Source organism: Martes martes (assembly GCF_963455335.1).
Source record: "Martes martes genome assembly, chromosome: 8".
In the NCBI taxonomy this organism is placed as follows: Eukaryota; Metazoa; Chordata; class Mammalia; order Carnivora; family Mustelidae; genus Martes; species Martes martes.
In genome coordinates this window covers 55943266-56014988 of record NC_137895.1, presented here as the reverse complement: position 1 = coordinate 56014988, position 71723 = coordinate 55943266, and the positions used below count along the sequence as shown (strand labels likewise).

General features: G+C 46.1%; 2 protein-coding genes across 2 annotated transcripts; one reads left to right on the top strand and one right to left on the bottom strand.

The window, feature by feature from the left end:
* Nucleotides 1-13270: 13270 nt before the first annotated feature.
* Nucleotides 13271-28321, top strand: GSG1 (germ cell associated 1; the record flags this gene model as incomplete). Its single annotated transcript, XM_080811879.1, is given in 8 exon segments — nucleotides 13271-13318; nucleotides 22683-23001; nucleotides 23879-23923; nucleotides 23926-23946; nucleotides 24249-24419; nucleotides 25178-25330; nucleotides 25927-26038; nucleotides 27976-28321. Coding segments are annotated over 8 exon segments (1215 nt in total).
* A 763-nt stretch (nucleotides 28322-29084) lies between these two features.
* On the bottom strand, nucleotides 29085-63453 carry FAM234B (family with sequence similarity 234 member B). Its single transcript, XM_080811796.1, has 13 exons — nucleotides 63390-63453; nucleotides 53116-53514; nucleotides 49689-49787; nucleotides 46922-47110; nucleotides 45725-45855; nucleotides 41941-42088; nucleotides 41215-41356; nucleotides 40053-40196; nucleotides 39799-39880; nucleotides 36781-36936; nucleotides 34155-34272; nucleotides 32128-32348; nucleotides 29085-31545 (listed from the first exon to the last, which is right to left on the bottom strand). The coding sequence occupies exons 1-13, from the start codon at nucleotides 63424-63426 to the stop codon at nucleotides 31540-31542; spliced, it is 1872 nt and encodes a 623-aa protein (XP_080667922.1). The 5' UTR covers nucleotides 63427-63453; the 3' UTR covers nucleotides 29085-31539.
* Between the last annotated feature and the right edge of the window lie 8270 nt (nucleotides 63454-71723).

Here is a 71723-nt window from a genome sequence, read left to right as displayed (position 1 = left end):
CACTCGAAACTAGCAGTTCTTTTGGGATCGCTGGTGACTCAGACCCCAAACTCCCCTGGAATCCCTCCCTGCGAGCCCTATCCGCTGTCAGTTTGCCTCCATGGAGAGTCACCTTCTCTGAACTGCTGCCATGTGTGTTAGTCATTCTAGTAAGTTGGGCAAGATGTGGGTCCAGGCCATCGTACTTCTGCTTGCTCAGAAACCCCTGAGAACCACAGTCCTGCTGTAACTTACCAGAAAGTCAAAGGCTGGCAATCTGCAGAGTCATATCCTCAGGTTCCTCGTGGGTAAAATAATGTTAATAAGCCCACCTGACTGCATTATGGGGACTGAATGAGACAATGAACAGAAAAAGCACATGGCACAGAACATTGTCAGTAGTCAATAAATACCAGCCAGACAACATTCCAGTGTCTTCCATCACATTATACTGTACTATATTATCTTATTAATAGTCATGTGATAGTATTATATTATTATTACTACTCATGAGGTGGTGGAGCATATTGAAATTAATTAAGGAGAGTACGACTAATCGGTATATGCAATTAGATTTTTTTTTCTTTAAAAACTCTGAATTGGGTCCTTTCTCAATCAAACAGTGGTTTAAGAAAGAAAAAGACAAGAGGCGGAATTATTCCTATAGTCAATTCAGAGCATGTTGTGCCTGTGCTGTCTGAATGGCTCTGGGGAAGAAGGCAAGCTCGAGAATTACCTTCCTTTATGCATCGGAGGGAAGGGAGGATTGCATGAAGAGGTGGTGTTTTTTGGACCTTTGCTCCTTCACTCACAAACTCCCTACCTAGTCAGTGTTTCTCTCATAAATTAAAAGCAACAAGGCTCAGAGAGGACATGCCTTCCCATGGGCCTTGTGTATGAGCTGGGGCAAGGATGAAAGTTGAAGTAATTTCCTTTTCTACGGCTGCACTCGTTTCCTGTGGCTGCCGTAACAATTACCACAGACTTGATGGCTTCAAACAGCAGAAATTGACTAGCTCAGATTTCTGGGCACCCGGAATCTGAAACCTGTTGCAGCAAGCCAAAAGCAAGGTGTCAGGAGGGCGGCACTCCCTCTGGGGGGCTTAGGAGAGCACCCTTCCCTGCCTTTTCCAGTTCCTGGCGGCTGCTGGATTCCTTGGTTTGTGGCCACATTAGGCCAGTCTCAGCCTCCATGGCCACACTGCCTTGTCCTCTTCTGCCTGTGTCCAGTCTCCCTCTTATAAGGACATATGTGACCACATTCATGGTCCCCCTTGATATCCGGGATCATCTCCCCACCTCCAGGTCCCTGACTTCATCGTATCTGCAAAGCACCCCCCCACCTTTTTTTGCATGTGAATTAACATTCACAGCCTCCAGAGATTTAGGAATTAGGATGGAAGTATTGGGAGGGGTGCAGGAGTGGGGGAGTGGGGGGGAGGTACATGTTGAGCCTAGCACAACCACTTTTTCTGTTAAACTCTGCAGCCAGCTCTGTTTATACTCCTTTCACCAGATCCAAAAGGGAGGATTTCGTAGATGTTTTTGCCTAGATTGTTCTCCTTGACTCTTAAGAGATTTTTCTCCATGGGACATCTGGGTGGCTCAGTCGGTTAAGCTGCTGCCTTCGGCTCGGGTTGTGATCCCAGGGTCCTGGGATCGAGTCCCACATCAGCTCCTTGCTCAGCAGGAGCGTGGTTCGCCTTCCCCCTCTGCCTGCCTCTCTGCCTACTTGTGATCTCTCTCTCTCTCTCTGTCAAATAAACAAATAAAATAAAATCTAAAAAAAAAAAGAAGTTTTTCTCCAGATCCCCCCCCAAAGGCTTCAGATATTCAAACAATCTGGTCTTATTCATCCATTTCAAGTCAGCAAATGAGAACTGAGCAGGCATCTGTGTTTCGGACACTGTGGGGGTTTCAGAGATGAGTAAAGGGATATTCTTTGACCCTGGGAATGAACCAGGTGGAACTTGAAGAACAGTAGTTCCACTTTCCTTCATGAACAATAACAGAATAAACAAAACATCGATCAAAATGAAGTCTCAGAGCCTCATTAGAACCAAAGCCCTGGTCTCAAGAGGATGTAACGCCAGCTCTGGATATATTCACATCTACTTCCAAAATGTAGTTGAGAACTGTTTAGGGGATCTGTAGACACTTCCAGTAATTATTTGTGGAGGGAGCAGAAATAATTCAAATTTATGGAAAAACTGTACAAATAAGCCATACTTAAATTAATACAAAGAATAGTCATCTACCCTTTTCCCAAATTTACCTATTGTTACAATTTTACCTCATTTGCTCTATCATTTGCATTCTTTCTCATTCACTCTGTCTCTCATACTTACATAAATTTTTCTAAACACTCCGATCACAAATTCCTTACATCACAATCTTTTGCTCCTACTTTACTGTGTATTTTGTAATAGGGCTATTTTCTTACACACGCGTAATGCAGTTATCTACTTTAGCAAATGCGGCATTGATATAATACTTTAATCAACCATGGGATTTCCAATTATGTCAATTGACTCAATAAAATCCTTTAAGTTTTTCCTCCTCCAGGACAGAATCCAGTCCAGGATCCGGTATTGACTCGAGTTGTCTTTCCTCTTTAATTTCCTTAATCTGGACTATTTCCCTAGCTTTTCTTTGCCCTTTGTGACATTGACATTTTTGAAGCGCACAGTCCAACTTTTTAAATAGGGTGTTACTCATTTGGGATTTGCTCAATGTTTTCTCGTGCTTAGACTCACCTCACACAGTCTCCACCCAAATCTTACACAAACGATGCTGTATGCTTCTCAGGGTTTCACATCTGGAGACACAACGCTATCCATCTGCCCCTTGTTGGTCAGGTCACTTGCAATCACCTGGTCAAAGAGTTATCTGATTTCTCTACTGTGCCATTACTTTTTCCCTTGCAATTAATGAGCCGTCTATGGGGAGGCACTTCGAGTCCATGAAAACAGCCTGTTTCCCATCACTTTTCCCTATATTTAGCATGCATTGATAAGTGGGTTTAAACCTGTCTTTACTATAATAGTTGCAAAATGATGATTTTTCAATTCCAGCCTGCCCTCCACATTTATTGTTCAGGAAGCAAGAGCCTCCCCTTGTCCCTTGTTTATTTGTTATTTATCTGCCTATTTATGCATCAGTATACACTCATTAATTCCTGTTTTTTCCAATCATTTGCACCCAGTGCTGTACTTAATTATTCTGGTGCTCAAACTACCAGATTTAACCAGTAGAAATCCCTTCAAGGTGGCTTCCATACCCTTGTGAAATGCCCCTCATCTTTTTTTTTTTTTTTTCAAGCATTACTTTACTTTCTGGCATAATGTTCAAAGTTCATCTCATAATTACCTTGTCCCATCTCTGGGATCGGCCATTTCTTTGAGAAGCTTTTGATATTAGAGGCCAAGATTTGAGTGCTAGGTGCTCATTGCTGCTGGGGATTCCTTACTTCTAGGCCATTTCAGTAGACAAAGCTAGAAAAAATATACATGTGTTTACACATATACATACAAATATAATATACATGTACATATTACATAGATACACATGTGCAAATATGTACATGTCTATATACTTATGTGTATATATATTTATGTGTATATATATAGATGTGTGTGTGTGTGTGTATTTAATCACACTGATGCCTCCAACCCCAATCCACCCAACAAGTTTCCTTCTTGCCTTCCCCCTTTCCATATTTTGATGTCACTTTCCCATATGGGAATTGTAGCTCCCAATAGCAGTCACACATTTCCATTTGCCCAGTGTCATAATACATCAAAATATTTCAAAATTGCTTGACACGCCCACCACAAGACTAATGAAGTATATTGACTAAAAGGAGTTCTGGAGTTGGTTACAATTCTCCCCAACCCAGCCTCACCCAAAACAGAAGGTAGAAGGTCAAACACTGTGTTCATGAGTATCTTGGATTTGTTCTTTCTATTAACTTCTCCCCACTTCAGTGTGGTTGTAGTGTTTATGGGAAATACAACTGCCTTTGTTTGTTTCCATTTGTTTTCAGTTGTAGATTTTCCTTTCCCCTCCCATCTTGCTTTAATTTTCTTTTTGAATACGTAAAACATTAACATGCCTCCCAAAGTCAAAACTGTACAAAAAACATTGTGCTCAGAAAAGTGTCTCTCCCTCCTGAATAACTTCTAACCCCTCCCTCCACTAAGTAATTAACTTCTTTTTTTTTTGGTTTATCTTTCCTTTGTTCTTTGGTAACAATAAGCCAATATTTGTACGTTTTATTTGCCCTTTTTTCTTACACAAAAGTGCAACTCTCTTGCACTTTCCAGCTTTTCAGTTAATATTTCCTGGAAAGCATTTTATATCAGTTCGTGGAAATCTCCCTCATTTGGTGCTTTTTATTTTAATGTATTGGCACAGTACCCCATTGTTTGTATGTGCCATATTTAATTCAACTAAGCTATACTGGGAGATTCAGGTAGTTTCCACTATTTCATGATCACAAACATCACTGCAATGAGTAACTTTGTACATATAGATGTCCATATTGTTGGCCGTACATCTTCAGGGTAAATTCCTAGAAGTAGGATTTCTGTGGCCAAGGGATAAATGCACATGTGGTTTCGTTAAATGTTGCCGATTTGACTCCCCACTGAGCTCAATCCCAGAACCTGGGATCATGACCTGAGCCACCCAGGTGCCCCCTCATTGCTGTTTTAATGTGCATTACTCTGACTATAAATGAAGTTGAACGCCTTTTCATATATTTAGGGACACTTATATGTCTCTTTTTATGAATTACCTGTTCCTTAATTTTGATCTCTTCTATAGGAATTTCTTTTTTTTTTTTAAGATTTTATTTATTTGACAGACAGATCACAAGTAGGCAGAGAGAGAGAGGAGGAAGCAGGCTCCCCGCTGAGCGGAGAGCCTGACGTGGGGCTCGATCCCAGGACCCCGGGATCATGACCCGAGCCGAAGGCAGCGGCTTTAACCCACTGAGCCACCCAGGCGCCCCTTCTATAGGAATTTCGATCTCTTTTCTCCCTTAATGTTTAGAAGTTCCTTATATATTAGAGACAGGCTTTTAGCTGTCATATGTATGGCTCATATTTTCTCCCAGTTTATGATTTGTTTATTTTTTTATGGTGATTTTTTGCCATGGAGAAGGTTTTTGTCTGTTTGTTTTTTAATGTACTCAAATTTATCCATTTTTTCTTATCTAGTATCTGGATTTTTAGCCATCATCAGAAAGTCTCTATTTCCAAGCCTTTACTCCAAATGATTTTAGACTTGTTTGCCCCTGCTTTCTTCTAGCACTTGTAAAATTTTGTTTTCTACATTCAGATCTCCAGTCCATTTGGAGTTTATCCTTGAATATCATATAAAATGTGGGTATAATTTATATTTTTCTAAATAGCTGTCCAGTTTTTCCCAATGCCATTTGTTCAAAAGACCATCTTGGACCCAGCAATTATAGATACCACCTTTGCCACATACTAGATGTCTCTATGTAGCTGTGTTTATTTCTATTCCGTTGGTCTGCTGGCCTAGTCATGCCACAGCACCCCCACTGTCTTCCCTGTAGAGGCCTGTAGCCTGCTTTAGTATCTGTTAGGGCTGGTCCTCCCTTAGAGCTCCCTCTTCCCAGTATTTCCTAGCTAGTCTTGTGCATGTGTTTTCTGAAATGAACTTGAATGTCAGCCTGTCCTGCTCTTTAAAAATATTCATTGTATTGGGGTTACATTAAATTTGCAAATTAGTGAGAGCTGACATCTGATCAAGTTGAAACACACCAAGAACAAGGCATGTTAATTCCCCCTGTTCAAGTTAGCGATGGATCATTTTAGATCTGGTAGCCTCTCTTAGACGTTTACGTAGGTATCTTAGCTAGTAAGAAGCTCCCCGTAAGAGGGCAAGACCATATGCACTATACAAGCTCAAAGGGAAGAGAGAAAGAGAGAAGAGCTAAAATCACAAGGGTAAACTGTGGGCTGAACTGATCCTGGAATCAGGCATCCCAAAGGTCAAACAGGATTTAGGGTGGCAAAGAGGTGGATGGAATCCCAGTGAGGAGCACCCAGGCTAAACTCAGGGGTACACTCGAGGTGACACCTCTCACAGGACAGAAAGCCCCCAGCCAGACTCTTAACTGGAAGACTGGGGAAGACACTACCTTTCTCTCTCTCTTTTTTTTTTTTTTTTAAAGATTTTATTTATTTATTTGACAGACAGAGATCACAAGTAGGCAGAGAGAGAGGGGAAGAGAAGCAGGCTCCCCCCTGAGCAGAGAGCCCGATGCAGGGCTCGATCCCAGGGCCCTGGGATCATGACCTGAGCTGAAGGCAGAGGTTTTAACCCACTGAGCCACCCAGGCACCCCGACACCACCTTTCTCTTTAAGCCTCAGAGTTACATCTCAGTGTTAATAGCTCCCAAATCCTCACTATGTACTATTAAAATTAGGTTTATGAACATCAACTAGATTTCCAGATACTAGTCCTTTAGAATGGTTATTTCTGTACATTGTTGCCTTTTCTGGGAATGCTCTAGGGCTGGGTTACCCAATACAGTAGCTTCAATTTTAACACTACTTAAGATATCATTGTTGTACTGTGATGCATGTGTCCATTTTAGTTTTTGAAACGTGGCTACTAGAAAACTTGAAATCGCATGCATGGCCCATATTGTACTTCTCTTTGGTCACACTGGTCTAGAGCCTCACCACTCCATGTGGTCTGGGCAGCGCCATGTGGGAGCGATCTCAACCCCTCAGAATCTGCTTGCTTACAAGGGTCCCCAGTGTTAGGATCCGTAATCAAATGAGTGAGACTGATACAAAGCGAAGGTCAAGCAAAGCTTTATTTCACACCAAGCATCGAGAATCAAACTGACGAGTCAGGGCCGTCTCTTGCAGAGGCGAGAATCAAACTGACCGGTCAGGGCCGTCTCTTGCAAAGAGGCGAGAATCAAACTGACCGGTCAGGGCCGTCTCTTGCAAAGAGGCGACCCTGACTGGTCAGTTTGATTCTCGATGCTTGGCGTGAAATAAAGCTTTGCTTGACCTTCGCTTTGTATCAGTCTCGCTCATTTGATTACGGACCCAACACTGGGGGCTCACCCGGGATCAAACAATTAGAACTGAGCCAGCATCAGAATTTCTGGGAAAAGCCTCCAGAGGTAAGACCACGGGATCCTGTCTGTCTGGTTGTGGAGTCCCAGGGTATGGCCCACCGGGGAGAAGCTGGACGCAGCCATGCTTCCCAGGGCTGGAGTGGAGGCAGGGACATCCCTTCCCTCCACTGGTAGATCGTCAGGGGTTTCGAGTCCCCCTAGGCGGTCAGGGAGTTTGAGTCCCCCTAAGCAGTCATCAGGGGTTCGAGTCCCCTAGGCAGCCAGGGGGTTTAAGTCCCCCTAGGTGGCCAGGGGGTTCAAGTCCCCCTAGGCGGTCAGGGGGGTTGAGTCCCCCTAGAAAATCCCCACCGGTGGCAGGACCGCTGGGCCTGCCATTATCTTTGTCTTGTCTTTTTGTTGTCTGTTGTGTTGTTTGCTGTGTTTGAAGAAATGGAGCAAGCAGAGAGTGAGAGATTGACTTTTAATGGCTATAACTGGAGCCAACTGTGGTTAGTCTAACTCGAGAAAGAGACTTTAAGGAATATTCCCAAGCAGCTGCCGAAACTCCCTTTGTTTTGGGGAAGTTCCTGTCTTCTCTGGCCCAATGTGGACTGTCTAGCCCCTCCCCCTTGCTGGCAGGAGAGCATGGCATCTGAAGTGGAGTGGGCCCAGGTGGAATGTGAAATCTGTCAACAAAGAGATGACTAAACTGATGACTAAACTGATAATTGTCTGTCTCAGGGTCTTAATGGGTAATTGTTAAAGTAGTGGGTAATTGTTAAAGTAGCTCTCAAAGTCTTTGGTAACTTGAAACTGTGAAGGTTTGAAGGTTTGCTTGAATGACAAATGGAATTAAATTTGTTGGACACGTAGGTCTTAACCAAATGGGATAAAATGCTAGAGCGTTGGTTGCGGGAACTGGGTTTGTGCTTTTGAAATCTGCTGGTGAACATGTTTTGTGCTTAACTGATTCATAAATTTGCCTTCTAAGAATTCTCTTGTAAAATGATTTCTGCCTTAAAGGGAATTCATATGGGAAGACTTTCAGGATAAATACAGGTCTTTGATATGTTGAAATCCTGGAACTGAAATGGGTAAGAATTTAGAGAAACAAAAGCTGCATTTGGACTAAACCAGAATTAGTAACATGGGACTAGATGAACCAAAAGATTGTAATGTTGCATCTCTTGATGTTTTGTCTTATTTTAAACATTACTGGTCCTGTAATGTTTGCTCTTCCAGACTAGGGAAACTTTTTCTTAAGTTATCTGTAACTTACAGAGATGTAAAAGTAAATGTTTGTTTACCTAAGCTAGACAACTTGAGGTAAACTTCAGGGAAGTTGCACGATAGCTCGTTTAGACGATCTTGCTTTTGTCAGTCAGTCAGCCCCAGATATAGGGAGGAAACTTCAGAAAATTGAAGGATTTGAAGGGAATAATCTGAGTTAGTGGGAATAGCAGAAAAGGTGTTTAACAACAGGGATGCACAAGAGGATGAAAAACAGACAAAAAACTGGTTAAGGTTTTGGCATTACATGAGGCGGGAAGGAGACAGGGGGAAAGAGGTCAATGGAAAGGGGAAAGGCAGGTAGGGGATGGTAAATGAAAGGAAAAGCCTAAGCACAGAGGAGGCAGGCTGGAAGACTTAGATTCAGATCGTGCACTTACTGTAAGGAAAAAGGACATTGGGCCAGGGAGTGCCCCAAAAGGAAGACAGCAATGCTGGCCTCCAGAGACTGAAGGGGCCCCTCCCCGAACCTCGGGTAAAAATTGAAGTGGAGGGGAAATCAATTGAAACCTATGGGAAAACTATCTGAGAGGAAGTCTGGGTACAAGGGGCGAATGGCATAGAAAGACATAAATGGACAACTATGCAGATGTTGGTGGCAGCAGTAGATGAATACCTTCTTTACGAGCCAGTCTGAGAACCAGAGGAGACAAGAGAAGGGAGCCTTCTCCAAACCCTACAGGTCGAGTTTCCTGAAGTCTGGGCAGAAGGGAAGCCCCCTGGCTTGGCCAAGGGACAGCCTCCAGGGGTGGTACAATTAAAAGCGTCGGCTACGGCTATTCGAGTCTGGCAGTACTCCCTCCCTCAGGAAGCAAAGGAAGGGATCAGAGAACACATTAACCACCTCTGAGGAGACGGGATCCTAGTTCCTTGCAAGTCTCCATGGAACACACTTTTGCTGCCTGTCAAAAAGGCTGAGACTGGGGAGTACCAGCCCATTCAGGACTTGTGGGAAGTTAATAAACGGGTTGAAGATATCCACCCAATGGGGCCTAACCCCTATACTCTCCTCTCCCTCCTGGGCCCCAAAAGAATTGTTTATACCATCTTAGATCTCAAAGATCTTTAGCAAGGGGGTCTCAGCCCCTCTTTGCTTTTGAGTGGTCCGACCCACAGGAAGGATTCCAAGGGCAGCTCACCTGAACAAGACTTCCCCAAGGGTTCAAGAATTCACCCACTATTTGTGTGCATATAGAACCTCCAACCCAGGAGTCACTCTGTTATGACTTGCTAATAGCCACTGAGGACTATGAGTCATGTTTGTGGGGACAAGAGTTCTCTTACAGACTCTGCAGGAAAAGGGTATCGGGTGTCAGCAAAGAAAGCACAGCTCTGTCAGAGCCACGCCACTTATCTAGGCTTTGATCTCCACGAGGGTGTGCGTTCACTGTCTGAGTCCAGGAAACAGGTGATCACCCAATACCCTCGCCCCACCACGTCCTGACAAGTGAGGGAGTTTCTTGGGATGGTGGGCTACTGTAGGCTGTGGATACCATGGCTTGCAGAGATTGCCAGACCTCTCTATGAACTGGCAAAAGGGGGGCTCACTATGATAGAGTGGACAGCTGAGGCAGAAGGAGATTTTTGGGAATTACAAACATCCTTACTGAGTGCCCCAGCATTGGCCATCCCAGATGTTACCAAGCCCTTCCACTTGTATGTGGATGAAAAAGCAAGGGTGGCCAAAGAAGTTTTGACTCAGACTCTGGAGCCTTGGCAAAGGCCAGTAGCCTATCTTAGCAAGAAACTAGATCCAGTAGCGGCTGGGTTCCCCCATGCCTCCGCATAATTGCTGCCACAGCCCTCCTGGTCAAGGAAATTGACTTTGGGTCAAAATCTCATCTTGACCACCACCCACGCTATCGAGGGCCTTCTCCGGACTCCACCCGACCGATGGATGCCGAATGTCCAAGTGACAGGGTATCTGGCCCTCCTCAATGAACCAAGAGTGACCTTCTGGCCCCCAGCGGTGCTAAATCCAGCCACGCTGCTGCCAGAGGAGCTGGCTGACCATCCACACGACTGCGGGGAGGTCCTAACCCAAGTCACAGGAGTAAGGCCAGACCTCAAAGACATTCCCCTTCCAGATGCGGAGATGACTCTGTTCATAGACAGGAGTAGCTACATGGTCGATGGAAAGAGGTATGCGGGGGCTGCAGTGGTTTCCCCTGAGCAGGAACTCTGGACGGCAGCCCTGCCACATGGAACATCGGCGCAAAAAGCTGAGCTGATTGCACTCACCAAGGCACTGCAGATGGCCAAAGGTAAAACCGCCAATATCTACTATGGACAGCAGGTATGCCTTTGCTACTCTCCATATACATGGGGCTATTTATAAAGAAAGGGGCCTATTAATAGCAGAAGGAAAAGGAATTAAAAACAGAGGAGAAGGTATCGGCTCTCTTCCAGGCTATTTGGGAACCAAAAGAGGTGGCTGTTATGCATTGCCCAGGACACCAAAAGGGGACTGATCTGATTTCAAAAGGAAACCAATTAGCAGATCAAGCCGCAAAGCAAGCAGCCCGAGAAACAGTGCAAGAGCTGGTTACACTCCCGGCTCCAGCCCTACCAGAAAAACCGAACTATTCAGAAGAAGATTTAAAGTATTTACAAAAATGAGCTAAATTAGACCATGAAGTGGATTGGGCTAAGACAAAAACAGGAAAGTTAATTCTTCCTCGGAGATTAGGTAAGAAGTTAGTAGACCAGATACATCAGGGTACTCATTTGAGGACACGAAAACTCAAGGAACTTATAGGCAAGCAGTTCCAGGTTTCTAAATTAGGGCATATGGTTCAGGATGTAGTTGATAGATGTGCTCAATGCCAGGCAGTTAATTCGGGAGGAACTAGAATGGGAAGAGGGAAAAGAGAAAGGGGTAAGGAACCAGGAATTTATTAGGAAATAGATTTTACAGAGATGAAACCCGGAAAGTATGGGCACAAGTATATGTAAGTTTTTGTAGATACCTTTTCAGCTGGGGTAGAGGCTTTTTCCGCCAAACATGAGATGGCAGGAGTGGTAGCCAAAAAGCTTTTAAAAGAAATAATTCCTAGGTTTGGGCTGCCTCTCACGATCAGGTCAGACAATGGCCCTGCATTTGTGAGTTCAGTCTCACAGGCATTGGCCAAGGCTGTGGGCACTAATTGGAAACTACATTGTGCCTACCAACCCCAGAGTTCCGGGCAAGTAGAGAGAATGAACTGGACTCTTAAAGAGACCTTGACAAAGCTAATTCTGGAGACTGGCAGTGGATGGGTGGATCTCCTTCCTTTTGCCCTCCTCAGGGCGCGATGTACACCCTACTTAAACAAGGTGACCCCATTTGAAATAATTTCGAGAGACCCCCCCCCACTCTGCCCTCGGCTACAAGAGGTAGCCCTAGCAGAAATGACTGATCAGTCTGTACTCCAGTCACTGCAGGCATTACAGTCTGTCTTAAAAAGAACCCACACAGGGATCCGAACTGCACACACTAAGATGGAGACGGAGGTGGAACCACATCCTTACCAACCCGGGGACTTGGTTTGTATATGTAGCCATCAAGTGGGAAACTTGGAGCCCTGCTGGAAGGGACCCTTTACTGTCATCCTGACCACCCCCACGGCAATAAAAGTAGAAGGCATCAGGGCCTGGGTTCACGTGGGCCACGTCAAACAAGACAAGGACAAGGACATCCCCCAGAGATGGAAGCTGCAGCCAATGGACTCTTCTGACCGTGGACTAAAGCTAAGACTCTAAAGACTATGAGTTTATTGTTGCTCCTATTGTTACCTGTTAGTGTATTGTTGCTCCTATTGTTACCTGTTTATGTAAAGTATAGGTGGGAAATTAGATGAACGAAATTAGGAAAAATGGAAAAGGTTATACAAAGCGGTAAATGGCTAACTCATCAGCCGACTGTGCACTAGTGTCATTTGTACAAAAGAAAACTAGAGCAATAAAAATGTTAGACTTACATGCTCAATATAACCACTTACAACCGGAGAACATAGAACTGGCTGAAAAGTCAAGGATTTGACTAATCTCCAAAGAAAAGGGGAAATGTAAGGGCCTGGTTAGCCAGAGGGAGTCATTTTGTGTTTATGTAGTGAACTTAGATTGACCCCCGCCCCCTCCCAGAGGAACTTACTTGCAAAGCCTAGATACAACGGCGGGTCAGGCCAGGTGAAGACATCCAATCAGTGGGGCGTACATATGTCTGCTAGGGTAAATTGAAATTCAATTGGCCACCCGTGTGTAACCTAGCAGTTTTTTCTGTGTGTGGCAGACCTAGCATGACTGTGCAGTTTTCTCTGTGTATTGCAATCTCATTGGCCACCTGTGTATAGCCCGGCTAAACCACCTCTATAAAAGTAAGTCTGTGAGGCTGGGAGGGGTTGCCTCTTTGTAAGAGACGGCCCCCACCTGTCGGTTTGATTCTCGATGCTTGGCGCGAAATAAAGCTTTGCTTGACCTCCGCTTTGTATCAGTCTCTCTCCTTTGATTACGGACCCTAACATCCCAGGTGCTTCTAACACACAGTAACAGACGCTCTGTCTTGGATGACTCAGAAGACATCCAGGCCTCTGCTAGGTACCCCAGAGCAGCTACCCATCCTTCTGGGGGTGGCCCGAGGCAGCAGGGGTGGGGGCCAGCAGAGAGATGGCCCTGTGTGATGTCATTGTGATGTCACAGAGAAAAACCTCTTGCATCAGCCAGCCCCGCCCAAACTGGCGTCCTGGCTACAGGATATCTTCTCCATCTTCTCCAGCCCACCTCATACCACCTCACCCCTCTGCTGGCAAGAGGGGGCCTGATTCATCTTCCTACCAGATACGTGTTCCACGCAACCGATCAGGACAGACCAGAAGAAGACCTGAGACACCTTTGCCTCAGAGCTTTGAAAGTGAATGAGCAATCTCTCTCAACTGACTCAAAATGTTTGTCTCACCCAGAAGGTAGGTACCCCACTTTTTTTCCCCTAGGTTTTTATTGAAATTCCAGTGAGCATACAGTGTAATACTAGCTTCAGGCATACAATGTTGGGTTTGTAATACAGGTTATACAAATATACCACTTTATTTCACATGTGCAGGGTAGGAACGGGAGAACACACTGCAGGATTACCCAAAAGGGAACAGAAATCTGTTCCTCAAGCCCTGTTTTCATTGCTAAACCTGGTGATGTCCAGACCTTGACCTTCTGTTTTCATCTTCTTCCACTAACCTTTCGTTACCTCCTCCTCTGCCTCTTCATGACTTTTCCTCACTGCTCCCAGGACTGCTTTCCTTTCTCCAGCTCTCCTTTCTCCCCTTGCATCTGTATAATTCCTGTTGCCAAAATCTGGTTCCTGGTAAAAGGTCCAGTGGCAGGGGCAACCCCAGAGCTGTGTAAGACTCTAATGAACTGAAGGAGCAGATAGTGAATTCTCTGCTAGAGAAAGGCCAGGCACCCCTACGGTCCTGCAGGTGGCCAGCTCTGATCAGGAATCTACTGGAACTGAGGAGAACGCAACCTTAGTTGTGCTACTTCCTCTTTCCGGTCTCCAAGAATCTGGGAGAATGTGCAGGGAACCTTCCAGATCCAGAAAGACCCTCCGTCAGCCAAAGATGTCTTGGCTCCTTTAGGAGAACCCACATCTGGAAATGACTTGCCTCCCATCTGAGACAGCTGAGAACGGCCAACTTTCAGCTCAAAGGGTTACTAAAAAAGCAAATGTCCATTTCTCACACCTCTGACCTTTCTCAGGAGAGAAGAATGAAGCTTCCCATTAGGCAGGGAAATAAAACACACACGCACACACTCACGCACACAGTGCACTGTGGCTTGTGCTGTTCATTGGTTGTTGGGGATCACAGGAGATGGGACTGCAGCCCGAGTGAAGAGATCATAAATAGGAGAACCCACAGAAATGGGTAAGAAGGTGATAGAAAAAGCCAAGCATAGTAAATTTCATCTTTTTTATTGTGGACTTAGGAGGAGACACAGAGGGAACATGGGAGGGTTTATCAGTCTATATCTTAAGTATAAAACATAATCCATTTCGTCATTCCGTGAACGTTTCCATAATCTGTCCTGCAGTCCCGTGCCTTTTGCTAAGTGGCGTCCATCTTCCCTTTCCCGACTGGCAGCCTGGGGTTGATTCGGGAGGTTTTGAGCACTGACCACCATTTACTAGCCTTGTGGCCTTGAGATAGTCAAAGGTTCCCTGTAGAGAACGGACTGGCCGCCTGTCCCTCAGGCTGATTGTAAGGATTACTGAAGAGTCTAGCAAGGTGTCTGGAACCCGGCAGATTCCCTCCCTTTCCTTTCCACTTTCCCCGCTGCCCCTTGGTCTTCACAGCCGCGCTGGGAAGGACGGCTCTGTCGCCTGGCTTGCTTCTGAATCGCTCAGGTGGGTTATGCAACTTGGCCAGAATCATGAGTCCAGTCGTGGGTGCGGCTGGGACTAGAGCCCAGATCAGAGGAGGATTCGCGGTCTCCAGGATTCCCATCAAACGAGGCAAAGACTTACACCAGCCGCCAGGGATCTGTACCTTTAGGGGAAGGGCGGGGGCTGGGAAATACCTGACTCTGGGGTTCCCCTGCCACCCGCACCTCCTGACCCTCGGGCCCGGAGGCTGGGCGCAAGGCGCTGATCAGATGGCCGACTCTTCCCCGCCCTCCCTCTGCCGAGTCTCGCCAGGGTAGCCGGCCATCACGCCCAGGCCCCGGGCTCGGCCTCCCTCCGGCCGGCACTCGCCGGTCCTTCTCTCGCGAAGGCCCCCGGGTCGCGGCTCAGAGCCGACGCCGGGGCCGCGAGAGGAAGCCAGGGCCCCAAGCCCGGCCCCACCCGCTCGCAGAGTCCCAGGCGCCGGGCCGCTAGGGCGGAGCCTCGCCAAACAATTCAAAACACGCTCCGCGCGCGTCGCCGTGGCAACGCGCGCCCGCTGCTAGGCGACTGGGGCGCCGTAGTAAACCGGGGGCGGGCGTGTTACTCACGGAGGGAGTGGGGGCGAGCGGAGCCGGCGGGGCCTCGGCTGGGCCCGGGCACCGCGACTGCGGAGAGGGGGAGGGGGAGAGAGCAGGAAAACAAGGGACGGGGTGGGGGCGCACGCGGAGTGGAAACCGGGCAACCCACTGCGCGCCCCGAGCGACCCTGGAGAGGCGGCTCCCCGCCCCGCCCCGCGGTCCCCAAGATCCCCAGCCCCCGCAGGCCCCGAGGGCTCGGTCACCCGCGCGTGAGCGATTGCCCCACAGGATGTGCAGATGTGGCTGCCCCTCTGATTCACTCCAGCTGCTCGGGGCATGGAAGAAAGGCGGCTTCCTCTCCTGGAAATGACTGCATTAGCAAAAGCCCTCTAACAATTCCACTAACAACGGAAAGGGAAAGGCGACGGAGAGGAGAGGCCCCAAGTGCTTTTCTTCGGTCCTTGCCGCCGAACAGAAGTAGAAGTGTTCCCACAACTCCTGACCCATGTTAGAAAGAAGGGAGTTCTTATTCCGTGCGCCTCTCTTTGGGGGCCCCGGGGACATGAAACACTGTTGCAGTGGAGGTTAACCTGAAAGCCCAGAAACCCCAGAGCTAAGTGTCCTATACTGGTGGTAATATTTTGGACACTCAGCATGGGGGTTTTGGTGCATTACTCTACCCTTCAAGGCTGGGAGGAACATCAAAACGTGTGAGGACCTTCCTTATCTTCATCAGTGAATGAGTCAAACATGCACTGAAGCAAAAATTGTGGAGCTGGGAAATTTTGGATGGTTGGACATAATGTCATCCAAAAGGGTTCTAATCAGTAGGGAATCCCGGAGCTTGGGAAAGAACATGGCTTTTTGCAATCCGTCACTGGCATTTAAGCAATCTGTTTGTACCCTGGTCCCTGTGAACTAAAGATAATACTCGTTCATGAGATCATTGCTGTTTTCTGGGCTTCGCTGGTCCAAAAGCAGGAATGTTTTCCACAGGTGGGAGGAAATGTATTGGCAGAGGATCTGTTGGCTATGCATGCTTCTGTGTAGAAAGCCACAGGGTGTGTCTGTGGACCTGCAGACCTCCTCCTACCTTCCACCTTCTTGCAGCTCCTATGTATGTGTATCAGGAGGATTGGTGTGTCCTTTAACAACAGAGGACCGGACGCTTTGCTCTATTCACAACTTCTGTTCACTCATAGGCTTCTCAATTGCATTCTGAGCCTGGTTTCCATTACAGACTCCATTCACTCATTCCCTCATGGTAGAAAGTGCTTAGGCTCTAAGGATCAACCATGAGTGAAACACAGCTGCTCCTCTATCTAGCATCTTCAAGTCAAGCCTGCATGTTCTGAGCTGCCGGAGAAAGGCACACAGTGGAACAGGCAGGAACAAAGAACAGGAGCCTGGAGATCAGAGCCAGTGACAGCAGAAACATTCATGTCCTGTTCCAGCTTTTTGACTGCTGAGTAACAGAAAGGAATTAGTCGGTGAGGCATGGGTCAGAAATCTGACTCCAGGGCAAAGGACAGAGATCCTACTGCTGGTTGGGGGCGGGCAGTGGCAGAGGGGGGGGATGGTGGGGGTGGTAAGGGCAGCTGCTAACAAACCTATCTTGAGAGAAGATGCCACTACTGATAATGGGAAAAAGACAAAAAACAAACAAACAAAAAAAAAACACCCAAATCCCTTAGCCCCAGGCTGTGCCATCAGGCAAGTTGTATGCATACAGTCTGCTCTGGTCCGGCATTCTGGCATTCTTACCATTGTTTTAATCACATCTGATCTACGTGTATTCACAAAACAATAAATTGGATTCCTGTTTACAAACTGTGTGTGAGTGTCCCAAGACCATTGTTTCTCTTTGTGTATACTTAGTATGATTTGGTACAGTGCAGAGTAGAGTCACTGAGGACCTTAGCAAGCACAGATGAGTCCCAAGCCTTGGCTTTATGATGTCATAAATGCTGAGTCACATATACGTCCCTGGGGAGGGGGGAGGTCATCCTGATATGGTAGCAGTCCAACTTACCAAAGTTAAATACTGTTTTGAGATATGGAATCTCTGTGTCTGTCCTGAGTCATGAGCTTCTGAGCCCAACCTAATCACATTCATGTTGCACTGAATGGCAATTGCTTTTTCTGTTCTAAGAGAGGAAAGAGAAGAAGAAAAAAATATTAGCATGCCTAAATTATAATGAAAGGAAGTGAGTGGGACACCAGGCAGAGCTGCTCATGTTTCATCAAAAAAAGGAAATTAAACATTGTGGCATGGGGTCTGTGGGGCTAGGGGGTGTCCTCAAGATGGATCACGGCTAGTAGCCAGCCAGCCAGCCCAGCCATGCAAAGTGCAAAGCCTAGATTCAGGCTTTGGGGAGGCCTAAAATAATATAACTTCGGAGACTCTCTTTAGGAAAAACAGTGCAAAGTGATGAGTATGTCAGGGTCTTGGAAGGGGTCCGAGTCAGTGAGAGCCCCCAAAACTGGAGTGTCACAAGCTTGCTTCGCTTCCAGTCTCCCTCCAGGCCGCCTCACATAACCTCAAGACTGCAGCTCCCATCCCCTTTTCCCTGGAGAAGGCAAATTTCAGCCTATGAAGGCACAGGGGGTGTGGTTTCTGAGCAGAGGCCATAAAAAACAAAGACGTCAGACTGTGCCAAACGGTGACTCAAGCGGGATGTGAGAAGCGTCTGAAAGTATTTGAGGGGTGTAAGTGCAGAGAAGGGGAAAGAATTGTTCACTGCTCTGGGGTGGAGAGGGAGTGAGAATACGATTCAATAAAGAAAAATGCGCACAAAACTCCTCAGGAAGCATTGGCTAACTGGATTTTCTGACACCGTGGAGCTGTATTTCCCAGGGGAAGTATTTGAGGATCTGTGAGTCACTGAAAGCTGGAACTGCCCATGAAAAATGTGCTACAGGAAATAATCCTACAAGATGTCCTCGGGGGAGCTGCTGGAGGCTCCCAGGGTTCATTCCGAGCCCTGAATTCCCCAGGGCTGACACAAGGCATGCTATAGATGTGTGAGTGGGGAGGAGGCCCCGGGAAGGAAAAAGAGCCCTCCCTGGGGGAGGAGCCGCCGCCTGCACCCGCACGTGGGGGGCGGGGGAATGGTGGAGGCAGCACGTGACCGAAGGGGGGAAATATAAGGAGATAGCGCCACCCAGCGTCGGGACAAAAGCCGTAGCCGGGAAACCGACAGCCAACTCAAAGGTGAAGTGACCACAGAATTCCAGCTCTGGAGAGGGAGCTCTGTCACCATGAATAAAGGGTCGTGTGGGTGCTGTGGGAATCACGCCTGGGCACAGGCACATGTGTGTCAAATGTGCGGACACGTCAGTCCTAGAAGACTGGGAAGCAAGAGCCAGAGAGACTCCTCCAGTTGGAATGTGGACTAATTCCCTCTGGGGGCTGGGGACAGCCTTTCCATTCCCCCAGCTAACTGCACAGACACAGAATGGGAAAACCATGACTTGGTTGGTGGCAAATCTGGAAGATTCCAGGTGGGGGAGGGCCGGGGCAGAACAGGAGGGTTTCATTAAATGTAAGCCCCACAGGAGTCAGACAGGTAATACTTAGGGCGCATTAACTCCCTGGCTCCGTATCTTCCAGTTTGTTCAGCTTCTTTCTTTCTTGATAAGCTGAAGTGGCGATTTCCAAGCTCTTTCCATACGGAACCGGAAACCAGAAGTCCATCCCTATGTACAAAGCGCTTTCTAGAATTACAGATTCCCGGGCCTCGCCCCTGGGGCAGAATCTCAGGACCGGGCCCGGAATCTGAATATTTCCCACAGTTTCAAAGACTGTTCTGACGCTCAGTCAGAACCAAGAACGGCTGCTCCAACAGAGGGGCCTCTGAGGACTTCACAGCCCAGACAGCTATCATGAAATATAGAAAGTATTGCAGAGGGGTACAGTATGGAAGGACAGAGGGAAGGGAACTGTTCTCCCAGAGAAAAACATTTTCAAAGGATGAGCGACTTTCACACTAGTCTTGATGGGAGGTAGACCAGATGAAGACACCGAAGACATTCCACATAGAAGGAAGAGCATCTGCAAAGGCACAGAGGACCATCTCAGTATTCCACTGGAGGGACTGGGACGTGAAGACCACCCATGACACACTGAAGCTCTTTCAAACCCATGGCTCTATGGGGCCCCGACATTGCAGATAATTGCTTACTAAAAGGTTGAAGGGGCACCTGGGTGGCTTAGTCGGTTAAGCATCTGCCTTCCACTCAGGTCGTGATCCCAGGCTCCTAGGATTGGACCCCACATCAGGCTCCCTGCTCATCGGAGAGTCTACTCCCCCTCCCTCTGCTCCTCCCGTTAGCTTGTGCTCTCTCACTCACTCACTCTCAAATGAATAAATTTAAAAATCTTTAAAAAAAAAAAGAAAAGGATGGAAACCTTACGCAAAAGAATGGGAACTCTTGTAGTAATGGTGACCCTGTAATATTTTCTGTGTCTGCCATAAAATCAAGCCCAAGCCATTCCCACCAGCTTCCGAGGGAATGGCGGTTAGGTGGAAGCTGAATCTTCACATAACTTTTTAAAGAAACTTCCTTCTGTGAAAGCAGGTCCTTGCTTCTTTGTGCTTAATCCCAGATCCCTATTGGCAAGCTCTCCTGTGTAATCTTCCAGAACAGCTGGGCCATGATTGCACTGTCAATTATTAAATGCCCAAGTTCCCTGCAAGGCAGCATTTAATCATGAGGCACTCCAAAAAGTAGGAGATAGAAGAGGGATGGGAAGGGAGGCAGGAGGGTAGGAAGGCAGTTTCATTCTGTCAACATTAAACCAAGGGGATTTGGGGCACAGATGGCATCCTATGGTCCTTCCAGACAAGCTGCAAGACGCTGACCATGGCCAAGGTAACCAGCTTCCCCCTCTTACTGCTCGAAACGTAACTTTGCATAACTGTTTTGAACCTGATTTAAAGAGCTGTGCCTGTCTCATCAATTTGTTGTCTATGTTAACTCTGAGTATTTCTGTTAATCTATGTTGATGGAAGAGTGACATTTTGGCACCTTTGCACTTCCTGTTGATCTGAGCCGGAGTATCTGGGAAGCCACACTCTGTCCCTTTTCTAAAGAGTAAAGAGTCACCTTGACATGGGGCTTGTCAGCATATGCAAAGATGAAACTTTTCTTAAGGCCGTTACTTCTTCGTGATTTTGTTAAAGAGATCATGGCAAAATTAGACCAGTTCTTGCGATTCAAGAGGTTATCTGGATCCTGGAGCGAAAGGCATGTTTAGGAAGAAATAAAACACATGATGAAGGGCACAGTACCATAGGTGTTGAAGATAATTCTTGAAAAGGCTCTTGAATGAATTCCCATTCGATTGTCAAGATGATTCTTGAATGAGGCTTCTTGTGTCTGTCCTTGGTTGGACACTCCTTTGGAAGCAGTCTCTTTGAGGTTCATTCCAAGCTCTTTTTCATCCTTTGTTCCTCAAATCATTTCTTCCTTAAATTGGCTATCGCCTTGGGTGGGGGGTTCCTTATTCTTATCTGTGATTAATATGCAGAATAACTTACAAATATGTGTAACTTGGAACGAATTGAGGGTAGAATAAATATCTGATGTGATAGTGGACAAATTTCTAAGCCATATTCGATTGAAAATGTAGAATTGCCTAAATCATTACTTCAGTCTTTAGACAGAAAGATTAATGAAGATGTTTTACCTAGAAGTCCATTTCCTGTTCACCCAGTGTATATGAAAATAATTAGAAAGAATAACTTATAGTAATGGAACAAAGGCTAAAACCAATAGGGTTTGCACAACTAAAAACAAGGTGGGAGCATTCTTTGGGGGGACAGGGGCAGTGTGTGACTTCTATACCGGGTAATAGAAGATCTTTCTTCACTCCAGATGCTGTGGTTTTTGGTCTTTTCCAAGCGTCCTGCACAGACTGACAATTCTTGGTGGTTTTAATTTGTTGAGTGTTTTTTTAAAAATCATATTAGCAGTTTGCTTTCCAGAGATTGTTTCATCATATGTCTTATATATTGATTTTTATATGCATATGAACCTTGCATATTTCTTATGCCCATAAATAATCACTTTGTGGTATGCACTGTTTTAGTCCCTGGAAATTCTGAAGAACAAACTGTTACATTTCTAAGATAAAGTTCCCTGTAATGTAGAAAATGTTAAGCTGGAGATTATGAGGCAGATTTATGGGCCTGTGCATTTAGCTATGGTTTTATTTACGTTTCTTTAGCTAAGCAGATTTAGGTCTGATTAATTCTGATATGAGAGGTCCCCTGGAAAGCTCAAGATGGTTTACTTTAAGAAGCATCTGTCAGCAACTAAATATGGGCTTCTTTTCCCTTCAGTATGTATTAATATAACAGCATAAACCACTCCATAACACAAAGTGCAAGACCCATCAGATTTCTTTCTTTATCTAAAGCTCAGTCTGGCTCTGAGCCATCGCTCAACCAAGGCTGAAACATCTAATATTGGTCATTCTTCAGCTGGCTCTCCTCTTCTCATTGGCTAAAAATGACGGGGAGGTCAGGGGGCTCCAGCCAGAGCCACATTGTCCCCACTGGGAGTCAGGTACCACAGCTGCATCGAGCAGTGGCAATGCCCATCCAGGTTCCTCGCTCTGTGACCATGATACTTGGTGCCCAGTCTCCATGGGCACCACACAGCCACCTCCCATTGGAGATTCTGTCCTCTCTGTGGCAGTGTCTGAAAGCTGGACCCAGATCACCTCTCTCAGAACCTACAGCTTCATGTCCTCTCCAGGGGTTTCAACAACCGAGTATCCCAGAAGGTCCACTGCCTTCTTTAATCCTGAAAGTCCTAATCCTTGCTGCTCCCTGCCCTGGGGTGATCCAGTTTAATACTGACTGATAAGCCATAACCTCCTTTACTCTCCTCTCAGAGGAATCCGTCATACAAAGAGGACACCAAAAAACATGCGTAGTTACAACAAATACCTCAGCAAGTGGGTGCTCCTACCTTTCACTGAAGACAAAACCAAAAGTAATCATTGAGAGCCTTAGAGTGGCCCCAATTCTTGTCCTCACTTGATAGACCCCAGCTCTGCGGCTTAACCACATTCCCACGGAGGCTATTATGGGATACTTAGCTCAGATCATCCTCAATAAGCACTTGAGTAAAATGAGGTCCAGCTTAAATAAACATCACCACTCTGGTGCCCACTCCAGGCCATTCCTGAAGCTAAACCCTCACACACGTGGCTCCTTGCAGAAAGCTCCCCGGGGGCCAGCGGGGCCCCGTTATTGTGGAGGACTAGTGTGGCTTGAGCCCAGGCAGTCGCCGGGAAGGGTACCCTGATCTCCCAGGAGGTTCTGAAGTCAGGCTCTCCCCTGTGCTTGTCTGTTCCAGATGGAACTCCCGAAGGGCTCCTCTGGCCAACGGACACTCCTATCTGCCATCCTCAACATGCTATCACTCAGCCTCTCCACAGCATCCCTGCTCAGCAACTGCTGGTTTGTGGGCACACAGAAGGTGCCCAAGCCCGTGTGCGGAAAAGGTCTGGCCGCCGAATGCTTTGACGTGCCGGTGCCCTTGGATGGGAGCGGCGCCAACTCATCATCCCCGGAGGTGGTGCAATACAGCTGGGAGGCTGGGGATGACCGCTTCTCCTTCCATACCTTCTGGAGTGGCATGTGGCTATCCTGTGAGGAAACTGTGGAAGAACCAGGTGGGTTTATCATCAGCCCAGCTGCCTCATATCCCCCCTCTCCCTGCCCCAGGGAACTTCACACGGGGTGAAGGGCCAGTGGGAAGTATACAGCACTCCCCACACCCCACCGGGTCTCACCCCTGGGCTCGGCCTCTCCCCGCTCTGCATCTCGTCCCTTCTCGCTAGAGCTCCCTTTCGATGAGACCCGAAAGTCCATCTAGCTTTTGCCCTCCTGACTGTCTCGTAGACACGCTGGTTTAAAACCTCAGAGGGTCCCATTTAGACTTGTAACATCATGAGAAGTCCGACTCTAGCGAGTCAGCGTTGCTGTTTGAAGACCAAATGAGGAGAGAGGATTCTTAGGGAAAATGCCCCCGCTCTGTCCAGCTGGGACCCCAAATGAGCAGCTTCCTCTCTACAGACCTTGACTTTCTCACCAGTGAGATGAAAGGATCTGAGGAGATCCCCTGTCAAGCCCCTTCCTCCCCAACCCCACCAAAACGGTTTTCTTGTTCAGAGTATTCCATTACGATTTACAAGGTAGGGGAGCTAAAGCCTCAGGAGGGTAACTAGGTGGAGTGAGGCCACCCTTGACCTCCCAGGTCTCTGGTAGCTCAGCGAGTGTGGCAGAGCCAGTCCGGTGTCACTGTGAATTCCTTAACCTGTGCTGCTCAGCTTGGGAGCAGCTGCCCTAAGGACAGCTCTCCTCCCTGCTCAAAGCATTCGGATATCACCTGGTAGTGATGATGTCCTAAAGCCCAGAATCCAGTACAGTTAACCTGTTTCTCCCGATTTGGGTCATGGGAAAAAGGAGAGGGACGAGGAATATAAATGTGTGTGTGTGTGTGTGTGTGTGTGTGTGTGTATTTATATGTGTCATTGACATGTCATTTAGCTCAGCTCCGACCCCAGTCCCGGAAACAGTTTCAAGCCATGCAAACCAGGGTACAGAGGCAGCGAAAGGTGCTGGTTAACATCAGGCTTGTTAACCCTCCCCGACCTGAGAAATGGGAACATTTCCCTGTAGAAGCCCTCTCAGGCTCCTGTCCTCTTCTTCACGGTCAGGAGCTGGGGACAGAGAAATGAATTCTGAGGGATTCTTGCCTTGGTCATGCATCCATCCGTCCACAATGCATTCTTTCCCGCTTTCAGAGAGAAACTTCTAGTGCCCGCCTACCGTGTGCTGGGCAGGCACAGGTCCCGACCAATGGAGCAGCCCCAGCTGTGGGACATACCCCTGAAGTTATACCTTGTCTGTGTTTCAGGGGAGAGGTGCCGAACTTTCAATGAACTCACACCACCAACCGAGAGAGGTGAGAAAGGACTACTGGAGTTTGCCACGTTGCAAGGCCCACGTCACCCCACTCTCCGATTTGGAGGGAAGCGGTTGATGGAGAAGGCTTTCCTCCCCCACCCTCCCTTGGGGCTTGTGGCAAGTATGTGGGTTTGATCACCAATTTAGTCGCCATTGAGTTGGACTTCTCTGGCCCAACTGTGCTCTCTACACTGTACTGTGGTCTCCTTTTCTCTTCTTCTGAGCCCCGCGGGGCGACCCACATTCCTTCCAGAGCTGACTCTCATTCATATGCAGGAATGCAAAAAAGGAACAGCAGGAACAAATAAAGTTCACAAATAGAAAACCACCAACAGCGCTAACCTCCTCCTGTTGCCAAGTAACCATGCTGAAAAGCTCAAAAGGTTTTTTTTCACTCCAATATGTATATATTTTTTTAAGTTTAAAAAAAATGTTTTTAATAGGAGGGAGTGAAAAAGGAGAGGGAGGGAGAAAGAAACAGAACTGATTGCTCCAAAATCCAGTAAGGAAAAAGAGAACAAAAATGACCCACAGCAGAGTCATGCCCCTGCCAGATTTCGTGCGGGTTAGCTGATCTCTTCTCGAATCTCCCTAATGGTATTTCCAGTCAATCAAGTTTACTTGAGTCCTTATCCGGTACTGAGCTGAGAGCAGGGAGCGCAGGGGTGACAGCAAAGGACCCAAAGGAGGGAACGAACGCTTGCCAGCTGGTGCCAGCCCTGTCCCCCTCTCCCCTTCTCTGACTCTTGGAGGTTTCCCTTCTGTGGGGCTCCATGTTTCAGGGCTCAGTCATGTAACTGTCTGGGTGAGGGCTCTCCTGATTTCTTTTGTCTTGTTGTTTAGTACTTGAATTGTATTTTCTTCCCTGGTTTCTGACAGAGATCCTATGGTTATCACTGGGAGCCCAGTTCTCGTCCATCGGACTTGAATTCATCAGCTTCCTCCTGCTACTGATGGACCTGCTGTTCACTGGGAACCCGGGCCGTGGACTCAAGCTGAGTGCCTTTGCTGCCATTTCCTCCGTCCTGTCAGGTGCAGCCTCCCAGGCTGGGGTGGGCGGGGGCCTGGCCACCTTTGAGGCACCTCTGAGGGCTCCTGTGTCCATCTGGAGGGCAGGAAGGAGGAGGCAGGGTCCAGAATGGAGGGATGAGAGACGGAAATTTTGTACTGGATCATCATGTGCTTGGCAAAATGCTTTCTCTCTGGGTTCTTCTTATTTGCCAGCTTTCTCAGTATGTGAAATACAGTTTGGTTCACTTCTCAGTTGCCCATGCACACAGCTTTTCCAGACTCCACTGGATCGAGTAGGAGTAAGAGACTCAGATATAAAGATAGACTGAGAATAAAGCTCGCGTTGAGGGCATGGGTGGGAAGAAGTTAAAGTCCCCAAGTGCAGCATTGACTCAGAGACTTTTTCCATAGCTCTCCACCTAAAGCCTGGGGGGACTTATTGCAAAGCCCCTGTCGCAGATTAGTGTCCCTGAAGTGTGGGGGCAGATGGGTGGTGGGGACATCTCCCCATAGGCTGTAACAGATACAAAATGAGGAGGTTGCTCCAAACTCATACTCCCTGTAGATGGCAAAGCCAGCCTGAGTCTGAGGGCACCGCCGTTCTGTTCCCTCTGCAGGCCTTCTGGGCATGGTGGCCCATATGATGTATTCACAAGTCTTCCAGGCAACTGCCAACTTGGGTCCAGAAGACTGGAGGCCACATGCTTGGAATTATGGCTGGGCCTTCTAGTAAGTGCTTGCCATCTCCTGAACCTTCTAGCTCCTCCCCAGCCAACCTGTGTTGGACGTGCTGCCCTCAACTAGATGTTTGCTCGGTGTCCTCCCGCCTTCTCTTCAACCCTCGTGCCAGGAGTCCGTTGACCAGAGAGTGGGACCATCAGGCCACCGCTGCTCTCTCCCCATCTGCTGGGGAGGCACAGGGACGATTCTTCTGGTTTGTTCTGTCGGGTCTTTCTAATGATACAGCTGTCACAGTTCCTCCCTCGCCTGATTACGTGTGTTCCTTTGGGAAATGAGACTGATTTTGTATGGCTTGTGCAAGTGATGCTCCGTATTTTATACATTTTATGATTCAAGATATTGGAGGACAGAGAAATGAAGAGATCAGCCTTGAGACGTGGTTCGAATTCTATCCCCTGTGAATGGCTGACTCTCCTCCTGTAACAAAGAGTCACTTCTTCCTACTTCCGCTCTTATTCCACCCAACTGTGTGAGAAACAAAATCTCCTCTACCAGCCATTCTCTGACCCTCAAAGAACTAAGGGGTCAGTTATTTTCGATTTCTCTTGAGAGTAGCAGCAGCCATGACAGACACATTTGAAGCAAATACACCATCTATTTTAAGAGTCCCTCACTTCCTCACTTCGTTCACTGCGCAGGTGCCCACTTGGGCCTGCGTTACAGTCTGCAGCCGGTGCTAAGCCCTTAACCAGTACTGAAGAGACAGGGCACTGGGCTCGAGTTTCCACACTAGCAGAGGCAGTCCTGAAGGCCATCCTATCCCCTTTCCTCGTGATATAACGTGCTGTTGGATTCGGACGTCTTTGGGCTATTCCAAAACCGGCCCCCGGAGCTTGCTTTCCAGACACATCGTTTTGCACCTTCTGTCTGTCTTTAAGCCGTTGTTGGCATGACTCTCCCAGCAGAAGCAGCCCAGCCTCAGTCAGCAGAGTTGGTCAGAGGTGGGCAGATGGGAACATGCTGTGCCAGCGTGTGGCCTGGCTTGACCCATCACCTGACCTCATGCAATTCCTCACTAACCTCACACAACTTCCTGCTTCCTGGGCTTCCCAGAACCATGGGGAAATTTAGGGGTTGACTTCCCAAGTTTTTAGGAATGCGTTTGATCTAGTTCCCTGGTGGGGTTTTTTTTTTCTTTCTTTCTTTTTTTTCTTTTTTTTTTTTTTTTGATTCATCAAACCCATCCAGCTTCTCTTAAATCTCCAGCTTCCTTCCATCCATTATAAACTCCTTGAGGCCAAGAACCACATTTGTTTTCCTAAGAGGCAAATTCCACTGCTACAATGTATAACAACAGCTCCAGGTTTGCAGGGAATGTTGCCTGAACGACATTGAGAGGCTCAACTCTGCCCTAAAGACCACTAAAGGCAGAACAAAAGGAGATGAAGGGGGATGATCACTCCCACCATCTGTTCTGAGTGAGGGAAAATCCTGGGGGGGATGTGTGTGTGCCTGGGCGGGGGGGGGGGGGGGGGGGTGCACAGCACTGGGCTACGTCCCCTCTATACACCTGAGCTACCGGTCTGTGAATCTCAACTGCAGGTGGGGAAGCCCTAGTCCAGAAAACTGTGTGTGGGTGGGTGTGTGATATGTACACAGAAGATGCACACCAGGAATAAAGGAGCACCGCGCTGACTGCTAATCGACCCAGGGAAAACGAACCTGTTGAACTCCCAGTCTGACTTGCAACACTACCAGGGTCATTCTCTTTGACTACGAAACATTCAGAACACACCTATTAAGACCCAATTCAGGCCTCTGGCCCACAGTGCCTTCCCTGAAGCACAGTGGAAGGGAGCCCATGCCGGTCCCTGAGTCCCTAACGGGCAGCGGCCTAGTTACTAGTGGGAAGGGATCATGGTATTTTCCTCTCAAACCCGTGTGTAGCTCAGATTCTGACTGTCTGTTTTTTGGTTCCTCCCTAGCACCGCCTGGCTTTCCTTCACCTGTTGCATGGTGTCGGCGGTCACCACCTTCAACGCATACACCAAGCTGGTGCTGGAGTTCAAGTGTAAGCACAGTAAGAGCTTCAAAGGAAAGCTGAGCTGCCTGCCACACCATCCCCAGTGCTTCCTGGAACAGCTGTCCTGTGCAGCCCCCACGGGGGGTCCTCTGACCAGCTACCACCAGTACCACCCTCAGCCCGTCCGCTCCGTCTCAGAAGGAGTTGACTTCTACTCTGGGCTACACCACAAGGGATTTCAGCAAGGACCCAGCCAGAGGCTGAAGGAAGAGGCAGCTGGGTCATCCGTAGAGGAAGAACCGTGTTAGAAGTAGGGTTTAGAGGGCAGGCTGAACCCAAACTTACATGTTCGTTTGCTTATCAACATGTACTGAAGCCAGAGTCTGTGTCTCGAGCATGGTTCTCGCAGGTTCGGGACAAGTGTGTCTGAAAGGGCAGGTCCAAAGGGGTGCGTGTGCAGACACCACTGCCCCCCTCTTCCTTCCCAGCTCTTCCCTTCCCGTGTCTCATTTCAGCATCTCCCTGTCTCCCACGCTTGGAATCACCCTCTCTCCTTCACTGATTGCTTGCTATGTGCCAGGTTTGGGGCTCATCAGAGAGAAGTAAAATCCAGTTCCTGCCCTTAAGGGACTTATCCATCTGCCCCCTCTCTGGGATTTGGAGGGTGCAGGTGGGCAACTCTACAGTCGTCCATTGGGCTCAGCCTTCCTGGAAGGCACAGAATGGAAGGTAAAGGCCCTGGGAGCTTGGATACACAGGACAGATGCCCTCCACACTGCCTGTTACAGGGTCCTGCACCCACATAGTAGGGACCCAATGAAAGTTTAAATATCGTAGAAGCCACCAGGAAACTAGAATACATGATAAGTGTATGCAGGGACAGGTCCACTTCCAGAAATGGTCCAATGGAGTTATTCCTGGGGGATTTATGGAAAGGGACACTTCCCCAATGAACATACACTCTTCTCTGGATCCCCAACTCAGCCACATACACCTCCTTCCTCTTTTCCATTAAGGGAAAACAAACCACCCGATGGGTAGGAAGAACAAGAATGACACACAAATGTGTTTCCTATATAGTATTTATTTGTTCTGCAACAATTCACATTTTAAATAGTGCTTCCTGACAATATACCAGCCGGCTCGTCTGTAGTATGGGCAATAAAAGCAGCAATTCACATTCAAGGGGATTTGTGTCAGCATACCCGACAGGGAGGGGGAGCGGAGAGCATCTGTCTAGGGTGGAAGAGGCTACACGGATAGCAAGGAGGAGAGCTTGGGAGAAGGAAGATCCTTATACCCACACAAGTCACTGCTATCCCTAAGAGGCAGTCACAGGAGCCTCGCTGGAGTGGGGGAAGGGAGGAGCGCTTCCTACCTTAGAGGTCCGGTAGGGTGGGTGCCTCCAAGGAGAAGGGAGTGTCAGGACACACCTGACAAGCTAACACCCATGTTGGTCAGGTGAAGCTTCTGCAATCCTCTGCTACCATTCCAACCTGCCCTGGCTGCAGAAGGGAGGAGAAACCTAGAGCCTGTCCTGTGTCTAGCAAAAATGGATTCAAACTTATCATAGTTAAGACAACAGTTTGTAAACACACCATGAAGAATTTAGGGACTGACAGTCTTCTAGCTTCCTCTTATTTCTGGGACTCACCCAGCATAAACACCATCTTCTACCCAAAAGGATCCCCTCAGATCAGGCCCTCAGTAAACGACTTGGCATTTTGCTCCTCTACCCAAAATGGCTTTCCCAGAAAGCCTCAACATGGTGAAGAAAGAGGGTAAGACATAGATGGCTCAGCCCAGGCCACAGAACCACAAGTCAAGTTTTAGCTATTCAGTCAACTATAAATTAGTCCTCAGAATCCTCTAGTAGGCTAAACAAGATCCTAGAATCTTCTACCCAGATTCAAACTCTAGAAGTCAATCTAGAATCATCCCTATCCTCTTGGATATCCTCTCATTATTCCCCCAAGTTTACAAAGCTTCCCAAAGTGTTGAAATTAAATTTCCTTTCAGGCCCTAAGGCAAGGGGGTGCCCAGAAACCTGGCAGGCCAATCTGCTATTGCTACCACCCTTCTGTTATGTCATAATGCCTACCACTGGGCAAGTAATATACATCCCTTCAAATCTGGGATCCCTACATTTCTGTAATCTCTATAAATTCGTCTGGACTCCCTTTATTAATACAAGCTAAAAAGATACAGGCTCAAGTAAGACAGAACCTGAGTTGCACTCGGGTATGACCTATCAAAATTATTCAAGAAGAAAAGCAGTTCTCCACCAGCTAATGTGGGACTTTCTGCTATATAAACAATGACTTAGAAGTTTAGAAAAGAACTTAATATTTATGGAAGAAGGGAGAAGTAAGCACTGGAGATAATTCTAAAGAACTTAACTAATATAAAAGAGTATTTACATAGGAGTTTTCTCAAAATACAGTGTTTCAAAGGCTCTACAAGGAAGGAGATGTGCAGGCAAAATGGTTGCATATGGGAGTCAAGGAAAAAAATCCAGGAACAGCTTTGCTCTCATGCAAGCAAAGCAAAACTATCTCAATAAGAGGGCAAATGAAAGGCAGTATGGAGGATGGCCCCTAGGAGATGCTAAGAGAGCAGAATAGAGTTATGGCAGGGATTAGGCTGCCTGCCTGAGTCATTCCTGACTTCACAGACCTAGGACAGCGTACACACACACACACACACACCTCCAGCACTTTGGAAGTTAGCAGGGAAAAGGACAGGACTGGCAGGCCAATCCAGACCACACGATACCACATGGACCCTGTCAGAGGCCGCTCATGAACTACACACTGCTCTTGTTCCCCTTCCGACAGGAATGTGGTGGTGGCTATTGTCACCGAGTGTGCAGAGACGGGAAGTTTGTGAGGTGGAAGGCTACTGAAGATAAAAGCTGCAAACTCGAGGACGGCTCCCTCAGCCTCCCACCGTCTGTCTCCCTGCCGCTAGTGTGGGAAGAAGCCCAGGTACAGGCGATAAGAGAACACAGAAGGCAAGGACCAGTGGCCCTGATCAGAGGCAGGGCACTGGAAGTCTCAAGACGACCAAACAAATCAGGTGTACTTCAGAAGGACAAGAAACTCGGTCCCTGGAGCTTAGAACAGATCAAGAAACTAATTCATCATCATACCAATGTATACACACATGTGGCATAATGCAAAACAAAATGTTCCAGGGAAGAACTTCACTGGGATTTCCCAGCAGGAGTTTATAAATTAGACACACAAAAAATAAACCGTAAGATTCACATTTCCAAACTATCCCTGGAGTGCCTAGAGGAGGGGGTTAATGCAGGGACTGAAAAGGTAGGTCAGATAACCTCAGCCCAATGGATCGTGCTGTCATCAGAGAACTCCAACGTGCCCTCCAAAGTGCTTTGTGACGATCGCACAGAGGTGGTAAAATGAGGTGAAGTCTTCCTTCTCTCCAAAGAACTGACTTGACACTGCTGGGAGAGAGATGGTACCACTCTGTTCACTTCTTCTGAAACGAAGATTCCATCAGACTACATCTAGGGGAAAGAGTGCAGGTATCAGCGACTTTCATTCCTTTCATGACAGAGAGATGGAGGAAACCCAAGCTATTTCTCTACTCTTCTGTCCTTCTACTTAACCCGGAAAGCTCATAAGTCCTTCCAGAAAGATCCAGGAACCTTGTTTTTTTCCATGATAAACTCTTGAACATTGAAGTAGACCACAGTATTTGAGGGCTGTGAGGTCAGCAGCCAGATAATTCTTTGGATACGTAACTGCTACAAGTGTGGCATGCTGTTAGCCTCGCCAGCCTCTACCCAGAAAATACTGGTCGTGCCCACCCCCTCAGTCACTGAGACAATAGACACCATGACCCCACATTTCCAAGTGTCCCCTAAGGGGATGGTACCATTCCCAGCTAAAAACAACTGAATACCATTTCTGAATGGTCATAACGCACCTTAAGAAAACAGAGCTGCTCTCGAACAGCTGGTTCCTGACACCCGGCTAATCAAAAGGGCTCCTACTCCCATCTACTTTCTCGAGAACAAAGTTGGAGTTGGTAGCATTTGCCCCAAACCCTTACTGGTAATCAAATATACCATTCAGAAGAGATTCACCTGGTGGGGAGGATCAACAAACTTTATTCTAGAGAGGAATCTTCGCAGCTCCCCACGGCCAATTTTGGGGGTGGTGTCCTCAAGTTGGACCACCTGACCTTCCATCAGCGCCCACCGTAGACTAAGCTTGCTGACCACCAGGGGTGCTAGATGGCCTTCGGAGCTTGGCCCTGTTGTCCTGGTAACATAAAAGGCATCTTTCCAGAGGTCGTTAATTCCAACTGAGGAAGGACAAAAACAAGAGCAATTAAGGAGGACAGAATACTTCTGCTAGCAGGAGAGTGTCTTGATTCTGCAACTAGATTCATTCACTTATTTACCCCTTCATTAATTCATCCACGAAGTTTACTGAACACTTATTAAATGCCGGCACTGGGCTAGATGGTGGGTGCACAGTGGGAACGACAGGATGCCAGCAACGCAGCACATTCATTCCTCTCAGTCTTTAGACCCTTCCTTTTCTGAAGCTGCTTCTAAGAAAGCCCCAAATCAGGAAACGAGGATATGCCAACTATGGTGACAATTTGGTAGCAAAGTGAGCACAGCAAACTAGAACTCTGGAGAATTCCTGGACTGTCAGTACACAGTCGCAGATGCTATCTGCCTCACCAGCTCTTATTCTGCCTTATCCTTAAAATAGCTGTTGTACTAAAAAGGGTCTCAATTCCTAAGTACCACTATTTAATGTTCACTGAATAATGTTTTTCACTAACACTGAAAAACAACTCAGGGGCGCCTGGGTGGCTCAGTCATTAGGCGTCTGCCTTCGGCTCATGATCCCAGGGTCCTGGATTCTAGCCCCGCATCAGGCTCCCTGCCCAGCAGGAAGCCTGCTTCTCCCTCTCCCTCTACCCCTGCTTGTGTTCCCTCTCTCGCTGTGTCTCTCTCTGTCAAAAAAATAAATAAAATCTTAAAAACAACAACAACAACAACCCACCAACTCATTTAGATCTCAACACAGGATTCTGTAGGATGCCACCTCCCCGACCCTGCTCCCCACCACACACAAAGCCAGGGGGCAGGGGTTCTTACAAATTTCGTGTGAGGTGTTCTTCCCAATGTATCCCAACAAACTGAGAGTCACAAGCACTAGTTTTAACTTCCAGGCAAATGAGTTTGTACAAGGAGAGCAAGCCTCTGAATGGCAAGAAAATACGGGAAGACGTAAAGGAGAAGTGGCCCATCTGGTTTTCCTCACCCCATACCCTCCTCCCTCCCTACCCACCCCCCAACAAGAACTGCAGACTCCCTCAGTTCAGAGTGAGGCAAAGGATATTCGAGGAGGAGCCCATCAGACACTTCAAGACCAGGAGGTCACAGTGGCTGAGTTTCCAGGGTTCTGACTGCCTTAATTACAGGTCTCTAATAACATTTGATCCAAATTTCGCTATACGGTATTCTTTATATACATACATAAAGTTGAAGACTACTTCCAAAATGTTAACAGGGTAACGAGTGGTCAGATTCTGTGCAATTTTTCTTTTTCCCTGGATTTTTCTCTTGGCAGCCACTTCTATGCAATGGGCATGTTTACTTGCACTAGTCAGAAGAAAGTCTCCACTGATCCTACACCTGTGTCCGAGAGACAACATGCTACCTCCACCATTTTCCTCACAAGTAATTCTAAATCCTCGCTCCTAGAGGGTCAAGAGTGTAGTCTTACTTGTACTCCCAGCACCGGCACCATGCCCGACACACAGATGATGCTCAGCGAACGTCCGCTGAATGAAGCTGCGTGAACCACGTCCACCTAAGAACCTCTGAGACGAGCTGCACCTGCCCTCAGCTTTCAGCCTATTCCGAGGGCTGGGTCTTTAGCCTGGGAGCCTGCTGCTCCTCCCAGAGGGGCACTCCGGCCACGGCCCTGAGCACCAGGGAAGCCTGGGAGCGGCTCAACTCCCCCACCCTCTGCTGCTGTTTGACAACACGCGACCCTCCCTCGCTGAGACAGCGGGATCCTCGCACACACGGCCAGCACACTGTCTCCCCTCATCTGTGCACACAGCCCCCCCATCACAGGGACTTACCCTCTGAAGCCGTCACTGTGCCCGTGGCATTGGCCAGATCCAGAAGAATAGAGGGGAACGCTGGATGCAGGAGGTACAGGTGGTGAAGGCTGGGTGGCCCAGTTCCGGGGATGACATCCTGACAGTGAGAAGCAAAAGGGAAGAACGTAGGTGACTCTCATTCCCACATGTGACAGCCCTCCAATGAAAAGGGCAGAGGAGACCGTGGTGATTACGGACTCCTTTCAGAGGCTATGACCTGACCCCAACTACAAGCATGTGTTTGAGAGAAACTCTCATATACAAGAGACACATTCCAGAGAGTTGAAAACTGACTAATCACCAACTTCTTCAAACCACTAGAGCTAGAAAATGCTTTCTCCCTTATGAGAAAAAAAAGAATGGAAATGCGTATGCCCGGGGTGGGAAGGACCCCTAGTCTTCTGCCTGTGGGAGTATTAGAACACTGGGCCATCTCCTGCAGTAGGTGGGGTTTTGTGGAAACAAAATGTATACATGAAAAGACATCTCTTCTCACTGGATATTAAAGCCAATTGCAAATATCAAGCTAAAATCACAAAAATCTCAGTTTCTGAAATAAACAGAGCATTGCCCAGACAGAAGTAAATCATTAATTATAAAACAAAAATTCCATTTCTAAGTGGCAGCCCTCCAAGTCCCCACAGCAGAATAAATGCACACAGGAACTGCCCTCGCCAGACTGACCTCTGTGCAGGGATGACGTTCGTCTCACACACACGTGTGCAGCCACACAGTTGTTAACGCCCAGAAAGACCACGTAGAGGTCAGTCAATGACTGCTCTACTGAGCTCCCTGTGTGCCTCCCCAACCCGGGGACCACCCTGGGCCCCACTAGTGGAGGAAATGGGAACCCTGTATTCTTAGCATAAGAAGTACATGAAGGGAGGAGAAGCACGGGCAGGACGCCTACAGCCACACTGGCCCCCACGTGCCGCGCAGCAAAAGAGGGCATTTCCCGGACCCTCAGAATCCCACACCTGACAGGACAGACCTCTGGCTCCGTCCATATGACATGCAAAGAGCCAAACTCCCTTCTCAACGCCAAGGGAATGGAGCCCAAATTCCTCAGCCTGAAAGCCAAGGTCTTACACCACTTAACCCAAATCTGCCTTTTCCAGCCTCTTCCTACCGTTATTCACCTGGCTGGCCAAGCTTCAGGAATGTCTGACTGGCACCTTTGCTCCATCTAACCTCTGCCAACCCTATGTCCCCCTTAGACTGTCTAACAATCCTCTGGAGCCCATTTCCACGACTGAAAACAATCCTCATCCTTAGATCCCACACCTGAAGGCCACCTCTTTTAGAGAAAGCTCCCCAGCTGCCCTCCTTTGTGCTTCCAGCTAAACCTCCTATTTGTGCTTCTATTACAGCATCTGTACCACACCTTTGTTTTGGGGTTATTTATAGACACTTACATTGGAGAGTCACCTGTCTAATCCCCTCACTTTATTAAATGAGGAAACCAGGAAGTTAAAATGTCAGGTAAATATCGTGGGCACATGTTAGGGCAGGGCAGAGTTACAACTAATTTTAGTATATGTGCTGCCGAAGCGAGCACCAGAGTTACAACTATAATCTAGATTTTTAGTAAATCTGATCCTCAAAATGAGGGACTATATTAGCATCTTCATTGATAGATAAAGAGCATGAGGCTCAGAAAAGTTAGGTGGCTTGTCCAAGAGTGCATAGTCGAATTCAGGAATTCTTCGTCCTCCTAGGTCCCCCCAGCATCTGTGGACCTTCTCTGAGAGAGCGCTGGCACGGTTTCTAGTCTATCCTTAGGTCCCTACGGAGAACACAGTGCCTGGCACAGAGCAGGTGCTGGTCAAGATAGGCTTTATTGAGGGACGCCTGGGTGGCTCAGTGGGCTAACCATATGCCTTCAGCTCAGGTCATGATCCCAAGGTGCTGGAATGGAACCCCGCATCAGACTCCCTGCTCAGTGGGGAGTCTGCTTCTCTCTCTGTCTGCCACTGCCCCTGCTTGTGCTCTCTCTGACAAATAAATAAAATCTTAAAAAGAAAAAGAAAGACTTTGGAAAATCTGCCTTCTGGGCATCGGACCTTCTCCCCTGTAATTCCCCCAGATGAACCCTCAACCTCAGCTTCATCGATATCCTCTCCAACTGCCTGGCCATCCCTGCGCCATGCCGTTTTTTCAGACTCAAGTTTATTCACCTCGAAGCCCAGCCTCACCCACCATGCACCCTCCTCTGCCCCCTCCAGACCAGTCACCGTTACTTCTCTTTGACTACAGCACATGTGAATCATCTGGAATTCTGGACCTAGCGTCTTGAGAGGACCTATCCCTTATCTAGCCTCCCACTGTTGGCAGCCAGCAGCCAGGGGCTGCTATCAGCTTTCCCTTGGCTGCAGCTGAAAGGCAAGGTCAGGACAAGCAGAGCTCAGGAAGGACCAGGTTCTAGCCCTGCCCATCGGGTGCTGCTGTGTTTTACTCACACCCACCCACACTGTGTTTTACCCACACCCACCTGGAAGCGTGGCTGCTCCACTAAACCTTCCAGACCCAGTCAGCCCTGCGGAGCAGCTGTCATCTCACCAAGTGACAAAAGGGCCCCCACCCCACACCCCCCAGGCTCACTCACAGAACTGGGAGATGCAGCTGACATCCCTTCAGCCCAAAAGAGGAAGACAGACTTCTGGTCTGCAGTCACTGCTGAGGTGGTTGGTGTCTCTTTCAGGTGACAGGGAGCACTGTAACTCCAGAGAATGGAGCCTGAGTCCCCATCCACCACCACCACCTGCAAAAGAGGAGACAGTGAGGACAGCCCACCTTCAGAAAGGCAGCAGGCTGCGGCGCCCGGGGGGCTCAGTCAGTTCAGCGACCAGCTCCTGATCTCAGCTCAGGTTGTGATCTGAGACGGAACCCCACGTCAGGCTCTGCAGCAGGCGTGGAGCCTGCTCAAGATTCTCTCTCTTCTCCAGCCCCTCCTTCCCACCCCCCCACCCCCCAAAAAAGGCAGCAGGCCAAGGAAACACACAAGAGAATGAAAACTCCTGTATATTAACAGGTTGAGCTTACTCCTTGTGAACAAGCTAGGCATTCGGAAAGCATTAAACAGTGACTAGGGACCAGACCTAGTTTTCCACAGCCCTTGTCCCCACTTAGCAGAGTTTAAAGGTCTGCTGAATTCTTGAGCGGGAAGGGAACATTAGAAATCACCCAATCTGCCTGTCATTCTGCATGTGAGAGAACAGCAGCTCAGGGACAGGAGGGAACTCAAGAGTGCTCAGTGTCTGTGGCCATCCTCATCCAGAGACAGCAGCCCTTTGGAGGAGAGGTGCTGTCACCAGACGCCCACAGCAGCGCATCCTGCCGGTTCGTTCCCTCCCACGACCGCAGCGCCCACTGAGGGGACAGTGACTAAGTGGATGCCCGTGCTACGCGCTGTGCTCCAAGCTTTACAGGTTCAACTCCTGGGTGTCACGCATACAGAGCTCAGCCCTAGGTTGGTCTCAAAGTCAAGACAGCACATCGAGACAGGCAAACAAACTAGGAGAAAATACATTCCTCAGCTGCATCTCTCACAGGGTAACGAAGGGGACTGAGCTCCTAATCCCTACCTGCACATCTATCTCCTTCTCACCCCAAATACCTCATACCTCACAGTTTCAGAGCCTCTCCTTGGCCCAAATCCATAAGAAACTCCCCACCCAGCCCCAGCCCCTATCCTCAGTGTCTGTTCTTTGGTGAGTGGAAGGACTGCACCCCTGTCAACAACCACTTTCCTACTCTTCAACCCCTCGGGCCCACCCTTCTGCGTCCCTGCCCAGACTCAGCCGCACCACCTGGGGAGACAGTCACCCCCGACCCCCACCCCGAGCCAACACTTCAAGATTCCCTCTGGTAGTCTCAGGACAAAAGTCTTGAGACACCACACTAAAAAACTGGATCCAGTCACACACATTATTTTCCTATCATCATAACCCTATGAAGACAGGTGCTATTATGACCCCCACTTTATAGACATAGAATCTGCAGTCAGGGGAGGTTATGTAACTTGCCCGAGGCCACCGGTAAGTAGTGGAGCCAAGATTAAATTCCAGGTCTAAATCCCTAGCAGCTCAGCTCTTAATCAAGCTATGTATACCCTTCTCCCTTAATCCTGCTAGGAATGCCAATGAAAATTCCAATCTCTACCTGAAATTCTTTTGAAACACAATGGGACATTGTTTCTTTCCTACACAGCACTGCTGGAAGACTCTCCCTGAAGTGATGCCTTTATCATCAGCTCTGTCCTCCACTCAGGACCAAATGACCCCAGTGCCCCCAGTACGTCACCTAAACGCTGCCGCCCTGCTTTCCAGGGCCTTCCATCAGCTGAGCTCACTCAGAGCTCTGTGGCAGAAATGCCCCTTGGCTTCTCTTTACATATCAATCCAGTGAACCACTTCTCTGCTTTCAGGATATGAAAATCTAGCCCACAACCAACACAGAGCACCTCTTGACTCCCCTCCGTCTGCTCCCTGCGCCCCCGTGGCATTGTGTGGACCTCCACCTAGCACGCGCCGTGGCGTAGCAGAGCCCTGTGCGTACTCGCACCCCAGAGACTAGGAGCTGCAGAGGACCGGGGCCTTGTGTTCATTAACTCTGTGTCTCCAGAGACAATATCTGTGCATCTGGTGCGGAACTTGGTGGACATTAGAGGCGATGATTAACTGTTGAGTTGGCTCCCAGGGAACAGTGTGCAATATATAAATACATATTTTAGAGTGAAGAAAAACACAAAAGCTAGGTTAATTATAAAAAAGAAATTTTCGAAACCTTAATTCTCCCTGTAATAAGAATGAAAACTGGGGGCGCCTGGGTGGCTTAGTCAGTTAAGCATCCAACTCTTGATTTCGGCGCAGGTCACGATCTCAGGGTCCTGAGATCGAGCCCTGTGTCCACTCCGTGCTGGGCATGTAGTCTGCTTGAGATTCTCCCACCCCCTCTCCTTCTGCCCCTCCCCCTGCTCATGCATGTGCACACACACTCTCTCTCTCTCAAATAAATAAGTCTTTAAAAAAAAAGAGAGAGAATGAAAACTGCCTATCCAATCACTGTATCTTCACAATATGCAACCTCACGTAAAATCAGAAAGACCTCTTCAGTGTCCCTGGAACGTGCCATACCATTCTGTCTCTGGGCCTCAGGTATCGGTGGTCCTGACCCAATAAGCCTTCCCATCCACCCCTCCTCATATAAATATAATTCAACTTTCGAGGTCCTGCTCATCTTTCCCTCCCTTATTAAGTCCTCCGTAACAACCCAGCCACCCCAGATATCCCGCCTTCTCTGAGAGCTTAGGAAACTAGGTACCAAAGTACTAAGTTTATTTATGCCTGCCTTTCCCCACCGAGAGACTTCAGAAGGTTCCTACTGCCTAACTGTAAGTTAAGAATTCAGAAGAGGGAATTCATGTACTGGAAGGGAGTTAACTGGAAAAGCTTCCAATGCTACAGATCTCAGCACTAGCTTGTGAGTTTTCAGCTACACTTTGAGTTCTCTGAAGGAAGGGACCATATGTTAGGTCCCTATTTCTCACAGTACCTAGTGTATGGCTGGACACAACAAATAGACTTTCTAGATGTTTTCATTGATCTGAGTCCCAAAGTTTTACCTTTTTCATCCCAACTCCATCCTGTATCTGGAGAAGGAAGTCTAAGGTCTGATCATCAGTGAAATACCCAGGAGTAGGCTGGCTGCAAATGAGAACAAAGTTAAGTGATCAGTAGTAAAGCAGAAGGAGAGGAAAACAAGGACTTCTTTCTCCCTCTTCCGCACCACCCCAGGTATCAAGCAATTGTTCTGGGCAATTTTTAAACGTGGGAAAGCAGATCAAACTACAACCCTTAGGAGGAGCACACAGCAAACCTGTGCAGGCCTTGCAGGCTCAGTGTCCAGGAAGGTGTAAGATTTTGCCCCCGCAGCAGGATGAGGCCTTGTCTGGTTGTAATCAGGAGGTTGCTGCAGTTGGAATCAGGTGCCTTCACCATCTGCAGTAGCTCAACACCATCGCTGAATTAAACAAGACCCAATGGTTAGTCTCCGGCTTGGATGAGATTCTGGAGCCACAAGTTGGGGCTCTTTCTCTCGGGGTACATGTTTCTCTATACTCTGGTATTCACCTCCCACCATGATTTTATGCGGTGGCACTGTGTCATTCAAGTCGAATTTCATTTTAGAAAGAAAGAATCCCTGGAAAATTCATGCTAGTTCAAAAGGAACTCCTAGGAGAAGGGCCACAAGGCCAGAACTCTCACGTTGGATACTCTGGGGGAGGTTAACAGAGCCAAGGATAATGGCACGGAAAGCAGATGGAAACCTGGACAGGAGGCCTGAGATTGTCACTGAGCTTGGACAGCAACTCATGGTCAACACTGCATTGAATTATTTCTTTTTCTGAAGAACTGGGACCATTCCATTTAATACCTGCCCAATTCTTACTGAAACAATGTGATACTACCTGAGAAAATGCTAGAAGATGATCTGAAACTTCTGACAGAAGAGAATGAAGACAATCACTACCCAGGCCTGGGGTTAAATGGGTAAAATCCACCACATGTGACAAATGACATGCTTTTGATTAAGAAATAAACAAGAATAAAAAATAAGATTTCATGGATGCTAGCCTTGCTCCTGTCAAAACGATTCTTCAACTAAGAGAAAAACACAGAAAAGGAGTAGGGCAGATACTTTAGCCCAGTTTACAAGCAGGTTTTTTACATAAATCTCTCTCCCTGCCTGGAGGCCTCCCCATCTCAGCCTGCCCTGCTCTGACTCAGAACGCTAAACAGATCTCCTCTCTGCAGTCTGTGTGTAGAGTGATCACAAATCATGATCACCAACACCTTATGTTACCAAGAAAAGAACATCTCTACCTCACCAGATAGGAAGATGGTTTATGATGGCTAGCGCTATTTCCCCCACAGACCTCTCTGGCCCCTTATTCACCGGCCCAATTCAAACGTGGAGACTCCATGGCTTGCAAGATCTCAGGAGACTGAACTGCGACAAGGTCAGATATCTGCCCTACCTGTAAATGTCAATGAGCTCAGACAGGTTGATGGATCTTCGCTTCTCCCATTCCAGCTCTTCTATCTGCAGAGAAGGTGGTAAGCTGTCTCGATTTTGGGCCTGAACAAAAATGTCCCGCAGGGCGACAGCTTGGATATTTCCTAGCACCACAGGAAGAACCAACACTGAGAAGCTGAATTTACTAGAACTTTCCCAGGGTGAGGATCTGAGCGACAGACACAGAGCCTGATCAAATGGGTCTCACAGGGGCCCCTGGGTGGCTCAGTCGGTTAAGCATCTGCCTTCAGCTGGTCATGAGCCCAGATTTCTCGGATCGAGCCCCACACTGGGCTCCCTGCTCAGCAGGAAGCCTGCTTCTCCATTTCCCTTTGCTGCTCCCCCTGCTTGTGCGCTCTCTGTCAAATTAATAGATAAAATCTTAAAAAAAAAAAAAAAAAAGAAAAAAAAGATGGGTCTCACAGATCCCACCCAGAATGGCTCAACATGGAGTGGGGAAAGGAATGAAGCAGATGCTGGGCAAGAAGTCTTCTCTCTGGAGAAGGCAGTTGGGGAAAGCTTAGTTAATAACCGGCCACGGGTGGCGGAGAATGAGTGGCCCCTGGGATAGGAGGTGGCAAAAGGGCTGACTGATGTCAGCAATTCCCAAACTTTCACTCTGTCTCAAAAGGGAGGCCTAACACACACACAGATGGGGAACGGCAAAAAAACTAGCTTTGCTTCTTACCAAAGCCAAACAGGATGTAGACAGCCCCATTTGTGGTGACATAAACCTGAGGACCAATCAGATTCCCCACTCCCACGATGTTGTACTTCACGGGTCGGCCCACTGGACTCCCTGTCCGGCCAGACACCAGCAGAAAGCACAGATCTGGCTGAAGAAGTGAAAAAAACGGAGTCAGTAGATGCCATATCGTTTCCTAACCAAGTAGTTTCTCCAGACATTACTGATTCCTGATTAGCTAAGGGTTCAGAAACGCTTCCCAAAGTTGGAAAGCATAAAGCCAAACCTGCTTCACTTTTTTCCCCTGGAAGCAAGAAAATGAAGCCAACGTTCCCATTCCTTTGGTAGATATGTGCAAAAACCATCTGTATGGTAGCCCAGGAAATTTCTCTGAAGCACAGTTGTTTCTTGATGAAGTCTTCTGAGGCACAAAATTCTAGCCCAGAGCTAACTACAGGACAGCTGACTCCCGGGTCTCTACTCTCACACCCAGAAATTGCCAGTAATATCTGGTCCCAACTAAAATCAATACAAGGCAGCCTCTCCCATCATAATGCTACATGTCTAGCCTGCCTGGCTACTATCAACCTTACTATCAAGCAGAGACCAGCAAACCTGTCCTGTGAAGAGTCAAATGGCATTATAGGTTTTGCAAGCCAGATGGTTTCTGAAGCAACTAGCCGATCGCCATAGCGTGAAAGCAGCCATGGATAATAATAAAAAAATGGGCATTGGCTGTGCTCCAATAAAACTATATTTACAAAAACAAGCAGTGGGCCAAATCTGGTCTACAGGTCACACAGTCTGCCAACCCCTGCTCTAGAGGGTTTTCTTTCAGCAACAGAATCACCAGTTGGGAAATATGAGAACTGTAGTGATACCCTGACTTCTGTAAAGCTTCTGACAAAGTTTAGTGTCATGAATTCTTTTGGACAAGACAGAAAGATACAGTTTTCAGTGTACCCTGAGTGAGTCAATACCAACCCAAAGGGAGATTTCTGTGGAATGTCACACCACCCTGCTACTGTCCCATTCCTACTAATCACTCTTCTCAAAGACCTGAATGAATGGAATAGCTTATCGCAAGCTCATCACAAAGCTGAAAGGGATAGCTAATATGCTCTATGACAAACTCGAAATTCAAAGAAGTCTTAGGTTTGGAAGATGAGTCAAAATCTGAAAGAAGAAATGGGGCCATTAATTAATTGATTAATTAAAAAGGGTGGGTGCTTTAACGGATTATAAACAAAAGCGAAATCTCAGAAAGGCCACCACAATCTTCAGCTACATTAATAGAAATACAAGGCCTGTACCAAAAGAAGTAGCATTTCCTTACACTGATATAATTGGTTATATCACAAATAGAATATGGTTTCCAGACACAGGTATGACATTTTAAGAGATATGGATAAAATGGAATGCAAAGGGAAAGAAAGCAAGAAAGAGAGGGATCTAGACTTCATGGTGCATGGGGGACAATATAAGAAACTGGGGGCATTTAGCTTTGCGAGTAGCAGGCTTAGTGGGATGCAGCTGAGGTGAATGGGCTTTTATGTATAAAGAGGATTATATTCATTCAAAGTAGCTGATGCTGGAACAGTGAGTAGAAGCTATGAGAACGTAGAATTCTTACCAATATGATAGAATTTTCTAGACCTGACCAAAAATGAAAAGAACAGTCTTACAAATCAGTGATTTATAAGGCCCATTGGCCTGAGGCTTGAGGAGAGTAGGGGCCAATGTGTCTGGAATACTGTATCAGTGATTCTAACATGGTGTGAGAGGATCAACCACATGGCTTTGAGGTCCCTTCCCACTAACGTTCTAGGCCAGGTAAGTTCCACCAACCCCGAACTATCAGTTCTTCTGTCCCAAGCCCACCTCACTCTAAACCCAGATCTAAGAATGCATCACTCTAAGTCATAGACCTAATATGTTCCATTCCTTAAGAAGAGAGAGCCTTCCATAATGTAGCTTAGAATAAACCAGAGCTTAGGTTCCCCAGGTTCCTTGTTGCTGGCATTAGAGGTCATAAGAGGTCAGTATAAAGGTGAGGCTGTTCTAAACCCATCACTTCTCTGTGATTTTTCTAGTACTATCACTTTTCAGACAGAATGGACACTATTCATATCTCTACACTATGTGTAAATAAGTAAATTCTGTGAGGCAAGTTGGACAGTATACTTTTTTTGCTGTTTGGTTAAGACAAAAAAAAAAAAAGAAAAGAAAAGAAAATCACAGAGTAGGAGTAGGCAAGAAGCTAGTTCCTCCAACAGAGGCTGCCTCACTGTGGAGGGTCCCTAAAAGCCTCAACCTCTAGCCTGTCAGCCACCACTGGCAATGAATAGGGTATGAAGGCAAGATTGTTAAACTTGCTCAGGACATATAAATTTGCTATGCCTCCGCTAACCATACTTCATTAAACCGTTAAGAAACTCCCCATACTTTCCACTTTGGGAACTTCAGAAAATCACTCCCTGATGGATGTAGTTACTGAAATTCACAATGACTGGGATTAAAAAAAGATTATGTAAGTATCTGTTGAGTTTGGGGTTCAATCTACTTTGAGACCAACTTGCTAATGGAAGGAAAACTAATAAAGTACCCTCCAAACTCACTAGTCTTTAGAAATTTACCTTACTTCTTTGTTCTCATCTTACAAAGTATCGCCAGTTGTCCTAGAACAGTGCTCCCCAAACAGTGCTCAGTGACTGGAGAAGCACTTTCAGTTTATTTATGGTGCTCCTGGCAGAAAACCATAAAATGCCAATGGATTTCATTCTATTCTAAATCATTTTACTTGCAGATTTCATAACTCTATATGCACTACAAAAATCACAACAGCAAACACAAGGTCTCTTAAAATTAAAATAAATCAAATAAAGCAAAATGATCTATATCCATATTTTCCCACAAATACTAGTTGCCGATTGTTCAATTCTTTCGTCCACCAGCATTTCCCGGCAAACCCACGTAGGAAGTCTGAGAATACGTCTTATAGGAACTTTTGGCACAAGCTCGAAAAAAGTGTTAGGAGTAAAAATGGAGATATATGGAGTAAAATGGAGATATAGGAGTAAAACTGGAGATATACATGGTCGTTAATGTACTCTTTCCTGTGATTTAGGAAGGAAAACTACTATTATTTTATCTGTTCACAGAGTACTAGCCCTAGTCCACTGGAGCTCCTGCAAAGCATAATCAAGGAGCATACTTTAAGGACAAGTGTCCTGGACTCCAGGTCTATTGTCATAGCCTGTATACAACTGTCCTTTCTTAGGTCATTGCTGTTATTACATACTCAATGTATGATGTGTTCCATATCTATTCTATAAGCTGTCTTATGGTTTTACATAAAGGTTAAGTATGTCTAATACAACTAACAATACACCCACATAATAAAAAATAGGCACTACTTTACGCACTTCAAATACGGTAGCTCCAGCTTTCACAACAGCCCCTGTTCTAGATAGAGCATTCCCGTGTTACATCTTGGAGACATTCCATGGCTTGCCCAAGGCCACAGGGCTACCGTGGAGCAGGAATTTAAACACAAACCTCTCTGGCGCCCAAGCTCCACCCTGCCACAGTCAATGGGAACATAATGAGACTGCTGGGAAAATGAGTTCATGATGGCAATTTATTCATTAAATCTCCCGGAGAGACTTTTCTTAAGCCTAAGCCCTTGTAAAAAGGTTTCAAGCAGCATTTATGATATCCGTACTAGAACTGACTGAAGTTGAAGCACTTCCTATGAGAAAGAGAGACCATCTGACATTGAGCATACCTGCAATTCCCCAATGGCCAGAACGACGAGGTCTCTAACGCCATCTTCATCCAAGTCTGGCAGCACCACCCCTGGGGCAGCCAGGGTACCATTGGATAAGTAGTTTGGGTTTAAAGTCCAAATGGCTTTCCCTAGGGGTGACAAATAAGCTGATCACAATGATAGCTTCGGCCTCTGGAAAAGGCAGATGCAGTGCTTCCAGGTCAGAAGAGAGAAACTCAATGGGCAAATGACAGACAGCTACTCCTTACCTTTTCTTTTAGTTTTAATCTTACTGGGGATGAAGGGCACAGGGAGTGTGATCTGAAATCCTCAAGCGTCTGACTAAGAAACCCATATGATAACTTCACACCTAGGTTTTCTAGATAAAATGGAGGTGCTGAAGTCTCTCCAAGAAAGAGGAGCCCACTTGTCTGGGGCAGAGGAATTGATCTGTTAGAGATTATTACAATTACTGAGGAACCAACCAGGGGCAGCCAACCAGACCAACTCTCTCTCTTCCACCACATGCTCCCATGAGCAGGGGAATCGCAGGAGGTTTTCAAAAGGACTTTAATTCTGCAGTTAACTTACATTTAAGTTTTTTTCACTCAGAATTACCCCGCTACCAAACCCCAACCTCTAAAACTGGGAAGGTTGCTACGTGTCCAGCTTTGGTCAAGTCTAAAGCATTCACAAGCAGGACACTTATGGTTTTACACGGGGCTTTCATTATATTTCTCTCTTGTTCCTCACGTCATGGGTGTCTAAATATAGTAAGTACTTAAAAGCCAAACTCAACATGCATCAACAAACCTTACTTTCTTCCCTGATCTTTTATTTTTTTTGAATTTTTAAAACTTTAATTCCCTGACCATTTTTTTAAGTGGTAAATGAGCAAGTTTACACAAGGACCCCATCTATATCAAATATGAAGGGACAAAGCCCAGCTGTTTTGTACAGAGTAGGAGGACTACTTAGAAACCAAAAGCCTCAGGGTAGTTTCTGTTTGGGTAACTCAGTTTAGCCCCATCCTATCACTAAACAGGTTTAACCATGATCTATTACTCAACCTAGTCAAACCCTTTCTCTGTTTACCTTAAATTCACCTTCCAAAGGATCCAAAACAGACTTTCCACCGTGCAAGAGTGGAAAGGTCCCTTCCATATAAGACCGTTCTGATCCCCGGAATAGAGACTTCCATGGAATGACCTTTACCTGATGTCGCATTGAATGCACTGAACATCCTGTGTGTCCCTGTCACAAGGCAGATGGTTTCAGCCACGCTTCCTGGCATCAGATTCAAACATGTAATATCCCGGGCCTCCTCGGGGAGGGGACTGGACCAGAGTGTGCTGCCATTCATTCCCGAGAGGCACACGAGAATAGCAGCTGCCTTCGAGACACCTAAAAGCACACAAGAGACACAGGAATGGAAAGGAGTCAGAGAAGGTAAACAGCCCAGGTAAGCAGGAGGCCAGAAAACCACAAGTAAATGGTGCTAAGGCAGCAGCTCGCACCTGTGCATTCCACGGCCTCCTGTACTCCTGGTACCAAGTCTGACAACAGAGTACCTAGTATAGATGCTCAACACATTCCCCACGTCAGAGGACATGCTGTGGACCCCCTCCAGGCCACCCTGTGCGCATCCTGCACCCCTCCCAGCACGCCTGCATCCATGTCTGTCACCTCAGCCCCCACCAAATAGTCATATCCTGAAGGATAAAGACCATCCATTCATTTCTGGAGTTTCAGTGCCTCACACAGCACCTACACATACAGCAACCAATCAATCATCTGCTGAATAAAAGGAGCAAAAATCCAGAATATAGGAAAGTCATTGTTAAGAACAACAACCAAAAAAAAAAAAAAATCAAGGAAAGGCATGCTCAGAAAAGTGAGACTGATCTAAAATATGTACAGAGCAAAGGAATATCTGAATTCTAATTGATGCTAGCAAGTGTTCCCTGAAAGCAGAAAAAGTAAATATTTTAAAAATAAACCTGGGGGCGCCTGGGTGGCTCAGTGGGTTAAAGCCTCTGCCTTCGGCTCAGGTCATGATCCCAGGGTCCTAGGATCGAGCCCCCGCATCGGGCTCTCTGCTCAGCAGGGAGTCTGCTTCCACCTCTCTCTCTGCCTGCCTCTCTGCCTGCTTGTGATCTCTGTCCGTCGAATAAATAAATAAAATAAAATAAAATAAAAAAATAAACCTGAAGATTACAACTCAGCAATGATCAGTAGATCTTCCTGGTCAAGAGTCCCACAGAATCAGCTGATAAAGCCCCAGCAGTTTCCCAAGAATACTTGGGAAAACTTAGGGGCCAAGCACATGAACTCCACAGACAGTCTCTCAGCCTACACCGTTTGGATCCCAGCTCTCCCATTTACCAGGTATGGAATCTGAGCCAGTTCCTTAACCTCCCTTGTCTCAGTTTCCCCATCTGCAAACAGGGGATAAGAATATTAGCCTACCCTGTTGGATTATGTTGAGGGATAAATTCATTCACAACATATGTTATGCACTTACACTTAGCTCTATTGTTTTTATAATCTGTAACCAAATCAGGCTGGCCCATATTATGTCCAAACCCATAGCCTTGCCATACGAGTCCTGATAAATAGCAAACTGTGCAAAATACCAAATGATTAAAACAGATCTCCAAATCTAAAAGTGGTTGGGGAAAATTTTTACTTCAAAAGCTAATGAATCATAGGCAGAAAAAAAAAATGTAATTAAAGTCAATTAAAGCCAAAAGTCAACCTTCTAGGCTGAAGGTCCTCTCTGTAAACACATCTATTCCTAAATTGCTTCTACCTATTACACAAAACTCAGAAAGGTTCTTCTAATAATCCCAGAGAGGCAGGCAGCCTGGAATTCTCCAAAACATACCTAGATGTTATCCCAGCTCCCGGATCATTAAAGAGTAGCTACCAGGGCACCGCACCCCAGCCGCACACCAGACTTACTGTCTCAGTTCACAGACTGTGGGTTGCTGTCACTTTAATGGGTGCCACAGGACAAACCAGGAGCCCCTGTGCACCCACGCTGAAAATACAACCTCTTTTTTCTTTTTTTCAGCTGATGTGTATCAGCACACTCAATTAGGTTAAGTTGTATAAGGTTTAATAAAGAGATTATTTACAAAGATGTGTCAGGGTATAGAGAAACCATGAGAGATAGCACAGTCCCTCAGAATGTAATCACTCCTAGTCCCAAAAAGACAGGAGAGGAAGTGATTCCTGGAATCCAGAAAAAGAAAGTCCTATAAGAAGACCACCATTAGAGAGGATGTGATCTAGGATCAAGGATGTAGCTGGCCTGAGGTCACCCTGGAGGGGAGGAAGCCAAGAGAATAAATGCCCTCTCTCCCCACTCATTTCCTCTCCTCCAGTTTCTTGCCTAGGCTCCCCATTGGCCAAACCCAACAGGAAACTGGCAGGCAAGGGAGCCTGTTGACATAATGTGTACTGGTCAGCCTTCCAAAGCAAACAGCAGGATGGAGAGCAGAGAGAAAGGAGTAAACAGAATCAGTAAAAAGAAAGCACACAGCCATGATAATATGGGTAAAAATATTTTAGAAGATGAACAAGAAGCTTTTCTACTGTGGTTGGGAAGGTGGATTGTGTCAACATTTACTATAATCTAAGAAGCAATGGAAAATTGGCTGGGAGAAAACTCAAGAACCTTAAGAACTAATGCTGTTCATTGCAAGTCACTTCTCTGGATCCTCCCTTCTTCATGGGACTGGATGACTACTAAGATTCCTTCCAGCCGCAGATCTCCATCATTTCTTTAAATAAGCTTTACTGATACGCAGGAGCTTTCTGTCATGTATGATAGACCCATGATGACTTTCTGTTCACTCCAGACCCTTTTCTACAGTGCCCTTCAGGACACAACCCTGACACTTTCTCTTAAGTCACAGCCCCTGCAATCACTGAGCTTCTCCTGTAGTAGCCTCTAAAACACATGCATGTCTCTTACCGACTGCACTCCCATTCCTTGAAGTTACAAAGGAGAGAAGGACATCACGCAGGCCGTCTCCATTCACATCAGCCAATTCCAATGGAGACAGGTCCCCACCTGATAAACACATAAAAAACAAAAAAAGTCCTGAGTTAAGTCACCACAAAACAGTTCTCTGCTCCAGGTTAGAAAGGGAACAGACACATGGCACTGCCAGCACCTTCATAAAAACGCGGCAGACTCCTGGTTCCTAGATAAGATAGAGTATACACAATTCCGTCTCTTCCTCTAAGTATACCTAAACTCCCTGAGCATTACAGAGCACACAAATGGAAGAACACGCTAAGGTGGGGAGAAGGTAGGTTGGCTAGGGATTGAGAAGCCCAAGGAATGACAAGGTGATGAACCCCCAACCCGGGTTTTCTTTTGGCCTTCCATGTCCCAGACAAGGTGCTACAGAAGGTGGCAACCCAGAAATGCCAACAGGTACAGACAAAAAAGGCCCAAGAAAAGCTGACTCCTCTAGCTGAAGGTCCAAGAAAGGAACAGCATAGCAGGACAGAAAAAGTTTTAGATCACAAATGTTCTACTCCAACCCAATGCCACACAGAGAGAACTGTGGCCCCAGCCCCACAACAAAGCCTAAATGGGAGCCTAGATTTCCACCTTTGCCCAGCTACAGGAAGGTACCCCTTCATCTCCCAACCCAGGTCATGTCAGAGAAGGCCAGGTGGGGAGCCAGGACTTTCCTCCCCACCTAGGGTCTTCCACACAGCAGGGAAGCCTACAGTTCTACCCAACCCCGCATTAATGAGGCAGACCCCCACCCCTGCCAGAGTGGTGTCAGTGGAGGCCTCGAAGAGCCTGGACTTCCAGCTGGGCAGAGACAAGGTAGGCAGTGCTGTCCTGCCCCTCGACAGTGTAGAGTCAGAGGATGTCTGCCAAATATGGAGAGAACCCAACGCATGGCTGGTGAAAGTGTAAACCGGTAAAACCACCATGGAAAATGATTTAACATAAACTACTAGGATGGCACATGCACACACCGTATGACCTAGCAATATCAGTTGTAAGTTAATGGCCAAGAGAAATTCTTACATATTGTATAAGGAAAAATGCACAGGAATCTTCCTAGCGGCAATAATGATTTTTTTAAAAAACAGAAGCCACCAAAATGTTCATCAACAGTAAAATGGACCAATAAACCACAGGCTCTCCACATCATGGGAAATGAGACAGTGGAAAACATGAATAAGCTCTAGTTACACGGCATCAATACCGATGTCTATAAAATGCTTTTATGAACATGCTAAAAACAAGTCACAGAAGACTGCTTAATTACATTTATATAAAATTCAAAATAGGCAAAATTATTTTACCATGTCGTAAAACTTTAGCAGAAAGTATAATGACTCAAAACTCAGGATGGTAGAACTCTTTGGCAGGAAGAGGTAGCTTTGGTAAGGAGAGACACATGGGAGTTTCGATGGTCTTTATAATATCCTATTTCTTTGTTTTTTGTTTTGTTTTTTTTTTTAGATTTATTTATTTTAGAGACTGACAGGGGGAGAGAGAGCAGGAATGGTAGGGGCAGGGGTAGAAGGAAAGGGAGGGAGAGAATTCTCAAGCAGACTCCCTGCTAAGCATGGAGCCCAACACGGGGCTTGATCCCAGGACCTTGAGATTATGACTGAGCTGAAATCAAGAGCCTGATGCCTAACCGACTGAGCCACCCAGGCACCTCAATGTCCGATTTCTTAAAAACTCAGTGGTGGGTACACCAATAACCTGTTCCTAGTCTTTACACCATATACAAATGTTATAAGAGCTCACTTAGAACCATCAAAAAAGGGGGGCACGTGGGTAGTTCAGTCAGCTAAGCATCTGCCTTTGGCTCAGGTCATGATCCCAGGGTTCTGGGATTAAGTCCCGCATTGAGCCCCTTGTCAGGCTCCCTGCCCAGCGGGAGCCTGCTTCTCCCTCTCTTCCCCACTCATGCTCTCTCTCCCTATCTCTGCTCCCTCTTGCAAATAAACAAATAAAATCTTCAAAAAAAAAAAAAAATAGACCCATCAAAAAACGAAGTGAGAGATCTCCTATGTGGTGGGAATACACTGTAAGTCACATCTACTCAGTTTTGCCTTGAGAAAGACAGTAACAGTGAGATCACAGAACTGATCCGAAGCTGAATCAGCTGGGATCAGTGACTTGTCAAAGGTAAAATATATCTAGATCAAGATGATGTAGGGATCTGGGAGTATTGTAGGGGAGGAAAAACTTCTCCTCTACCCTCTTAGGGTTTCTAGCTGGGACTGAGTAACAGGAGAGATAACGAGATAACTGATTAATAAGAGAGATTAAGAAGAGGAAAGGACTCAAATTTATTTAATAAGATTCCCCATGTCCATGGGAGCCCCCACAGGAACATAAAGGCCTGGAGCAGAGGTGGTGAGGCCTCAGGGCTTCTGTACTCATTGAACAAAGAGCAGCAGCCCTGGAAGGGGAACGAACATGGATCCAGAGACTACAGGAAGGTAAGAGTTATTTTAACAAGGTCTGTTTGTACAGACTTCGGCCTCAACTCCCCGTCTCTGTTGATGAGAATGTTTCTTTCCTCCTGGTACTGCGAGGGCATCTTGCCCATGGGAGTTTCATCTCCTGCCTTCCAGGAAGAATTAAAGGTCAAGGTCAGAGTGCCCTTCTTGCATCTGTTGTTATTCATGTGCCTTCAGTTCAAAATAAACAATATGCCAAAGTGACGTATTTCGGGTTGGTGTGTTCTGAACCCCGTCACCCCCATGAAGTTGACAAAACACAAGACTGCTCAGCACTCACAGCTGAGATGTAACCCCCATTGCTGACCCAGAGCAAGCCGTTTTAAAGAAACCTGCTCCAGAATGAGACACAATAGCTAGAACCACTTGGGTGGTACCTCCCCAACCATTAGGAGCAAGAAAGAAAACTTACTGCAAGAAAGCAAGTTGATTTTACTTGAAATTATTTTAAAATTCAAACCAGGTCAGGCTCCTATAATCAACAAATGCCTGAGGGTCCTACGAAAGCCCCAGCCTCTGGTTTGCCCAGGCCCTGAGCCTTAACTCTTCTTGGTCAACAGCCTGACCTACAGCTTTGTTCTCTCCTCCTAACAGGGTTGGCTGCACTGCGGGGACCCAGGAAACCAACACTCTGTCCTTTCTGCATCTAATTAAGGCCAACGCCAACAGAAACACAACAGGGCAGTGATCCTCTCGAGCTGTATCAATCTATCTTTTTGTTTTATTTCCAATCTTAACCTCCTAACCACCTCCACACATGGGGAGAGAGATGCTATAGGATACACATTTATTTGTAGTAGGAGGGAATTTTCAACGTAACCAGAAGTTTTACAGAATTACAGGTAATCACGAAATTTTACAGAATTGGGGCGAGAAATCCTACAACTCACCTCCCTGGGGGCCCAGGTGGCGGCTCCAAGTGCTGTGCAGATCTCTGGGGGGACAGGGGATCAGGAAAGCACATACGAGCACCAGGATCATGGAGATGACCAAAGTTAGCAGAAAGACAGAGGTGCGCACATAAGACACGATGGAAGAGGTTGCCTTCTGCTCCAGGCCTCCAAGGGGCTCCGAGGGGTATCCCTCTGTGGCGACCTCTGAAAGATGTGGCTTTGCAGCCCCCACAGCTTCAGCATCTGAGTCAGGCTCTGGCACTTCTCCCAGAGGGCTCTTCCCGTTTTTGACTCCTCCATTCTTCTGCTGCAAGTTGAGAACAAGATCATCCTCGCTCTCGTCACTATCGGCCTGTGTGAGGGGGTCATACTCCCCTAGGTCTGGGCTCTTCTTCCCTGAAACACAGAAAGACAGAGCGTCAGGGCAAACTAGAAAGGAGAAACCCTTACCAACTGCATGGCAACTGTGAACACCTAAAAGAAAACACAGAAAACAAAACCAATTACGTTTACAAGTTTAGAACTTGATGGCTATCTGTAAGGAGAAGAATGGGAGGGAAATGAAAATCAGTTTTCTAGAATTACTGCTTTCATGAGCTTAAGAAAATTGGAAAGGAGGGGCGCCTAGGTGGCTCAGTGGGTTAAAGTATCTGCTTTCAGCCCAGGTCATGATCCCAGGGTCCTGGGATCCAGCCCCACATTGGGCTCTCTGCTCAGCAGGGAACCTGCTCCACCCCCCTCCGCCTGCCTCTCTGCCTACTTGTGATCTCTGTCTGTCAAATAAATAAATAAAATCTTTAAAAAAAAAAAAAAAGAATAGAAAAGAAAAGTGGAAAGGAAACAGAGAAAGTGGTAAATTTCAAATACCTTTTTAATTATTATTTTAAAAGACTTTATTTATTTATTTGAGAAAGACAGCACAACAAGGGGAGAGGCAGAGAAGAGAGAGAAGCAGGCTCCCCAAGAAGCAGGGAGCCAGATGCCAGGCTTGATCCCAGGACCGTGAGATCATGACCTGAGCTGAACGCAGTTATAACTGACAGAGCCACCCAGGCACCCCTCAAATACCTTTTTAGTTTGGGAAAAAACCAAAAGCCAAAAACCAAAAACACTCTCTTAATTTCTCTGAATCAGAAGACGGCTCTTGTATCAACCTCCCATATACCTAATTTGCATATTCCCTTTGATTTTCTTAGATCTGTGATGTTTCAATCTTTCCTGGAACTTGCCTAACCTTTAGAATAGTTCTCTGTACACTGCTTCTCACAGTCGGATATTTGCGGCTTCCCACTTGTCTCCATGAAACAACTTGGGAAGTTGAACACTAAATGTCACCTGGAGACGTCTCACTAAAAACTCACTTCTGAGCTTCCTATGATTAATTCCGATGCCCTGTCAGCACATGTTTCAGTAAACAGTGTTTACACTAAAAAATGCTATTCTGAGCAAGTGTTCTAGGAGGGGAGGGACCAAACAGGAATGCAGAGGTACAGGACCTGACCCAAAGCTGGCTTATACAACAAGCACCCTGTTTTTACTTAGACACTACATTTATTTGGGGTGGGGGAAAGGGGAAAATTACAGGAGAGCTTAAGCACACCTCCTCCCAAGTCACTCCTTGGCACCGGCTGCCAAGCACTGAACAATTTTATGCCTGTTGTTCATGCTATAACCAAGCAAAAACCAAGAAAAAATTTCTCGTTTTGGAAATTACATGGTAAGCTGTGCTAATATAAACTCTATGGTTAAATCTTTTATTAAGAAGACATATAAAAAAGAAGATGCAGCCCAGCTAATTAAAAAGGAAGAAAGAATAATTCTTGATGTAAATCTCTGCCTCTGGTCACTGTTATCTTGCTGATATCACTTCATGTTTTATGTCTTGTTTACTCAAGACATAAAATGAAGCAATAAAACACTACATGGAAACTAATATGGGAAGTACAATCTTTAGTGTAAAGCTTGGCGCTTGGTACATAGAACGTCAATAAATATTTGATTAAAAATAAACATTACACAGAAATATTTATAACATTAAATATTCTACAAAGAAAACCCACAGAAGATACTGAGCAAACTGGCATTCTATTAACTAGAAACTTCTATGTATTTTCACTTTCAAAGCTTTTCATTTTATCCAACAAATACTGGATTTGATTTTTAAAGGCACAAATTATAAGAATTATTAAGAACTGAATTCAAAATAGTATACCCCTGTGAAATGTGTAAACCTGGCGATTCACAGACCTGTACCCCTGGGGATAAAAATACATTATATGTTTATTAAAATAAATTAATTAATAAAAAAAAACAGTATACTCTTCCAGTAATTAGGATATACCATTCCCTAACTGTCCCATATACCTTTAGTTATAATAATTTCTAAACACAACCATAGGCTGCTGCAACAATATTAATTCTAAAACTTTTTAAAGTTTTTTTTTAAAAGAATATACCTGATGGGATTAAAAATGTGGTATATACATCCAGTGGAGTATGACCAAGCCTTAAAAAGTAAAGAAATTTAACACATGCCACAAGACATTGTGCTAAGTGAAATAAGACAATAACAAAAGGACAAATACTGCATGATTCGTACATGAGGTATCTATCCAGAGTAGTCAAATTCACTGAAACAAAGTAAAATGTGGTCTCTGGGGCCTGGGAGTGAGGGTAAATGGGGAGTTGCTAATATTTGATGGGCACAGGTTTCCCTCACTATCCCAAAGTAGAGGGTTCTTATCGAACTCCTTGTAAGCTAAAATAGCATAAAGCGAAGAAGCAAATACCATTAATTTACAAGGAAAAACTTTTGAGCTTTCCCAGACCCAAGCAATAACCTCTCCTAGGCTTTTCTGAAAACTCAGGATACATCTTGCTAAAAGATGCACAAAATAAATGCAGATCAAGCACAGATGCTCACAGACACAATTCAAGGCTCTAGAGGCTTGAGGCTGGGATGCTGAGTGTGGCTCCCAGGGGAAGGAGCTGGGCAGGGGCCCCCTCACTGCTGAGGGTGGGGCTGAGCACCGCTGCTGCAATGACCTGCTGCAGAACAAACGCTGAATACTGTTTTCACTTTGTTGTTGTTGCTGTTTTTTATTTTTATTTTTTTACTGTTTTTGCCTTTTGCCTTTTTTATAAAAAAAGGAATCCTCTTAGGATTTCTCTAGGTTAGTAAAAACAGGTCTTTCATAAAAGCAAAATGACATGATTCAAAGTATCAAAAAATGGGTCTCAGCTTTGCAAGATGAGAAAGTTCTGGAGATTGGCTGCACAACACTGTGAATATACTTAACAATACTAAACTGTGTATTTAAAAATAACTGAGATCATAAATTTTATGTGTATTTTACCACAATTTTAAAATGTTTAAATTTTTTTTTTAAATCTGACAAAGAGGAAAACATAGATGGCAGCCCCAAATCTCAGGGTAGGAGGAGACTTTAAAGATCACATAATCAAACACCCACCAAGCAGTCACTTAGCATGAGGGAATTCACGGCTCTCCAATCCAGAAAGCAGTTTCACACACTGATTCAAGAATTTATTTCTGGGCATTTGCCAATCATCAGTCCTGGTTCTACTATCTGGGACCCCTCTTCCACATGCAAATCCTTCAAAACTTGAAAATACCAATCATGAGAAACATAAGCTATGGTATTTAAGAATTTAAGTCTTTGCAAGCTGACAAACAGTCAAATCTTGGCTCTATCCCTTATTAGCCATGTGACCTTGATTAAATTTCTTAGCTTTACTAAGCCTTATTCTTTCCATTTCTGAAATGGTAATTATTTTTCCTACCTCATATGACTGTTTTTAAGAATTAAATAAGACAACATATGCAAGGCCTTTAGTGTCTGGCTTACTGTGGCATTTGATAAATGTCAGCTTCTAGGAGCACCTGGGTGGCCCAGTCAGCTGAGCGACTGACTCTTGACTTTAGCTCAGGTCATGATCTCAGGGTCCTAAGATCCAGACCCATGTCCAGCTGAGCATGGAGCAGTGCTTGGGATTCAATCTCTCCCTCTCCTTCTGCCCCTCCCATCCTCCTGCTCATGCTCTCTCTCTCAAATTAAACAAACAAACAAACAAATTCCAGCATCTATTATTATTGTTGGCACTATTCCTCCCAACTGCCCACCCCATCTTCTCTTCTCCAGGTTCAATGTCTCCACCTCTTTCAACTCATTACTTGAGGAAGCACTGTTTCACATATCCACAACATCCTGTTCACTCTTCTCTGGACACAATGTGATATGTCAGTGCTTCTTACAGTATGGTTCTCGGAACTGGTTCCGATCCCCAGGGTGCATTCTGACCAGAGCAGCTTGCCCTCCCTAGTCCAGAGGGTACACTACAATTCAATTACTGTAACCTAAGACCTTGCCAGCTTTCTTGGCAGTCACATCACGCAACTGATTCAACTCAAACTCCAAAGTATCTTCTACATACACTCAAGCCATCTTATATAATAGTACAACTGGATCTTTAGCATCAAGTGAAAAATTCAGCATTGATACTTAAATTTAATCTTGCTAGTCAGCTGTCACCTTGCAACAGACATACCAGCCTAAAATAATCAAAGTAAAATCATTACTAAAATACTGGCCAACAAAACAGTTTAAAGGAAATGCATTTTTATGATATCACACACCATCATAGGTAGAGAACTTGGCTGCATGTGCTACAGAAACTAGTAAAATCTTTACTAAAGCTAATTTTTAGTAAAATCTTTACTAAAAATAATTTGCAGGGCACCTGGGTGTCTCAGTCAGCCAAGTGCCTAATTCTTGATTTTGTCTCAGGTCATGATCTCAAGGGTCTTGTGATCCAGCCCCACACTGGGCTCCATGCTCAGCAGGCAGTCTTCTTGAAATTCTCTCCCTTTCTCTCTGCTGCCCCAATTCTAAAATAAAGGAATCTTTAAAAAATAAAAGATTATATGCTTCCAGTAGATAATGGCAAAGGAATACATTTCTGTTAGTATCCTTCCTAAAAACTGGGGAGGGGAGGTAATAAAAACAGGAAGAAAAAAAAAGAGCCACATCCCCAAACTACAATTTATGAAAAATTGCCAAATGCAACAAAACTTGTACCCAATCAAAGAAGCACAGTAAGAGTGGGCACATGGTCTCAGGTCTCCAACAAGGAGCATAGTTCACAGAGTTAATAATGACAACAACAACGACAGCGATGATGGTAACAGGAAAGTACTCAGTACCTACTATTCTGGGCACCAGACTAAGCACTTACATGTTAATTCATTTAATCCTCATGACAACCCTGTAACCCCACTGTATCAAAAAGAAAATGAAAACATAGAGAAGTGAGTTGCATAAGATCACAGAACTAGGAAGAAAAAGAGCCAGGATTCAAACCCAGGCAATTTGATTACAGTCCATGGTCCTAACCAATAAATTACCTCTCTTGTACCACGGTTATACAGCCAAAGCACTTATCTCTTTCTCAGAAGGACGAAGTCTGGTGTCCCAAAGGCATCACTGAGTCCCACTCAACACCACAGAAACAAAGGGGAGATAAGATGAAATGAGAAAGGCTTTACAAAAAACAGGCTGTCGGTTTGACGGGTAAGGAAACAGCTGTGATCAATCAGTCGTGAAGAAAGGGATTTTTCTCTTATTTATTTATTTATTTATTTATTTTTAACAGGCTGGGTCCCATTAGATTAAATTCTAGCTTCTCACTGCCCTTGCTCACTCACCAGGCCCCAGCCTCTGCCTGCCTGTCAGCCAAAAACTAGCCGTAAAACAACTGACCATTAAATATGATCTGTAATCAGAAAGAAGCCATCCATCCTTATAGGACGAGTACTCGTTCTATAAGCTACTACAAAGTTCTGCAGATATCCAAGAAAGAAGTTACAACAGAACATAGCAAACAAAATCTGCCAAGGAACCGATGCTGGGCGAGTGATGCCACAACATGGAAGGAATAAGGAACAGACGCTTCACTATGGAATCCAAGAAAGGAAAGGAAACAGTCTTCTATGAAATAAGGGCTCACAGAAAGAAACAGAATATTTCTAAGAAGAAATGACAACTCCATAGGGAAGATGAGAAGTAAGCAAGCAGGGCTCAGAAAAACAATGGAAGAAAATAATAAAACAATTTTAGAAAAGATACCCTTAGAGGGATGAGCAAAGAGAGCAGACGTGCCTGCAAAGAGTCAGAAATAGAAAGGGCAGAATCTTCAAAAACCAGTAAAAATAAAATGGAAACAAGAGCTGGCAGTTCCAAGCCCCTCCTCTCTGTGCATTCTTCCAAACCCTTTCACTGTCTTATCTCCAGAAATCTGCATAACAACTCTTGGAGATAGACATACTATTATCTCCATTTTCAGGATGAGGTTTCAAGTTCAAGTAACTGGCCCAGAGTTAAACAGCAAATAAGCTGCAGGGCAAGGATTCAAATCCAGACATTATGGCTTTGAAGGAAGTGCCCAGACTATCTGTGTGTCTCCCACTGAAAAGATTAAGGCTTTTTAAAAAAAAGACTAGAAAAGCCAGGAGAGAGAGCAAAGGTGATGCAATATACGGGGAACTGAAGAGAAAAGAAAAGGAAATGGCACCAAAAACAGTAATTTTAGAAGACGGACCAAAAAAGCTCCCGTAATAGAGCAAGACCTGAGAGAGGGAGTACACGGAGTCCCAAGAAAAACTGCTACAGAATAATCAATATTGAAACATATCACAGTAGAAGTGCTGAACTTCAAGTACAAAAAAAGAATCATATGAATTATAGGAGCAGCCAGGTGGGAGGTGGGGGAAGAATCAAGTCGCTAAGGATGGAAACAACAATCAGGCTAACTTCTCTGTGGTAACGTATTATTAAAAGATAGTATATTTTTGACATTACAGAGACAAACCTCAGCTTAATTCTTGCTGACTGCAAGCTTTGATCAGACAACTCCCAAGTAAATAGTTTTGCTATCTATTCACCGAAAGACAAGGGATTGTGTGCCCAAAGTTACAATCGTGCTAAGGAGCTGGACATCGAATCCAGGCTCCACAGCACATAGCACTCTTTTCTGTGCTAATTTCAGCCACCACTCACATTTTTAATCAATGCAAGGTTTTCAAAGAATAAAGAAGAGGATGCTGATTTCATAATACATGAATATAAATGAGCTTTCCACAACTCACTTTTCCTCCTAGGAAGACCGAATGCCAGTCAAACAGCATTCCCACCATGGTACAAAAGAAAACAGGAAGAAGATGCAACTGTATCATCCTCAGACACCTTCAGGAAAACACTATAATATACACAATTCTGTGATAGGTATTATACTTTACATAGACTATACCATACATTCTACAGCAACTAAAGATAAATAATCTACCTTATGGATTAGATTATCCAAGGGCATATAATGATTCCAAATTACACATACTAAAACAAATCATTACAGTAACATTGTGCTCTGATCGTTCCTTCAGTATTTGACCTTCAAACTTTAAAATGGACTAAAAAAAATATACTTAAGATAAGTTGTTTGCCAGGCTGTTTTATGAATGTCATATGTCCTTCTGTTACTAATTAACCTCACTGTATGTATGGGAGCCAAATATCCTTCCGTCTTGAGCTTAGTGGAAGGGGATGGGACTCTGAAACAGACTCCAAGAAACGGCTCTTTCTTCACAAGGCTGATGACATCTGTCATTAGCTTATGATTGCATCAGGCCTTCCTTCAGGTATCACATTTGTAAATGGGCATGGTGCTAATGAAGATGATAATAAGAGTAATAAGAGCTAAAGCTGAATAACTAACATGTGTCAAAGGTACACAAATCTCTTCAGTACATCCATTTCTTCTACTGAACCAAATAACCCCATAAGCTGGATATGTAGCAGAATGTGTAGCATATAGTGAATGTTCCATAATAACGGTACTGTTACATGTGAAGAAACTAACACTTAAAGAGGTTAAGTAACTAATCTGGTGAAGACCAGATTGGAGCCCAAGGCTGTCTCATGCTCTTAGTCACCATTCTTGTCACATAGAAATAGTGAGGATGTCATGGTGGTGATCATTTTGCAATATATACAAATATCAAATCATTATATGGTACACCTAAAATTAATAGGATATATCAATTAGACTTCAATTAAAAAAGAGAGAGAGAAGACATTCACTAAAGTAACATAACACAGTAGCCTACACAGGACAGCAGCCTCACAGTCCCAAGGACAGGGTATCCCAAAAAGAGCTCTAGGAAAGCTACTTCTACCTAATACAAAAGCTAAAAATTGTTATTTAGGCCAGTGGGGAGAAAGGGCAAAAGGGAGGCAAGCAAAAGGATAAAAAACAAACAAAACCAACAACAACAAACCACAACCTGCCTCACAGAAAAGAACACATCGCCAATGTTTCTGGGCCCTAAAAAGTATCAAACATACCTGTCCAAACACAGGCCCAAAGACCAGACTGTACTTTCCCTATCCTGTCAGCTGACCAAGTTTCTGCAACTGGATACTCCAGGGAGTAATAATGACACAGGGTAGGATGTGAGAATGCAAAAGAGCTCAAGAGTTTCGAAAGCGATTTTCCCGGATTTTCTCCTTAGAGAACAATTATCTATGCTGGGGTGGGATGGGGGAAGAAAATGAATCTAAAAGAGAAAAGAAACAAAGCTAAATATGTCTGCACCTCATTACCCCCAGGGAGGAAATCATCCTACACAAAGGACAAAGATACTCTCTTTAAAGATAATCCTGCAGGTAAAGGGATACATCCCCCACTTCATTTCATTGTTACATACACATTTCAAGATAGATATTATCAATGTTTCTTCCAATGTTCGCAGGAGCCTATGGGGGGCGGGGTGGAAACAAACCTCTGAGGTCATTAAGTCTGGGGACAGAAATGCAAATTCATACCCAACCTGGTGTCATCCATGGCACAATGCAGCAGACTGGAAACTCCCTTTTTTTTTTTTTTAAGATTTTATTTATTTATTTGCCAGAGAGAATCACAAGAAGGCAGAGAGAGAGGGAGAAGCAGGATCCCTGTTGAGCAGGGAGCCCGATATGGGGCTCAATCCCAGGACCCTGAGATCATGACCTGAGCTGAAGGCAGAAGCTTAACCCGCTGAGCCACCCAGGCGCCCCAAGAATAAGGTCCCTGTGATCCCCTTGCAGCACGTTGATGGATATCCACCAGACACCCAACTAGCCCTTTCCAATGATGCCAGTGAAAGCAACTGTTTTTCCTACCAACACCTGCTTTTCCCACTATCACCTTAAATTATCAGCAAATAAATGTTTATAGCTTAAAGTTTAAAACTTATTTAGGTAGAACCATAAAATTCTTAGAAGCCCTAACGTTTAAGATTTATTTGGGCAGATAAATATACTTTTATTAAAATAGCAAGTTTGTAGCAGCACCGTCTCATTCTGGGGGTTTAAGAGAAAATTAAAAAAAAAAAAAAAAAAAAAAAAGCTTGGAGCTGCTGCCCAAAGTACTGAATTAGCTCAAGTTGTCATCACCACAAGAGCTTCCCTAAAGAATATTCCACAATTTACGTGCAATTTGCAAGTGCCGAATCATTTCCCTCCTAAATGCTTAGCCTCGACAGCCAAAGGCTGACCAAGCGGAATCAAAAGCCCAAGATTCAAAAGACCCCGACGTTGTAGTCCAGGTTTTTCCCATACTGTCTGCGCGGCCTTGGACAAGTCAATGAACCAAATAAGTCTCATTTTCCTCTTCTGTAAAACTAGAAGGGGTAAGCACCTGTCCCACCTACCTCACGGCTGCGTCAGTGTCGTTAAGTGGAGGGGCTGCTCCAGAGGGTGGCCCGCTTCCTGCCGCCCCTGTCCCCCTTGTCCCCCCTCGTTCCCAGGGCCAGCTCAAGGTAGAAGGAGCCCGGACCCGGCGGTACGTGGTCCGCGGCTCCTCAGCAAAGGATGCTCCCCTCACCAGCCCTCCCCTTGGGATGGCGGCGACGCGCGCTCTGACAGTCACCCCCGCAGCGGCGCCCGCCAGCTCCCTGCCACGAGCCCCGCGTGCCCCCAGCGGTCCTTCCCTGGATTCTCCCAGGCTCGCCCCGCGCCCGCGACCCCCGACCAGCCGTGCGCCCCTCTCGCCCCCTGGTGGCGACAGACCCCAGCCCGCCGGGGCTGCACCGGCTCGCCTCCGGGCTCCTGCAGCTACGCCGCCAGGCCTCGGCCCGCTTCGCCCCCAGAGCCTCGCCTCCTTGTCTCCCCAGGCCCCGCGGAGGCGGCGGTGGTCGCAAGGCTGAGACTCCTTACCGGGGAGCTTGAGCGCCCTGGACAGCACAGTCGCCATGGCGGAGGCCCCGGTGCGCGTGCGCGCGCCCGCGTCCTGCCGGGAAGAGTAGTTCACAGCCGGCGGCGCGCGGGGCTGGGACCTGGGAAGGTGGGAGCGGCGCGGCGGAGAGGGGCCGGGGAGAGGCGGGGGCCGCGGCCTCCGCGCCGCGTGCACACCGCTGCCGGCTCTGTCCCCGGCCGCTCCGAGCGGGACCCCTCACCTGGCAAGTCCCTTCCCCACTCGAGTCTCACTTTCTTGCTCAGCGAAACGGGGAAATGGAAACTGCCCCTGAGGCTTGCAGTGGTAACGAAAGGAGATAGCAGGTATTACGGGAAGCGCCGGTTGTGAAATGAGCATGGGCTTTGCAGCAGACGGACAGGATTTGAACCCTGCATGCATCCCTTACTCGCTGGGCCATCTTGGGCAAGTCCCTTGGTGTGACTAAGCTTCAGACTCATTTTTAAAATGGAGACACTACCTCATTCACGGGCTTACTGTGACAAATAAACTGTTTACGACACCCTGCACGCAGCAGGCACCTAGTAAGTGTGTTTCTCTATGTTTCTTAGTAAAGGACGAGGTTTCCTAGAGCTCTAAACCTCGTCTTGGGTTTCCAGTTCTTTCCAGCTATCTCCTGACACTCTACCCTGCAGCTTCTAGCTTGAAGGCTCTAGCGACAGGAACTGACCTGCTTCTTACCCACAGGCACCAAGAGATCAGCATTTTAGTGCAGGAATGCTAAAGATGTTATCTATCTTAGAGTTGGGACAGGTCTTAGAGGCCATCTAGTCCACCCGCCCTGTCACGGAAGAGAAAACCGAGGTTCAGAAGGATGATGCGACTTCTTTCTGTCATACGAAAGCTCTAAGATACCTCTCTCTCTCGGACCCTGCCTCATTTTCCTGAGAAACCGTCAGCAAGACTACCCTGAGGCTGTAATCCAAGAGACTCTTAACAGCCATCCCATCACCCTCTTCCCCATGAAAAAATGTCCCCGGACTCTGACAGGGCACAGAGTCTGGAGACAGGCCACTGAGCTCAAAACTGACTCCACCATTTCCTAGCTATCAGATCTAACGTGACTTGCTTAATCTTTCTCTGCCTCAATTTTCATCTGTACATTGGGTTGAAGTAGTTCCTATTCCACAGCCTTGTCCTGGGAATTAAATGGACACATGCAAAGCACTTAGAAGGTGCCAGTCACTTAGTACGTGTTTTATAAATGTTAGCTCTTCTTTTTATTAGTAATTTATTCATTTTGACAATTTAATAATTTAATAACAAATAATACATTTCATAATAATGGGTTTGTAATTTATTCATTTATCCCTTCAATGTTCTATAATACCCCAAATTTTTACTGTTTGCCATCTCTCTGGAGGTATGATTAAAAACCATATTTTACATTTATGTAGGTCATCTCCAAGGAGCAGCACTACAAGTCACAGTAAGTCAGTAGTGGCTTGCCTGATACCAGATTAGCTAATTGGAACACATTCTTGAAATATGAAGACTGAAGAAACAACTTTAAAGTGAGCAGGATGTATGATAGGTCAGTTTTAGCTGCAAAAGAACAGGAATTTATGTTTCTGGGAGAGAGCAGTGGGGCTGGAATAGCCGTGTTACACAGAAGAGGAAGCAAAGAGGAAATCAGTTCACTCTTCATAGTGAAAGGGTGTATTCTTCTTATGTGATGGAAGTAAAATAAAATTGTACACTTTAAAATTCAGTTAAGGGCGCCTGGATGGCTCAGTGGGTTAAAGCCTCTGCCTTGGGCCTTCAGGTCATGATCTCAGGGTCCTGGGATCAAGCCCCGCATCAGGTTCTCTGCTCAGCAGGGAGCCTGCTTCCTCCTCTCTCTCTGCCTACAGCTCTGCCTACTTGTGATCTCTGTCTGTCAAATAGATAAATAAAATCTTTAAAAAAAAAAAAAAGTTTGGTTAAAATTTTCCTTCACATGGTATAGTCACCAAAAGCACTGATAGGCATACACAATTATGTGTGAGTGTACACATATCGCATACGTGTGTATCTCGAGCCCCTCAGCTTTCCATGCCCCTAATCTTTGTGGCATTTCCACTCACCCTGTAATCACCCAGCTTTGCCCTAATGATTTTCAGGGGGAAGCGGATGCTGAGGACTCCCTCCATCCCAGCTCCCTGAGGGGTCCTCCTCTTTGTTTTCTTTGGCCTTTCTGGAAATCTCCTCCACCCTCCACATCTTTTTGCATCTTAACACAGGATTAAACTGTGTTTTTCTACTTGAATGTACTTTTCTTCCAAGTAAAAGAAAAAAGCTCAAAGCGGTCACCAAGTAAATTAAGATTACGTCGAGAAAAACTTTGAGTTCCTTTCTCAGTACCTGACAGCATGTGAGAGTGCCTTCACTGTCCCAACACCCACTGAAGTCTCTGTGGAAAATGCAGACACTCTGGGCTTCCTGACTTCCCAACTTGGCTTACCTCCCCGAGAGGTAAACCAAGAGAAACAAAAAACTGGGGAGGATTGCCTGCAGGCAGCCTAAGCTATCTAACGGTTGCACCTGCTATGAGGAGGAGAAATTCTATTTCTTAAAGTCAGAACGGAAGCCAGAAGAGCCCCTTCTCTTCTTCCTACATTGGTGGGAATATTCTTTACCAAGCTTCCAAGGTTCGAATACTTGGTAGAGGGACCCCATATTGGCCGGCTCTTATCATCTTTGTGATATCCCAAATATTGCTCAAAATCTCTGCACATCCTACATGGATTTGCGATCAAATCTGGTCATCTAATCCTTAACATTCTATGACCACTGTTTCCACTTGTGCTGTTTCCGACGCTCCGAACTAGCTTTCCCCACTTCCTCTCGGAACCAGTACCGCTGTGTCCACCAGCACCTCCCACCCCTTCCTCCTGGTACCACTGAGACTTTCAGGCCTCCTGGCCATTTCTACTTCCTTTTAAGACTGCTCCTTCTTCCTCTGTCTCACCACTCAGTCCATGCCACTTCGTATTTTAGTGCTAGTTAAAATGGCAAAACTGTTCAGGGCAGGGAAGATTGCCTCTCTTCTATTTTTATGTTACTCTTAATTAGAAAAAATACAAATGCTGTGCTACCTCTTCTTCAAGGTCAGAGACAGTATTTTCATTAAACAGAGCTTTCCGGGGCGCCTGGGTGGCTCAGTGGGTTAAAGCCTCTGCCTTCGGCTCAGGTCATGATCCCAGCGTCCTGGGATTGAGCCCCACATCGGGCTCTCTGCTCTGCAGGGAGCCTGCTTCCTCCTCTCTGTTTCTGCCTGCCTCTCTGCCTACTTGTGAGCTCTGTCTGTCAAATGAATAAATAAAATCTAAAAAAAAAAATGTTTAAAAAAAAAAAAAAGAGCTTTCCATTTTTACTTAGTAAGTCAGTCGGGCAGGGTTTTTGCTCTTAACGAACAACCTCACAGTTTCAGTGGTTTTAGAGACTAAGTGTTCATTTGGGCTCACGTCACAGTCAAAGTGAGAATGGGGATAGGCAGTGATAGGGGTTCTAGTCCTCCCAGTTATTCAGGGTTTCTTTCGGGCTTCTTTCTTCATCCTTAGGCCTTGGATTCCTCCATTGGATTATTTGCATCCCCAACCAGGCAGGAAGTTTTCTGTGCCAGGCCTGGACATGGCGTATGTGACTTCTGCCCACATTTATTTGGCCAGAACTCAGACACAGACCATGTATGCCAGGAAGGTATGAGCCCAGGAAGAAAAGGAAACAGTTTCGTGAGTATCTATTCAGCTGCGCTGTAGTAGACACCCTACATCTTTATGGAATACAGACCTGAGTTCTTGGTAGTGGGGAGGGGGTTTGGCACTGTTCTACTTAGAATCACCCCTCTCCTCTAGAGACTAAAGCTTTGTTCCTGAGCTGAGCTCCTTGTCCTAAGTTAAGACTTTCCACTGCGTGTAAGGTAAGGCTCTCCCAAGAGGCCCCTCGGTCTCTCTAGGTGCCATTCCTACAACGGTCAGCAGGGCATGGACAAGTCCAAACACACTGGCAGGCCCATCTCCGGCTCAGAGTACTACCCTCTGCCACACTGGTACCAAAGACATAGAATCAGGAAGCAATAATAAGGTTTTAAAAACAAAAAGAAAAGCAAATAGCACTGAGACCAGGGAGATTGAAAAGAGCAAAAGAGGTGCTCAGCAAAGATGATTATGGGGCTAAATGCCCATGTCAAGGGTCTTATGAAATCAGCCTTGCTTTCGGATCAGGACATTCTAAAAGGGCATACACACAGGGTATATTCACTTGTCATCACAGACAACTGGACTCTGGGACCAGGAGTTGCATGGCTTATGGTGAAGACAAACAGGTTTGTGTTCTCAGAGCGTCCTTTAATCAAACATAAGGCCCATCCGGTGTGGATTCATGCAGACTCCCAGTCTATAGAACTTTCTAGAGTCTCGACTATAAAATGCCTTCTGGGCCCTGAGATTTAAACAAAGGCTTCTCCTTAAGTCTTTGGCTGGAACATATGTTTAAGAACAACACTATAATTAAGGACAGACGTGCCCAGGACAGCTTGGTTCCCATTCCTCTTGGCCTTCATCCTAACTTGTTCCAATGTCTACCAAAGCACTTGTGGTCGTAATGGGCATGCCAATAGCTACCATGTACTGAGTACCGATCTCCTACAGGAGAGGACATTGTTGAGGACCCTTGCCAACCTTGACCCAAAACCAAAACTCAGCCCTTCACTAGCTTTAAAAAAAAAAAAAAAAATCCAGTGAACCAAGTATATTTTGATTTATGTAGTTTTCCTGAAGATTTAAGGGGGCTAGGGATGGAGTCACAGGGGACACATAGCATTTCACCAAAAAATATCTGTTCAGCACAGGTCTTCTCCCGGACCCCTGCTACTAGCTTCATCACTGTGTCTTTCTCCACTGGGACCCTCTTGTGTCTGCCGCACTTTTAAGCTCTTTCTTCTTTTCCCTTTTCTGCCTTCTGCTGCCATTAGCCTTGACAGGAGGCTGGAATCTAATGTCCATCCTGCAGCAGGCATGGAAGCCATCTACCTCACACAGTGGGCATTCTGACACAATGTGTGCCATGTTGTCGGTTAGGTCTTACTGCCCCAATCTTACCACGATGATGTATAAGCTGGATGGATAAAGCCACTGGCCCAAAGTCTCACCATTCCTAGACGCAGGAAGGAGGATTCAAATGCAGGTGTTCTTTGTTTTTTTTTAAAGATTTTATTTATTTATTTGACAGAGAGAGAGAGAGGTCACAAGTAGGCAGAGAGGCAGGCAGAGAGAGAGGGGGAAGCAGGCTCCCGGCTGAGCAGAGAGCCCGATGCGGGCCTCGATCCCAGGGCCCTGAGATCATAACCTGAGCCTAAGACAGAGGCTTTATCCCACTGAGCCACCCAGATGCCCTCAAATGCAGGTTTGTCTGGTTTTTAATCACAGGCGGGGACACCAAATACATGGCACATGGACTACAGTTTGTCCTTTCTTCATCCCTGGCAAATATCCGTCACTACCGTATTCTTTCCCAGTGAGCCTACACACAGCTTCTGCATCTTTAACTCAGCTTTCCAGGGATCCAGGACCTATCAATTCCATTTGGCCTCAAAACTAAAAACTGTTTGTAACCCCTGCCTCATTGAGAGCATAGTAACCACACTAAAAACCCCTTTAAAGATGGTCCCTGGTTCATGATAGGTATTCAGTGTTAAGTGTAACTGATGTTTGGCCAGTAATTGCTCTGAGTGGTCGGGACTCCTAGCTGATGAGCCAGACACGCTCTGGTTGCTCAGGACCTAGGCAGTACTCATATGTTAACATTTAGACTCTGCCCCTGGTTGAGTCTTTTTAGTTCTACACTTCTAGCTCACTGGAAAAGTTCTAAGTGATGCTCTTAAAGTCAGTACATGAAGGTACCACAGGTTGTCTAACTGGCTTCTTTTTTCTGCCTTTCTTAGACTATTTATCATAGACAGCTGTGTTTTGTAATTATTTGAATATGTTTCTACCATATTAAAGCTCCCATGCTAAATGTTGAGTTCCTAAAGAACAGAAGTGAGATTCTTGTCTCTTTTTTAGCCCTATACAATGCAGAGCACACTGCCCTCAGATGGCTTATTGAATAAATGTGAATTCACAAATGACTCACGTGAGAGTAGAATGAAATCAACTCAGAAAAAAGTTCTTAACAGATGAGAGAAGAACCCCAATATTTGTAGCAGCAATGTCCATAATAGCCAAACTATGGAAAGAGCCCAGATGTCCATCAACAGATGAATGGTTAAAGAAGATGTGGTATAGTATATACAATGGAATATTACACAGCCATACAAAGAATGAAATGTGTTTGTGGGAGCAGTGGAGTCAGGCAGGGAAGACAGTAGATAAATAGATAAAATATATACTGTAGCAGATGGCGATATATGTTATGGAGCAAAACAAAATAAGGAGGAGAAAATGAAGTATGGAAGCTGCAGGCAGTGAAGGGGTCAGGGGGCCCAATTTTAAATGGGAGGGTTAAAGAGGGTAATCTTTGAACAAAAGTTTAGGGAGGCAGGATGAGTAGCAAGTGAAAAGTCTCAGAGGCAGAAGCCTGGCCTGCTTGAGGACTAGCAAAAATGCGGCTGGGAAGGTGGTTCAAGGGTAAGTTTCATAAGAGACGAGATGAGATATGGCCAGAGCAGAAACAGGGTATGCAGAGTTTGTAGGAGGCCCAAGTAGAGACTTTTTGGCATTTAGTCTGTGTTAAATTGGAAGCCTTTGAAAGTTTGGGGGCAGAGAAGTGTTGATTTGACTTAGATTTCAAAAGGATTCTTTTGGATCACTTTGTTGTTCTGAAAACAGGCTGTAGGGATGATAGGGGCGGTGAATGCTTTTGGCTACTGCAATAATCCCAGTAAGAATTGATGGGGGGGTACCTGGGGGGCTTGGTCAGTTAAGCGTCCAGCTCTTGGTTTGGGCTCAGATCATGATCTGATGGGTCATGGGATCAAGCCTCACTAAGGGCTCTGTGCTCAGCAGGGAGTCTGCTTGAAGATTCTGCCCCCCTAACCCATACACCTCCATCAAATAAGTAAATAAATCTTTAAAAAAAAAAAAAAAAGCTTTTTTTCTCACTGTCTATGACTCAATAGTGAGAAATACGAGTGCTCGAGTAAGATCAAAATCTAGAGGAAAGGGAGATGGAAAAAAATCTTCTAAGCTGGATGAACCTGGAGTTGCTAAGCAACCAGGTAAAAAAAAAAAAAAAACTCAAAAAAAGGAACCACCTACTGAGGATCCAGATATTGAGCCTGGACAAGAGAGAGAAGAAGGAGCATGTGGGGTTCGAGAACCTGAACTGGAAGCTGAAAGCCAGGAAAAGGAAAAGGGTCTGGAAAAGACTGGGGGTAAGCGTGGAGATGGCCCTGATGTGAAAGGGAAGTCTACACCTGATCTAGCATTTGCTAAAGTTCAAGAAGCAGGTGATGGACAGTCGTACGTTAAAAAGAAGAGAGGCTGAAGCCACACATACAGTTTGTTATATTGATAATTTGGCTTAAATTCTCTCAATAAAGGTTTAAAGTTTGCTCTGGGGAAAAAAAAAAAAAAAGAAAAGGAAAAAAAGAATTGATGGTGGTTTAGACCAGAATGGCGACAGAAGAATTAAGGAGAAGTGGTAAGACTCTTCATTTATTTTGAAGGTAGAGCCTACAGGGTTTACTGATGAATTAAATGTGAGCTGTGAAAGAAAGAGGAATTAAGGAGACTTTGAAGCTTTTGGCCTGGACAACTGGAAAAACGAGGAAGGGGAGACAGAGAAGATCATGATGAAAGGGGAGATGAAGGTTTCGTTTGGGGTGTGCCAGTTTGGACATCCAGTCGGACACACAAATGAAAATGGTGATTAGGCAGTGGAGTTGAGGGAGAAGTCCCGGGTAGAGATGTAAATTTGGGAGTTGTTAAGCATAGAGTCCCTACTCAAAGAGATCCACTCAAACAGTGAGTAGAGGAGAGAAGAGAAGGGGAGGGAGGGGAGAATGAGCCCTGAGGCATCTCAACACCGGAGGTTCTTGGAGAAGGGGAAGAACCAGCAGAGGAAACCACCAGGAGTAACCAGTGAGATCAGAACATAATGAGGAGAATTTGGTATCCCAGACGCCAAGAGAAAAATTTATTTTGGGGGTAGGCGTGTAATCAAAAGCTTGTAATGCTGCAGAGAGACTGAGCGAGAATAGACCAGGAGTGATCTGCCTACTTTCAGAGCATTCACTGTGGTCTACTCTCTGCAGTAGTCCTGCTGGATGAGATTTTCTAACCGAAGGAAAGAATTTGTAAGCCCTTTCGACCACA

Excerpts from the sequence above, each read along its gene's own strand:
- FAM234B (XM_080811796.1), bottom strand. The coding sequence starts at position 63,426 with ATGGCGACTGTGCTGTCCAGGGCGCTCAAGCTCCCCG. Across the intron at positions 49,788-53,115 it reads CCACCTGGGCCCCCAGGGAG|GTGGGGACCTGTCTCCATTG; the intron begins GTGAGTTGTAGG and ends TGTGTTTATCAG. Across the intron at positions 45,856-46,921 it reads TGCATTCAATGCGACATCAG|GGAAAGCCATTTGGACTTTA; the intron begins GTAAAGGTCATT and ends TGTCACCCCTAG.